This window comes from Plectropomus leopardus, chromosome 5 (genome assembly GCF_008729295.1).
Source record: "Plectropomus leopardus isolate mb chromosome 5, YSFRI_Pleo_2.0, whole genome shotgun sequence".
Lineage (NCBI taxonomy): Eukaryota > Metazoa > Chordata > Actinopteri > Perciformes > Serranidae > Plectropomus > Plectropomus leopardus.
In genome coordinates, this window is record NC_056467.1 from 21,674,879 (window position 1) to 21,737,180 (window position 62,302).

At 38.5% G+C, this 62,302-nt stretch overlaps 2 protein-coding genes and 1 long non-coding RNA gene across 3 annotated transcripts; all 3 read right to left on the reverse strand.

The window, feature by feature from the left end:
• Positions 1-22,774: 22,774 nt before the first annotated feature.
• On the reverse strand, positions 22,775-26,174 carry LOC121942934. Its single transcript, XR_006105836.1, has 3 exons — positions 25,979-26,174; positions 24,917-25,025; positions 22,775-22,832 (listed from the first exon to the last, which is right to left on the reverse strand). It is a non-coding gene; the product is annotated as an uncharacterized LOC121942934 (long non-coding RNA).
• Positions 26,175-31,278: 5,104 nt separating this feature from the next.
• On the reverse strand, positions 31,279-37,366 carry LOC121942817 (zona pellucida-like domain-containing protein 1). The gene is made up of 10 exons (XM_042486084.1): positions 37,270-37,366; positions 36,563-36,783; positions 36,042-36,226; positions 35,880-35,952; positions 35,664-35,761; positions 33,962-34,042; positions 33,499-33,667; positions 33,307-33,409; positions 31,590-31,610; positions 31,279-31,415 (listed from the first exon to the last, which is right to left on the reverse strand). Exons 1-10 carry the CDS (start codon positions 37,364-37,366, stop codon positions 31,279-31,281), a joined length of 1,185 nt encoding a protein of 394 aa, XP_042342018.1.
• A 4,181-nt stretch (positions 37,367-41,547) lies between these two features.
• Positions 41,548-52,777, reverse strand: LOC121942939 (zona pellucida-like domain-containing protein 1). The gene is made up of 10 exons (XM_042486254.1): positions 52,639-52,777; positions 51,129-51,349; positions 50,834-51,015; positions 50,359-50,431; positions 48,303-48,400; positions 47,540-47,620; positions 47,183-47,354; positions 46,989-47,094; positions 41,962-41,991; positions 41,548-41,720 (listed from the first exon to the last, which is right to left on the reverse strand). Exons 1-10 carry the CDS (start codon positions 52,775-52,777, stop codon positions 41,548-41,550), a joined length of 1,275 nt encoding a protein of 424 aa, XP_042342188.1.
• Positions 52,778-62,302: the final 9,525 nt, after the last annotated feature.

Consider the following 62,302-nt stretch of genomic DNA (forward strand, 5'->3'; position numbering starts at 1 on the left):
TGTGTTTATTCATGTATTTATCAGTCTGAACGAGCTAAGAGGGCTTGTAAACACGGGGTGAAAGAATGACAATGATATATAATGCTATTAGCGCTAACATAAGTAGTTACTGTAACATAGTTTCAGCTCAAGTGGACATGGCCCCAGCGTCTCAGAGCAGAGAATACTTCTTATTTTCAATGACTTTGAAACCTAATTTTATTTGCTTGGCATTTTTTTAATGATTCAGATTTGGCTGGGTAGTTAGAACCCATTTTTTCTGTGGTGTGACAAACTCTTTCACATATTTATTGTTGCTCTGCCCGGACTGTTTGATGTTGAAAATTTTCCTATAGAGTAACCCCCAACCCCCAGTTTAATATGCATCCCCTCCCCAATGTTGAAATGAAACCTACACCCCTGCCTCTGTGTTAATTCAAGCCAAGTCAAAACAATTTTATTTATAAAGCCCATTATCACAATTTTATTTTTTAATTATTGTCACAGTTTGCCTCAGAAGGCTTTACAACAGACGACATCCCTCTGTCCTTAGACCCTAACATCGCCAAAGGAAAAACTCCCCCCCAAAAAACCCTGTAACAGTAGAAACCTCAGGAAGAGCGACTAAAGGAGAGATCCCTCTTCCAGGATGAACAGACGTGCAATAGATGTTGTACATAACAATTAAATTACAGTAATGTCTTTGCATATTGTTGTGTCTGTCTATATTTGTGTCCTTTCTTTAGCTTCTGTCTGTATGGAAAGCACTTTGTAAGTCCTGTTTTGAAAAGTGCCACATAAATAAAGTTTGTTTACTTACTAACTTCCTAATACCTTGTTTGCAGGGTGTGAAAGAAGCACCTTACAGGTGTCACCTCACACTGCTGCTGTAAAGCCGCCTATTGTCTCCGGCAACAATGCGGATCCAACCCTGCCCTCAACTGTCCAACACATCGATCTGATTAAGACTGTTTAAACACAGGCGGTTGCAAAAGAGGGACGACTAAAGCCCCCTGACTCAGGAATGTGGAGGGATTGGAGCCTTTTTGCCCTGAAGGTTTAACATCAGTCTGGGTGCAGGAGCAGTGGTCTGTTTGTTAGCCCACGCCGGGCTCACATTATCTCCTCAACGCCCTCGGGGCTCAGCGAATAACAAGCCATAGAGTTTATGCTCAAGAGTGCCAACCTACGAGAACATTAGTCCAAGTAGCCACACCTACATTTACAACACACCTCCAAACAAAAGGATGTTACCATAACAATTGGCTCTGTTTCTAACCAGTTTTCCCTTCGCCTCATGCCGTGTCCATGACAATGAAAGTTCAGCTGCAGAGAGAGAGGCAGCCGGGTGGTGCAGAGCTGGCTGCTGTCATAGCTTGCAGTAAAGGACGGCACAGTGTTTGGCATTGTTTCATCATAGGACGGTTTCAAAGAATGCAAATGACCCTGAAACCTGCCCGAGGCCAAAAAAAACAGCACATATCTAAAAATCTGGCCTTGCATACATTCCCTCTGTTTGGTGTTCATAGCACTGCCTCTGTTGCTCATGTTGACATTTAAATAACCGTGACGTGCCTCAGGTAGCACTGACTTTTTTGATTTGTGTTGGCTTTTGGGTGTACTTTTTATGACAATGGGTTTGTTTTGGGTTTGTCTCTGGATTTATTTACTGCTGTGTGATGAAATATAAAAATTCCTCTAAAGACAAGAAAGTGTTTATGGTATTAAATGCTAAAGAGTTTCAGAGACGTGAAAGGCTTAAATCAGCTTTTTGATTTAAATACTCCAGGCTCCAGGTTTGATTCTGCATTTTCAACTCCACAGTCTGACTCTATTTGGGGAATTAACCATTTATCCTGCTAAACACTGACTGTGGATTTTGTTTTTATATTACTTTAGGCAGCAACGACGTCTGTGTGTGAACTCATGGGACATTCACGGGGTAGTTCATGACTTGAGTAGAGCTGATGTGTCCCTGCCCGGCTGCCTTTACTCTCTCTCCCCATGCCTCATTCTAAACAATTACTCTTTCCTGCTAATTTTCCCCTTTGTTGTGTGCATTTCATATGGAGATTAGCTAGCTGTGCCATTCAATCTGAACCTGCTCCGGCAAGACAGCTCTGAATTTCATGACTTCCTATTACTGGGGCTGATTTGGCAAAGCAAGTGGCAGCAAAATCTGATCATTCTAGACAGATAGTGTTTATTAGAGGGTTGTGATGCATGCCTGTCATTTCTAAGCAGTTAATTTAGCCAGAAGTTGAACTTCTGCATGAAAAAAACATATTTGATAAGCAGCTATTGATTGGATAGCCTTAGACACAGAATTACATAGTAACACTTAATTAAAAAGTGAGAACATTTTAATGAATGTACCAAAACCAACTAAAACTGACCTTTTAGTCTGTCAGTCTGCAACCCTTACAGCTAAATGCAACTGAATCCTACGCACTAGACCTTTAAGGTACACTCAAATATTTATTTAGTTTAAGCAGCATTGACTTGTTTTATTTTTTTAGCCACAGCAGGAAAAGCTGTAAACACAACACTGACACATTATCACTTTATTAAGTTAATATGGTTAACTTGTTAGCAAACACTTGCCTTTTCACTTAACCAGCACATACAGAGCAGCAGATGGTATTTATTTGGAGTTGTGTATTTGACCAACTTTAGCTGTTAAATGCTTCAATGTGTTCACTAACTCTATAGTTAAACAGAACAAAATTGAAAATTCCATGTCACAAAACCAAAACAATTTCCTAAAAGATGCTACAATGGTCTGCAGGGCTGAGGGGAAGTACATTACGCATTTGATCCATTGTTAACATGAATATTATTATAGATATTTTCAAATTCTGTTGTATACAGAGTGTTAAGCTATGTTCACTCCCTTTAAATAGACATTTCAGTGAGACTGATGCATTCTGCACTTGCCATCAAAAACAAGTCTTACATTACTGAAATGGAAAATATTTAAGGAAACGTGAGTGTCTCACTGATCCAATATTAGCTTGTCGGGCTGCTGTCAGGCTGAATCAGAAGGTGCAGCTTATCATGCACTGCAGAGAAAGTTTCTGCAATGTCTGAGTCAGCCATGCAAATATCGGAGTCATTGTAAGCAAACCATTTGGCTCTAAAAAAAGATTCACAGTTATAATTTAAAAGTCCTTGGCGTGAAGGATAATATTTTGAGATATCCATTAAAAGCTCTGTGTGCCTTTGCACTGCCCATTACAACTGTTAAATGTAAACCTTCCTTTGGTCTGTCTCTGCCTGACTGGTATTTCTGTGATAACCAAATTTTCAAAATTCAATTTATTAGTCAGTAATCTAACCAGATTAACCCTTAAATTTATGAGAGGTCAAAAACAGGCCAAACAATCGTTCAAATTTGTATTTTGATCCACTCAGAGACGGCTTGCTGCTGCAATTAAGTGCAAGCAAATGCATTTGCAAACTAAAACAAGATTAGTCGTCTCCAGCGGGGCTGGACTCCTCTCATGGATAATGGGCTGCCAACACCTCGTGTGAACCTGCCACGCCTCCATGCATGCACACTGCAAAATATTTAACATCAGGGCTAATGTTACTGCAGCTGAATGAGATTCTGTTGCACACACCCTATTATCATAGAGGCCTTTAAAGGATCATAATGGCAGTTTTGTATCTTCTGTCCCATTAGCTACAAATTATGTATACTTTGCATTACTGGCTATTTTCCAGAGCAAACCATAAGACTACAGATTGATTTCCTTTCTTCCAGCCAGCCATTATTTTCATTTCATTTCAGTGCACTACTGAAATCAGCTGCAGAGATTTGAAACTTGCTCAAGACAAATAATCCATCACTGCGAGACCCTGATTTTGTCCATGACATATTCCCCTAATGTGGTACTGAAGTCTGCTTTAAAAACTGATTATTGTTGCATTCAAAGACAATCTGAAATCTTCGATTTAACATTTTGGTTGGTGAACTAGAGCTGAAGCAGTTGGCTGATTATTGAAGACAGAAAATCAGATGTTCACTATTTTGATAATTGATTAATAATTTAAGTAATTTTTCAAGAACAAGAATTTGCTGGTTCCAGATTTTTCAATGTGAGATGTCTCGACGGCTGTTGGATGGATTGTCTTTACATTTGTTGCTCATGTCCCCCTCAGGATGAACTGTTAAAGCTTAAATGAAATGCTATTTTACTCTGTCAACTAGTCTGCAGAGCATCAGCCTCAGCTGTAGCCCTACTTTGTGTTTAATTTCTGCGTTGTCATTGGGAGTATGTTAGCTTAAACCACCACTTTACCTAAACACTATCTCACAGAGCTGCTAGTGTGACCATGGACTTGTAGTCTCGTCTTAAGGTCCAGAAACACCAAACTGACATTAAAGAACAAGGGTCTACAAAGGCCGACTGCTGCATCGCTGCACATCAACTGTGTCGCAGCCAAAAAAATGCACCTGAACACTCCACAAAGACTACAGCCAACTATGATGTACGTTCTGCACCATTGTGAGGGAAAATAGCTCTCCGTACCATCAGGTAGTGGTAGTCTGCGTTTGTCATTCAAAAAGGGAAGCGAGAAGACCGACAGGATGGATTCAAGACACTAATTAGTCAATTATCACATTAACAACACAACTGGTTGTTGAAGGATCAAAGCATAGCCAATTTAGGCCTACTTTGTGCTAGTAAACAATAACACAAACAATTTTGAACAGTCTCTGCCAAAGAGCCCAATAGCTTAAAAAAACAAACAAAACATAAACATACTTAGCTAATATAACACATTTGTTTCAATTTCACGCCCTTTTGACTTTGTTTGATTGTTTGCTTTCCTCACTTCCATTTTTCATCTTGTTCTCAAGTGACTCAATGGACTCTGCCGAATCCAACATGCTGTATTGGCAGAAAAACAGCCGACAAGTGCCAACAGTGCCAAAAACCACAAAAACTAGTGTGACAGTAAGTCACCAGCTGCCCAACGTTGACCAGCAGCTGACCATCAGCCTAGTGTGTCCGGGCCCTTATATGACTTAATATATATTTGTTGGTCAGACAAAACAAGTTTTAGTTCATTACCTTTGGCTTCATTAGATAGTCTAAACTGATTTTGAAAATAATTGTTAGTTGCAGCCCAATTCTGAACATTTACAAAATTCATAAAAACAAATAAAAAGTTCACTTTATCAATTCATATCCTGATTTGATTGTCCTACAACACAGCTCATTTCTTGTTTTGCAGATAACTGTAAGACATCAATGCTAAGACTGAGTTATCAGGTCCTGTTTTAAAATAAATGGAAAAAGTAATAATATCATATATCCAAAACACTGCTTTGGAAAATGGTCAGTAGTAAACTACGCACTACAAGTGGTCGATGACATTCCTCCATTTCCTTTAAGTAAATATGTGCTTGTCACACTGAAGTGGTCTGTCTTACTTCCTGCTCATGCACCTCTACTGCATATTGTTGCAGTACATAGGGGAGATAGAGGTGAGAGGTAATGCAATTACTCACCACTGTCAACCCTGTTTTCATGTTGGGGGTCTGTATGGATTGATAATGAGTAGAACTGCCTATCGCTATCTCTAATTAGACAACCTCTTTAAATTCTTCTTTGTGCATCCCAGTGTCCCTTTTCTACAGAAACAAGTCACATTTCATTCATCTTCCAGCAGCATTGGCAACTGCCACGAGGACAACAAACCATTAATCTGGTGTGATACGTGGACAGCATAATGGTTTGTTTGCATTCCTGAAAACACCTACAAGTGCCTCTGCTCGTGATCATTTCTAATGTGTGATAATAGCAGGAATATCAGACCTTCCTCTGCATTTGTCCTTTCACTCAGTTGAAATACTTTTTGAAATATACAGTTGTTTGTACTACAGTTCCAGTGTATGCGACACCTGCTGCTACAGTGTGAAACATCTTAACACAGCTTTGAACAATTACTTTGATCTTAAATCTGCTTTAAACCTGAGCTGATTAACAATGCATCATTTTTGTTTGACCTGAGTCAGGCTTTCACTGTTTTGGTCATCAATTATGATGGTTATGAAATATTTCACTGACAAACGTCACTGTTGATCTGAGGGCATCTAACATCCTGCAGAAGATCACACAAGATGTAAACCCCTCCCCAGTCTTATCTTATGTTCAAAGGGGCATTTCACCAATTTAAAACCACAAGCTCAGTTTAATTATCATGGGAGCTACATAGCATTAAAAACACAGCCGTATAATGTATCCTTTGGTATTTCAGGGAGCTTTGAAAAGCTTTCAAAAGGGTTTAATTAAAGTGTTTTTGGAGCTTGACCCATACCTGACGAAAACTTATCTCAGCATCAATTTTCACCATCTTTTTTAAAAAAAAATCTGACCTAAAACTTTATGGATTCGCTAGTCTAAATCACTGGCATACCTCTTTAAAATACAACCCTGTCGCCAAGGAATTACATTTATACCATACTTATTTGCAACAGCATGTACATTTTGAGAGAAATCTTTCCAGCATTCATTTTTACAATCAATATAATGAAACATGAACATTTTTTATCAACATATCTGTTACATTTTAAGTTGCTTGTAGCAGCAACTGTAATGTAATGTATGATTAATGCTTTTATGATGATGGTTGAGGCAACATAAAGTGTGAAAGTTCAGGAATGATCTTGTACTGGGTGAAGATGCAATGCTTGGTCACATGCTTCAAACTAATGGAGGGCAGCATTTTACCTCCAAGCCAGTTAACACAAGCTCTCTCTTATAAATGAATCTCAATAAACACAAATGTATGCAGACTCTGTAGGCAATAGGACAATATTTATGATCCAATTTGCTATTGTCTGACAAAAAATTTGCTTTTTATTAACTTTTTTAAAAAATGTACCTCTAGAGAGTAAATATTATTAAACCAATTAGTGATGGGTATTGAGATTGCTAAGAAATGAACAAACTAAAGTCACAAAAGGTCAATAAAATACTCTCACACATACTTAAGACTAAGACTAGCTTAATTGCCTTAAAATACACTTCATTCAGTTTAACATAAACAAAATAAAATCCACAAAAATGAATTCTTATTTCATCCACTTAAACATCTAAATATGCTGGCTCTGTTTTAACTCACTGTCTCGCTGCATGCCGAGCAGTGGCTCCCGCCCATTCTTCGCAGTGTTATTTAATCTCACACAGGAGCAGAACATGTGCTACTTTGCCTTGGTTGTAGTGTTTGCGGTGTGTTCAAGTGCAACCTTTTGGCCGAGATACAGCAGTAACATTTGGCCTTCATAGGTCTTTCATGTGGGTTTGGTGTCTGGGCCAAAGTTTATAGATTCTGCAGAGCTTCTTCCAGGATCAAATTTTAATTTTCTAATGCAATACGCCATTGTAACAGACACTCCCGGTGTGTTCACCCACATTTTCCCTTCCAAGTAATTTTGCTTTTGTGTGAAACCCGCGGTTTGTTTACAATCTGTTTGATAATCTCATGACTCATGTTTCTTGTCCCACTGGACTCTATTGTAGTCCAAATGCTGTCTCGCCACTGTTATGTCAGTGAGTAAAATGTTATTGTAACCTTGAAGGAATCACTGCCAAAACTACAAAAATGAGACAGGTTGTAACAAGACACGATTTCCTTGAATGTCAAGTTACATTATAAGCAGTAAATGTTCTCAGGGGTAGTATCTCAGCTTCCAGGGACGGTTTAACTACTGAGGCCCCCGCATGGCCTTCTGACACTTTCTTTTCCCTCCAAACAGACGTCCTTGCCGAAGCAGGTCACATTCTTCTTACAGGGGTCAGAGGTCGGCTCCCCAGCCTTCCCTGAATCCTGACAGCCGGTACCCTCTCTAATTCAGAGAGGAGACCTCTTATTTCCAGAGGATTTGGAGCAACAATGATGTGCTTGTGAGCAAGTCCATCTAGTTTCCTGAGTAATGAATCACCATCCACTGCTTCCACATTTATCCCTCAGTCTCTCACTGGTGATGAAATGCACACAACACGTATTATAAAAATGAACTCCACGTGAGGTTAACCCTCAAGCGCGCTGTAACCACTTTATTTAATATTTCATCTCATATTTCTTTTGGCTGAGACGACCTGACAGTGTCTGTGTCCCTCTTTGAGGAAATATTGATGGACACATTTAAAATACAATTAATTAAAGAACTAATTCGTTCGGCCTGATCCCTGACGTTGCTCACCAAAACCAATTTTACATCTAATAAGGAAATGTTTGCATTGACACATTCATCCTGTACTGCTCATTTTCATCATATAACTTTATTTAAGAAAAAAGAGAGAAACTTCTTAAAGCTTTTACTCTTGCAAACCAGAGGAGAATTTAAGGGCTGAGAGCAGGATTTGCATTTTGATTCTCTGACAGAGAGACCAATTAAAAGTCACTAGTGTTGTCCGAGGCTGCAGGGCACAGACAGACTGACACCCTCAGGTGGACAACAGCCTTTAAAGCAAAATGACTCCTCTCATGCATCATCATTCTGTGATGTCTAATGCTTTCTAGGAGGTCATTTGTGGTCCAGAGCTATAATTTATATTTTCTGTTTGCCTCATACTGCTTCTCAGTTAATATTTTTCCAAAATATTTTCAACATTCCCTACAGAGTTTGCCCAGACTTGTTGCACTCAAGCGATAACAGTAGTGGCAGTTATAGTGAAATCAACAACAAAAGAACTTGTTTTCCCTGTTGAGAAAAAATGAAAGTAACCCCCCCTTTTTGCCTCACGGTTCGTGGCTGCAGTATATCCAGTGTCACTAAATTATAGTCTGCAAATTACAGTGTAATTATTTTGTACATACTGGGTACATTTTTTAAGGACAAATATGTAGGGAAGACAACAACAGGTAATACGTAAATACACACAAAACAATACCTACACAAAATGACTTAGCATGTAAAATAAAAAACATTCTATTTTATTTCATTTCTTTATTTATTTATTTATTGTTAGAAACTGGCTGTTTTTAGGGTTGTTTTTACTGACGACGAGGATGTTTTTAGTGTTATTTGTTGTTATTTATTTTTATATTAACAACAAGATCTCTGAGACACGCTCTTTCATTCTGCTCTGCATGTAAATGTATAGCAAAATGAAAATAAAGCTGAACTGAATTGACATTGTAGGTTTTTGTTTTTTTTTTTAATTACTGAGTACCTGTTTTATAATTACAGATCAAAGTCGTACTTTAAGAGGGCAGAAACAAGACTGCAGGGTTTTTAAGGTTATTTGGCAATTTGTCGTTGAGTTTATGATGGTTCAACTTTTTCAACCTGCTGCATTTCACTGTGTGGCCATGGCAACCAAACAAAGTACAGCGAGGGAGATGATACAGGAGCTGATTTTACAGGTGTCTGTGTTCCCTGAATGATTCACCTCTTCACCAGCAGAAAACAGACAGATCAAAGTCAAACATCAATATTTGAACAACGACAGCTTTAAAGTTTGATTATCAGCTCTGGAACAATAAATAATGATCATACTTGTTGGCAAAGCTTGAAACTTGAGACTTCTACTACATTTCCATCAGTTGTTGAGATACTACAGTCTAGACCAAAATGATGGACTGAGTAATACACGCATGCTAGAGCGCTGATATTGTAATAACATTTTTTAACATATCATTTTTAAAACTTCGTATTGGTGCAAAAACACTTTAGGAAATAACATTTCAAAAAATTTTCAAATATGTAATACTTGAAGAAGGCTGTATTGTAGTACTTTAGATTGGTCACAAGGTCACTTTTTAAAGGTCTCCGTCTTATTTCACCATTCATACCACATCAGACAAAGAGGACTTGGTCTTGCATTAAGCCTTTGTTGTTCATTTTTTGTTTAGGCTGCTTAAATTACTTCTTCTGGTAGTAATTGGCACTGTGGGGGGCACATTATCTTCCAGATTATTCAGTGGCGTGGCAGCACTTAGACAAAGAGGGTGAGTTTGGCTATGATATTTTTCGTTGACTCCTAAATTTTGTTTCGCTTTAGTTACTCCATTTGCCAATCTTTTGTTCAATGAACCAACATAAAACGCATCTCTGGACTTTCGCCTAATTTTTTTTAACAACTCACAGTTTCAAGCCTACTTAGCGTCTTTTTTTTTTATTAATAGCTTTTACTATACCACTTAAGACCTGAACTGCAGGGATATCACTAAATTGCCCGTACAAAAACATAGCGCTGAATAAAGACGGTAAAGGGATACTCTGCCGATTTTCAAGCAGGTCTTCGTGTTCAGTGTAATCCATTACATTTTCTCTGGCTGTGGGGCTGCTGAACTACAGATGTTATTTCCACATTTCTATACCCACCAACACCGACACACAAAAAAAGAGTACAGAAGCAAATCAAGAGAGACACCCCTTTCTCTCAGACTCAGACCAACTTTAAAACTCGGCAGTGCTGATAAAATATGAACCAAGATTCTGCCACTGCATTGCCAATTTCTCACATAAAATGTCTTCAGAAACATATTTTAGGGCACTGTTTGGCCATAGTACAAGTATTTCTGAACAAGAAGCTGGCGCTATATTGTTTTTAATGTTGTAAAAATGGAGGCTAAAAAATCTGAGATCTAACCTTAAAACTAAGCAGCGCTGATCAAGATTGTTACCAATTTACCTATTTCTGGCCTAAAATGTCTTTAAAAACATATTTTAACTTACCACAATTATTACTGTGCATTTAAGATTGTTTGTTACCAGCCGGTTGCCATGTTGTTTTCTGTGTACAAATGGTCAAGCTTGCACTATATTACCCACCCACAGGAGCATTTATTGGTCCAGTGGAGTGCAGTGCACTCTGGTAGATGTAGGTTTTCTATCTGTTTAGCAAAAGCAAATGCCACAGCCCTTTTCTCTGTTCTCTCTGGTAATGTAACACCAATTTCAAAAGTATTTTCATCTTTCTACTACACAGACAGCCCAATTTATGAAAAGAGCATATTTTCAGCAGTTAAATACTTCTTACAGTTGATTTCAGCTTCTCTGCGCTTACTTATTTGTTTGTTCAAAGAAAACAAAGGAAAATTCCATAATTTTTCACCTCTGCAATGCCTGTCGATTATTTCTCAAGGTATACTTATACACACCGTATGCATGCAAGGAGATGCATGAAGAGGAATCTTGGAAATTTGAATGTTTCAGTTAAATCTAAGAAGTGTCTGTGGTTTTCATGTTCCACACTGTATTGTAAATGTGTCATGCAGTGTGGGATCTTGGTCATGACTTGGTCTCAGTTTCGTTGGTCTTGACTACAACGCTGAAGGGATGTCCCTTTACTGAAATAAATAAAAATAATTGTGTTCCAATGCAGGATCCACATGGTGACCAAACTTTTGCCAGAAATGTATTGCTACAGAGTCAAAGCTGCTCAAGTTTCAGGGTCCTGGTATTGTGCATTATTGTCACACTGTCATGACTTACTGGGACCCCTGAATATAACAGAGCTTTTGTTAATGTTATTAGTAACACCTGTGCTTTTCCTACTATGACAGGTCCAAATGTCTGCTGGGAAAAAGGCCTATTTTGAAAAGGACATAGCTAAGCCTGTTGGTCCTCTGTGTACAATGTAATTACTTAATATGGACTGGGTAATTAAAAAAGTACTTATGGTGTAATTTATTTCTGCAGTAGGGCCCTTCTAAATGCAAATTACTTACCCCCCTACTGCCGGTACTCCCTCCTCTGTACCTACTGGTCTGTGCCCAGTAAATACTTAATTTTACACCATATTTAACGCCATGTTTACAAAATATTTATGGTGCAAATTGCAGGCTGTAAAGGGTATTTTTCTTTTCTCTTGAATTCTGAAGGACTTGCACTAACACATTTGACATTTACCATTTTGTCCCATTAAAGTGTATGACAGCTATACTGATTTATCTGGTTGTAACATCAGCTGGGCGTCCTTTTGTCTCTTATCTGAGGTAATCAGAAAAATAAACAGCAAAATGGATCCAGGAATGCAAGGTGCATCCTCCAATGTTTGGGCTTCTGCTTGTTACGGGTCATATTGTTCACCTTTCATAAATGTGTTTTTAAATGCACTGCCATCTCTCAGAATATAATGTTGTGCTTGGGGATGTTTTTCACATAAATATGACTTGATTAAAAGTGTTTATTGAATGCATTTGAGGGGGAAAATCCACACGTACACCAACCACAATAGTGGTAGGTGATTTACAGACAGTGCAGAGCTATCCCCTCAATTCAAATGCAAATGTGCTGAATGGAGGCTTTTAAACATTTGTTTAGAATAGAGAGTGAATGGAGTTCAACTACAGCCCAGTCATGCATTAAGCGGAGATAATCCAAACCTAAAAAAATCAATATAAAAAATATAATGATTGCTCTGTTTCAATAAGTAATAAATGGCCCTGTAATATTGTCCCATTTCATCCTTTATTACTGCATATTTAACTCAGCCAAACTGAATATTAAAAATCAACAAACTCTGTTGTTTTAGACTGTCGATGCTGAGAAACAGCAGCAGAGCAATTGAGACAGGAGCCACTCCCTCACCTTAAACAGCTCTCAGCAAAACGCAGGAGATATGGGTTTGCTAAAAATGAGAGAAAACATGTCTGAAAGGGTATAAATCTTTAATCAAACGGTGGTGATGTGCCTTGCCTCCAGCACTCACAGTGCCAAGCTGGAGAGCAGATGCTGAGATCTCAGATCTTGCTTCCCCCAAAACAGGATAAATCCCCTTCTCCAGTACAAATGTGTCATGGGAGCGGCTCTCTGTGCACTGAAGCTGCTGTGTTTCGGGTTCCCTCCTCAGAAACTCCCACAGGGACCGTGCACTATTTCAGCATTTTAAAAAGGGTAAGGAACAGGAGGTAGTGAAGCACATACTTAATCATTTTGCCTGCAGTTAAATATCTAAAACAGTCCTCGTATAAACATGCAAAAGTGAGATTGTTTATTAAGTTTACAGCAGATTGAGCACAAGCTTAATGGGAAAATGACACCGGAAATTTATGCAGGATTCATGATTTTTTCTTTTTTTTTGTAAAACTGAGTCAAGTTTTGTTTTGCAAACAGAAACGATGCTTTCCCAAAAAGGTCCTATTTATACAGAACTGCTGTTTTAAAATGTAATTTCCACCTTAGCTTTGAATGAAAATCTACATTTATTACTTGCCAACCACAAGATTGTCTCTCTTCCTCAGTAGTTTACATTTAGGCATCTTGACAGTATATAGATTTTATGATAAGTGCTGCTTGCAAGCCATGCATTACATCTGCAGTAAAAAGAGGAAGTGATTATTTATGAATGAAACACATTAATGGCAACAAGAGATGGAAGTTTCAGCGAGATAGCCATGTGGTGCATTAGACTGTAGACATGGTTTCATCAGGCATCAGTAAATGCTATTTGTATTACCTTATTCATATAAAATGTTATAATACACTAAATATGCATTCATCACAGAGCAGTATTTTAGGAAAGTAGGGACACTTATGGCGGTTTCATGGAGCTTTAAAGCTAAAAAAGATTGCAAACTACACACTGAAAGGCTGCTTTTCTTCCTGTCGATATAACTGCTGGTGCCACTGAAAAAAATGAACTAACTAATAGGAAATCTGTGCAAATATCCTGCCACACACTCATACGTACAAACATTCGCTATAACATGTCATCTTTTCCCTCTGTTGAGTGAACAATGACTTCAAAGAGGTTGCGTTCTACTCACTCCGAGTGTTTGCTTTTGGAAACATCACATGCACACACACCCACAGGAGCAGACATGTACATATAAGACAGATGAAAAGAGAAAATACACAGCAAACACAAGCAGTTGGATTTCCCTAATTATACAAACATTCAAATGAAATGTGTGCACAGTTGCAATGCACATGCAGCATGAAGGGGGATGGAAGTCTTGCACATGGCTCATTCAGCGAGCAATAAAAACAACAAAGAAGAAGCTGCATCAGTATTAGTATGCATAATGAGTATGTGAATGAGTACATTTCAAACTATACGGGAACTACACAAAACTAAACAGACGGAGACAATCAGACCAAGACAAAAGGAGACAGATGCTGAGGGTGGAACAAGAAAAAAAGAGGAAGTCAGTGAATGTTTGCACCTTAAAGTGAGAAATCCCTCTTTCACACTCTATCAGAGAGAAAAATGAGAGGATGTTTAAAAGAAATGCTGATGAAGACAAAAGAGACAAATTAGGAGCATGAAATGCAATTCATCATTCTGCTCAACTAAAGGTGGAATCAAATATTTTAATGAGTGAGAGTTATGGGGTGTGTGATAGCCAGACAAGCAAACATTTCTACTTTGTCAGTCTATGGCCTGTAATGGAAATATGTTATCAGCTATTACTGTGACCGCTGGTTATAGCTTCATTGCTTTTAGTGATAGATATAAGTCATTAACAAATTTAATGCATCTGTCCTTCCTAATATAGCAGAAGAATCTTTCTTCAGACAAAATCACCAAATACATTTCAATCAATTGATTGAAAGCTTTGAGGAAATGCCAACCGGATACAAACAGCTTTACATACCATTAAATTATTCATAGAAGTGTGATAATACTGTGATATTTCATAGGTCCCACTAGAACATTTGCATTTCACTTTATGCACTTGGAGGTCAAAGAGCAAAGTGAGCACCAGACTGACGCCCTTGAGGCTTAGACACACCAAACCAACATCAAAGAATTAGTGGCAACAAAGGCAGACTGTTGCATCGCCTCATGTCGTGTGTCTTGCCCACAAAGTTGCATTTGAACACATCTCAAAGACTGAGGCCAACAGTCAACTAGCAAGTACACTCTGTGCCTCTGTGAGAGGAAATAACTCTCCATAGCAGAAACCAGTAAGCAACTGGATGTTGAAAACACAAGGTATATTTATGGTACGCGAGCAAAGAATAGCACATGCAATACATAGAACCACTTCTGCTAAAGCTTAAGAATAAAAATAATATCCATCCATTTTCAAACACTTATCTGGGGCTGGGTTGCAGACGCAGCAAGCTGAGCAAAGTACACCAGACGTCCCTCTCCCCAGCAATACTTTCCAATTCCTTTTGGGGGACCCTGAGGGATTCCCAGCACATTCTGGGTCTGCCAAAATAATAATTGCACCTAATATATGATACTTATTGTATTCGTCATTCAAACCGGAAGTCCAATAGACGCTAGTTAGCCAGTAAACACATTAACAACACAACTGGATATTAAAAGAACAAATTATATTTATGGTGAGCAAGCAAACAATAGCACAAATACAAATAATTTCTGCTAAAGCTCAAAAATAAAAATAATATCCATCCATTTTCATCAGCTTATCCAAGGCGGGGTCATGGGGACAGCAGGCTGAGCAAAGCAGTTAGCATATTAACAACCCAAGAACAGAGTTTATCGTGCACGACCAAACAATAACACAAACTTTTTTTTCTGCTGAAGAAATCAAAAGCTAAATAGTTATTGGACCTAATATAACAAATTTGTTGATCTCACACTGTAATTATTTTAGTCATTTGTTTTCTTTCATCACTTCTGTTTCTCTTTTCTTTCAGTGAGCTGAGCTGCCAACCAGAGTGATTTCACTCACTGATGGGCTCTGCTGTTTCTGACACCAATTCAACATGCTGAATCTGTCAAGGTCTTGTAGAGCAGGTAGCAGGCATGGAACCAGATACAGACAACAGAAAGGCAGCTGGACAAATTAAAAAAGCCCACAGTCCCAAAATCAGGCAAGTAGCAGGCAGGGACAGAAAAGACAAAAAAAAAAATGAAGACAAATTGAGAAAGAACAAAGGGAGGGTGTCAGTAGGGAGACACTAATTGGGGAAGACCAGGTAATTAGACTGCAAAACTAGCGAGGGACAGGTGAAACTAATCAGGGCAGGACAGACAATTAAAACTCAAAATAAAACAGGAAACACACAATGACTGAAAAACAAAATTTAACGAAGGAAAAACATATACAAGCGAACTACTGGGAGCCCAAGGTGCAATATTCTAACATAAAGCACCCATGGTCTTGAGATGGATTTTCCTGTAGAACTAGAACTAAGAAAATCTGTGTCTTGAAGTCTGGAATAACTAATTTTTGAACAACTGGGCCAGTGAAACAAGCTGTAAAGACTACATTCACATATAATTCCCTTTTAAAGTTGGTATGAAGAACATGCTGGCAAACACTCACAAAGCTCATTTTTTTCACACACCTAGCAAACACAAAGCAACATTATTATGTATTTGTAATCATGTTTCTGATATATGTAAATCTGACATCTATTCTTTTGGCTCTGTTTTTGGTCTCTACCAACTCCTGAGGGAAACATCTGTCTCTTGAGCTGCTCCAGTATGTTAACCAACTTGTCCCTTGTGTGTCTGCCTTTGGATGCTGAGTAGGTAGTGTGCAGTGGGATTTGTGTCAACCAAAACAGTCAAAGTTGGGTGACAATTCTCTGAGGTTTCTGTCAGGTTTGCAGATTTCCCAGTTTGAGCCACCAATCCCAAGTGCTTTTACCACCCTTTGGGGGCTTTTCTCAGTGCCATTTGAGCTATTGGTCAAACAACTTTTGTGCCACCAAAATTAGGTATTTTAGGCCAAAATTGATCTCGTCCTAATAATAACCATGTAATTTGTTCACCTCTATTTTCTCCCAAAATACACACTTTGGATAATGGACTGTCAAAAGAATGGGCTTTCAGTCCAATGGGACAGTTTTTCAGACAAACAGGGCTGGAGAAATTTGGGCTGTAGGAACAATAGGCTCCTCAATTTGAGACCCAAAAACAACCAGAGACCTGAAGCTATCTTTTGCTTCATTAACTCCATAACCTGCAACACTTACAGACAATTCTGTCACAGACAGTCAGATAGGGAAAGAGCGACGTTTCTTATTAAATTATTTTTTTAAATGACCAAATCCAACCTCAGCCTTAAGCTTTGGACAACAAATTGGCCTGAAACTGAAAACAGACCCAGTATTTTGTTAGGTTCTGGTTTGGTTATGGAGCTTTGGATATGGCTTGCCATGCTATTCTACCACCCAAACTGTACCAAATGGGTGAAGACAGGAACATCTCTACAATACAATGCAGCTCTACTGTCCACTTTGCTGGATATTTGTCTTTAAAAACACTTCAGCTGCATAAAGCCACATGGGATATGAGAGACAACAAAACCCTAAAAGCATCACCACTGACATGACTTAGGTGAAAATGGAGTAATTTAATTCTGGCTCAAGCACCCTATTAGCATTTTTCATCTCTTGTAACTCTTGAGAATACAGCTCTGTGGGATTTAACTGAGAAGTTTAAGAGTCTGACTTCACTTAAGGGATTTATCAAAACCTTTAGCACAGTTCTGTTTGTCACTGCTTTACATCCGCAGAGTTCTCGAGCTCATCCAGCTTAATCACTGACCTATGCAAACACTACTTCACATAGGAATTTATGCAATTACTGTATGTTCTGCATATCCTGCCAGCCCAGAGAGTGTGACTGTGCGCACATCTGACTAAGCTAATAACCCACATTCACAGCTCTCAAAAAATCACAGAGCATCCAGCGTTTGCTTTCAGAGTCTTGGATCCAATGCATAATGAAAAGGGCCTGCCTGGGGTTGTCTCTCTGTGAATGTCTGGCTCCTTCTATGAATTATGAACCACGATCCCCACATGCTCCCCCGTGGCCACAGATGGATTGGGGGCAAAGCTGCCCATCTCAGACGGTAGTGTCGAAGGGCATTTGTATTGTATGAGGGGATGCAGTTGTTTGTGCTGCTTGTCTCTTTGCCCTCTGTGCACCACGTTAGTGTCGGGTTATAAGAAGGGTTAAATGGGCTGAAGATTCCGACATGTGAACAGGCGTGATTCATGTTTGCCCCTAGCTTTCAGAAAAAGTCATTATCAAAAGATTTTTAACAGTGACTCAGGAAATACATCAATGGGTTACAAGCAAGAAAGATGTCTAGCTGCTTTTGACCACCAAGATTAGGTTTATTCCAGGTCACTACTAATAAATCTAACATTATGATGCTCTTCATCCAGCCTTTAGGGCACCAAAGAGTCAACGTCATTTGTGCTCCTTGAAAAACATAATTGCTAATCAGCTGATTGCATTTAGGAGAAATAATTTCTTTGAATAGTTTCAGTCTGGCTTTTAAACTCACTGTTGTGGAAGCTCTAAGTGGCCATCTTTTAGCAGCCCACAGAAGAAAAACATCTGTTTTGATCCCTCTAGACCTTTCTGTGGCTTTTGACACTACTGATCATGTGATTCTCTCTGACAGGCTCAAACACTGCACTGCCATGGAAAAAGCTATGAAGCAGTCTGACTTCTTCTTTTTAGTGCTGGAAATTGTAGATCATCCCCAGTTAAAAGAAGACTGCTGCCTTCCCGCTTTAGGTCCACTTCTGTTTTTTTTTTTTTTTTTATGTGTCACCCTTGGGCCACTCGACACACAGACAGAATCTCACCTTCAGCTCCTATGGAGATGATACAGCAGTTTCTTCTGTTTAAGTATAGTTGAAACTCTTCTTTGCTGTCTAAATGACCCCCAACATCCTATGTCACAGCTTAATACAGACAAATGTGAGCTACTCATTGAACACCCACGATAATATGATTGTCAAATGCCAGACAGTTTGGACCGATGTCACATGTTGTGTCCAATTTTTAGCAACAACTATGGATCTACTAAGAAACGGGAATGTTGGTTTAGTCCACCACTTTGGTCCAGACTGAAATACCTTGGAAACTTATTTTATCAATTGTCATATTTCACGCTGATATCCACAATGCCTAGAGGGTAAATTGTAATAACTTTGGCCCCAAAAACAACATATAGCATATAAGCCTTCTGTTCTATCAGTCACATTTTTTAAACACATCCTTCGAATCACGAAACAGTTACAATTCCACTTCAAAGCTACCTAGTTAGGTCCAGGCAATACACCTACATGGTTACATTTAAAATACAATGGTTTGGCATCAAATAAGTGCATCATTGACATAATGAGATAAATGTCACACAACATAGGCCACGTCACGTCACGTCACGTCACGTCACGTCACGTCACGTCACGTCACCTGTGGTTATCAAAAGACGTCAATTTTGACTTTGGGATGCAAACTTAGGTGTCCTACAAAACTCCAGAGTTTGTTTGACCCATTTTGTTGCTTTTTAATGCTACATCACATGTACATCTCTTCTACTCCGTGAAGAATTACAATGGCCACTAGAGGGTGCCACCTTATAATAAACGTAAGTATGCTTAATAATAAAGTCCTTGCACAGTCGACCAATGAGGTCATTTTCAGTGGGAGCAGCTGGCTAAACCTTAACATGTTAGCATCCTCATTGTGAACATGTTAGCTTCTTACAAATTTGGAAACATTTAACGTTTTTTTATCTACCAAAAAGGGTTTTATTACTGTACTGTTGTATTACACCAGCTTATGTTTTTTACTGGTACAAAACAGATAATACCATATCCACCCAGTGAATCACTGCCAATGTATCTCTTCCATTTAAGGGTAGATATTGATTAGGCTACTTTTAAAGCACATCTGAGTTTATCCCCAAGCTATGACCTGACCTTTAAACTACCCATTAGACATTGTGTATAGCCAAAGACATGGGACATCCTAGTTTTAGATAAAGTGTAAAGTTGGTTGCGCAAGATCAAAGACTAAATTTTCTTTTGTCATGTCTGAGTTTTATTTTTATAGCTTGTCATTCTGTGATTTTATTTTATTACTTATAAAGATAGATTGCTGCATTTTTTATTCCTTTGCCTCCTTTATGATCTCTTCCACTCTTCTATCATGCTGTGTCTTTTAAGTGTTTTTAGATTAATATGAAAAAAACTTCCTCAAAATGTCAGATTTTATACACAGCTCTGCCGCAGTCCAACTTCTACTTAAAGCGAAAGTATTTTTTTATAGACAGCGTGTGCAAATGTATGACACGGGTGATAAATCAAAAACTATGACATTCCTCTTATCTCGCTTTTGACATATTCTGCAGCGCCCAGGCTGCAGCCTCCAGAGAAACAAAACAGCTCGAGAGGGCTCTCAGACATCACAGTGACGCTGCCATGCAACAATGAATAAAACGATGATACCTTACATGACTCAGTGTAAAGATCCAGAGATAATAAATCAGTCAGAAACCATTTCTATACCACAACAATGCCTGGGCTTTCACAGCGCTCCCATAGCAATAGGCCTCCTCAGCTGTACATTATTGATGGGGCTTAAATTGAACTCGCCTTTGTTCCTCCATCGATGGACACAAGGCGTGTGTCTCCCCTACATAGAGAAGAGTAGTGAGAGGTGGGGGAGGGGAGCAGGGGTGTGTGACTCACCCCCGTCCCATCCTGCAGCAGGAGATTCATCCATCACATTAAGAGGTGCCGCATCAATCATTAACAAGTAGCCCCCTGTTGAAAGGATGATGGACAGCTTGACAAATAAGTTAAGATGAAGTGGGACAAGGTGATGCTGGCCTTTTCCACTTTTCAGCCAATATATTCAAGACACAACAATGGAATATCCAAATGCAGGCAATGAAATGAACCTGAATAGAAATTGCCATAATTCTAAGAGGAAGAAAATAATGGATAATGGCTTCTCTCTGAGAGAGCTTTAGACTCGGCTGAACTGAACTCGCAGAGTGAATTTGCGGATGCTTTCAGTAGGTCTGAAGTGCTCGGGCACAGACGAAACTTAATACTTGTTTCATGGGTGGCCAGCTCTTCTTAGAGAAATTCCGATGTTTTTTTTTTGTTTTTTTCTCTCTCGTACCCATCCAGGTGTAAGGGATGCACACTGTGATAATCTAGAAGTCCTAAAAAACCTTTGAGAGGATTTTAACTGCTGGTACAGAGAAGGACTGGAGCCGTTAAGGATTATTCCCCCTTTTTGAGGGATTTGACATTTTAGCTGTCTCTTTTCTGACTAAAGTTTGCATGAATACCAGAACCTCAGATTTGTTTGTCCTCAGTCAGCATACATAATACCTACTTGTAATTTTTTTGAGTTGTGTAATCAGGTGCTATAGAAGTAGACAAAAGTATTTGAAGTTCACTGGATCAAATGACTGTGTAATGTTAAGGGAGTCAGAGAATTATGGCCTAACTGCAGTTTTCCTCAGCTCAGCACAGCATTTTGGAATCTTTTTGCTCAGTGTTTTGGTTTTAGTGTGCAGAATTTTACTGGTTTGGTTCAGTCTCACAGACCACTTTTTATGCCTGACTTTACTGGATCATAACACATCTGGTATGGAATTAATCTGCAGATCCTCCATTTCAAAATGAGACCAAACTTTTTTAAGGATGCCAGTTTTTGAGCCATGACAAATGCCAAAATGTGGAATGCACCAGGCTAGATAAGAATTGTTGTTTTTAGTTCACTGGATTTCACCAGCTGGTTAAGTCAATAAAAGAGTTTTTTTTACAATTGTGACTTGACTGCAATCATGAGCGATCCTTTCACGTACAGCCCTAAATGTTCACACAAAATTGCACTATTTGGTCCAGTGGTTGGCAAGATAAGCATTCGACAGACAAGAGACACACACACAGTCACGCAAACACACAGCCAAACTTTTGACTCCATCCAGGATTATCCCCTGGCACACCTGACACATTTAAGCAACAACATGGTCCTAACATCAGCAGTACAAGCCATATGAGGGCAGTGCATAGCAGTGACAATGAACGAGCCAGTGTATGCACACATGCAGTATTATGCACGTCCAAACTTAATGCTTATTACAACAAATCACAGTAAAGCTTGGATCACACGCGCACACACACACACACTAATAGCATTACTTCATTCTCTGCTCAGGATGCCGCTGTATCTTTACACAGGAAATAGTGGTTTGTTGCTTTAATAATGCACTGAAAATCACATACTGAACTTTTGAAAGGATAAGGCCATTGTTATTCAATATATGTTATTGTCAACAAAACCAACAGTGAGCAAGTCTGTCTAATAATATTTTTCAACTTTGCAACCCTGTATGTGGTACTCAGCCTCAAGCCCAAGGTTTCCTACTGAAATAAAAACTTAAAAAATAGGTCATATATATATTTATACATAACTTTTATCCAGTTATTATTTTTTTAACCTTCATGTAACCAGCATTAGTCCCACTGAGATTCAAAATCTCCTATTCAAAGGAATTCCTGGCCAAGACAGCAGCATGACAAAGTTCGCAGAAAAGAACAACAGACTAAAAACACAACAAAAAGTTAAAAACAATCAGCACTAAGATTTACAATCTCAAACAAAAGACTTAAAACAATCAGCCAATTTACAACAACTAAAATTAGTAGCGTTCAGTAGCCCAACAAGTGAATTCAGGGGTTCAATAAAGTCCTTCATCCTGTAATCCTTATTATAAAAGAAAAACGGCAAATGTCACTCAAACAAGTATAAATTGTGTATTTTGTTGGGAACTATTATTAGCTGTGGATTAATACACATTTCGGGCAAGTATTTACAGCATCTAAAAAAATAAAAAAATAAACCACTAAAGGCTTGTTCATGGTAATGAAGGAAAATGTCACCCAGTGAAATAGTGGGGCACAATGATGTGTTTTTGTGTTTTTATGACCTATGGCACTGAAGAATTACCTTGGCTTTTGCTAAACTGACAAAACCTGTTAATAGGATCAGTGTGTTGTTGTTTTTTGTATTATTTTGTTTTTTTCATGGGATTTGTTTATAATAAAAAAGAATAATAACAGACTTATCATTTAAGGGGTTTGTGTAAAATTGTTTTATTTCACCATATAGTTCACTTTACTGCACACAGATCTAGAGTGAAAAAAAAAGAAAAAGCTGTCAGGAGCATCAAAGATAACTAAATTTAAGTAATTCTAAAACTATTGCTCAGATGAACAATCATCAGCACTTTGTGTCATTGCCAAATTTCCCTGCTCATTTTGGCAATCAGTGTTCCTGATTGCAACCTATTTAGAGCCAAGGAGCTTGTCAAATCCACAAATTGAGACATGTTTTGAAAAAAGTACTTCGTTCCTAACATAAAAAAGTAGTGACTCAAACTTTTCTCGACCTTGTTCGATTTATGTTCACACAACTCATTTAATTGTTGGCATTTAACTGAACTGAACTCACTGACATCTGATTGGCTCCAAGTTTATTTTCTATCCCTTAAATTATACCAGTCAAGTTTTTCTCCACGGCAACTGATTAACTTTTGAAAATTAATGCTAATCAGAGGCTCAAGCTCTCATATTCACACATCACACATTACGCTTCAAGCTACATGTCAATCAAACTGTCCTCATGATAGACTCTGACTCTCTCCCTTGCTTTGATTTCTCTTTTTGTCTTATACTTTGTAGCGATCAGTGATTGGAAATGATCTTCCCCTGTAAGACTTTTACGGTCAAATGGGCACCAGCAGAGTTTGTTGAATTTATCCCACAACACCCCCTGAAGGCTCAACAGTACATTCTGATGTTATTCATTCACCCTTGTTTTCTCCCACTCTCAACACTAATTGGACCAACTTTAACTCACACACTCGGCATACTGACTGCACCGACGCGTACCTACACTTGGGCATATGCTGCCTTATTATTATGTCACATAAACACCAGCTGCTGACTGGGGAAACCTTTTCCAGTCTTTGCTAAAACCACAGGAAGGATATTAGAGATTTTTCTCTGCAGGCTCACATGCACTATCTCCCACTTAGGATTTTCCAATGTGAGCACAACAGGAATAATTTGTCATTTTGGGGAATGTGCTTATTGGCTTTCCTGGCCAAGAAGAACCCAAATAATACAAACATGTATTGTAGCAAAGAAATGGTGTCACATTGTTTTTCCAGTGGTGCCTAGAAAGGGGATGTCAGGGGCGGCATGCCACCCCTGATACAATTACTGCCCCTTCTGGTGAAAATAACTGAAGGCCGATATTACTGTCTTTAAAAGGCTGTGGCACACAAACACACCAAGTTGTCACATATTGCCGCTTTACAGTGGACTTCTGCATCTACATATTACACTCTAGGTCTGATATTTATGTTCTGGGATGCCACCACTTTGATGTCAACGCATGCAAATGGAGGTATGACGCTGCACATAGTTATGTTTAGGCAACAAACACACATGTTGTCACCAACATTAAGGATGAGGGAAAGGAGGCACATAAGATGTAAAAAAATTCCCCATCACATTCACTAGGGAAGAGAACACCAGACTCCTGCATGACAGTTCAGGGTTTGCTGGACCTATCAACCACACCTCCCACCTGCCCCATATGTCCTAGCACACCTTATTTTATGTCATTACCGGCAGCGTTTCAACCTGACGCAGTTCTGTGACACATCATGAAGATGCAACAGGTTCTGTCCAGCCGCGTTCTCATGTGACCCCACCCATGCCCATGTTGTGGCAGGTGCAAAGGTAGCGGTATCTTGTGAAACACAAGACATCCATTTATGCCAACCATGTCGGCATGGGGGGCTAAATAATGCTCAAAAGTTAGGCTAAATTTTGGTGAGGAAACAATTGACATTTCTATTTACAAAGGGGTCACTTGGGCACAAGGTATCTGAATAAAAATGGGCTCTACCTTTACAATTTATGTTTGATATAATTGAGGTTCTCCTTCAAAATAAAGCTATATATTTCCCTTTTATGGAAAAGGACAACCAGCCTCTCTATATAACTGAGTTGTGTATAATGGGCCAACAATAATGTGAAGGGCGGCCTAAAGTGCCATGTACAAACATACATTTTTAAGTGCATACAATACTAAGCTTTTAAAATAATATTATTGACAGATTCATTTATCTGTACACCATGTTTTGATGTTAAATATGTGGTAAATTTTAAACAGTGGTGTAGTGTGTGAGTTGCCTGGCTCACCATGATTGCAGGAGGATTCACTGGTAGCGCTGAGCTGGTCTTGACTGAAGCTGCACAGGCAGGGATGACCCAAATGCAGGACAGCAGGCAGGTGGATACAGAACAGGTACTATAAATTGATGAACACAGGCAGATAAGAAAAATATAAGATGTGAAGGTAAACAGGCAGGAACAAACAGCAGGAAAAAACTAAGAACACAGGGAAACTGCAAGAAACTACATATGATCGGTCAAAGAACAAAGGAACTGGGCACGCATAAGCTGACAGTAACTGGGGAAGTGAGAACAGGTAAGTAGGACTAGTGAGGGACTGGTGAAACTAATAAGGGCCGAGCAGACAATCGAAAAGGTGGTAAAACACACGGAGAGGTAAAACCTGACATAACATTCAAGGAGACAACCTACAAAATAAAACAGACTAAACATAAAAGAATACATGAAATAAGAAAAAACACAAACAGAAAACCCCCAAAACAAAGTCCACAAGATAACCCAGAAATCCCACACCCAGACGTGCACTGTAGTATAATCAAATGTTTTAGTTTTTGTTTTTTTATGAATAGACTGATCTTTGCTAATGATATTTGTACTCATGTAAATGTGTATTTTCAGACATATTTTAATTTAACTCTGCAGTAACTCTGAGGACCCCCTGTTGTGACCCCCTGTTGAAGACGCGTGGCCTAACATGTATAGATACATAAAAGAAAAGATTGCCGTGGGACTCAAAATGTTAACTGTACTAATAATATGGACATCAGATAATTAGTAATATTAAACTTTAAATAAAAAAAAACTAACAATTTATATCAATATGCCATTCCAAACTCTTATTAGTCTCACAGCCCTGTCCGTGGGCCCTTGTAAGGTTTTATTTGATGATTATGATATGTAAACTGCTGTGTTTGCTTTGTGTAAGTGGTTTACCAATACAACCTGTCATTTAAAAGCTTCTCTCCCTGCAGTTTAATTGATGCAGAACATTTCAAGATTCAACCACCACAGCAGGCTCAACAAACTCTTCTGTCAGGCAAAAAGCAAACAAATACACAGTTAACTCACCCATGAGGTGTGATTGTAATCCACCAATCAACATAGCCAAAAAAAACAGTCCTCATACACTCCAAAAGATCCAGACAATCTAAATCCAGCGAAAAATTTACTTCAAGCACATTATTACATTCACAAATTTCCGTTGCATCATTTCAAACGTTCATATTTCCCGCATAAATAATTCAGAACTTCTTCTGTTTGCATGTTTATCTGTGGACTCCTCAGAGTTAAAATGGGGGCTGAACTCTGAACTTTTGATTGACATCTCACCTGAGCAAATAGGAGCTTCTACATGACAGTCTAGGCTTCAATAGGCAGAGAGGGCCTATGTTGCAGGAAGTGGCTACCCTGGTTCCTGTACAGCCCATCAGTAACTGGTGATTGGTGTGATGGCTCATGGGTCTTGTAGTCAAACCCACTCCTCACCACCAAAACAGTTTTAAACCCCTTATTGTCATCATAGACCATCATAAATGTATATTATAAACAAATGGCTCTTGTCTGACCAATTTGGGTTTTCTAGAAGTTTTTAGATATACTAAGCTCCTAAGAAGACATTTCTGTTTTTGTTCAATTGTTTTTATTCATATTTACACATTCAGTACATTGTTTTACCCTCTTTTTTGAAAAGCACTTGGACAAAATCTTGGAAAAATATGTGTAAAATGTTGTAAATTTGGACTATAGGTAAGACTTCATGCTTTGGCTTTATTGTGCTGTCCAGTTAATATCTCCCAGCTCTAATTATCTGCAACATTTCTTTTCAAGCACATATTTAGGTAAAGATTAAAAAAAACAACAAAAAAACTTTATTTCAGTGTGTTCAAACGTATTACAATACACAAAATACAGTTTTAAATTAAATAATGACTAATTGTACAATCACAATAGGAATTCATATGAATCATAATATTCATAATCGTTTGCAAATTCATTCATTTATGTACAAATGAACAAATAAACAAACAAATAACTTACAAAGTAAATGATGCATGCAGAAGGGTACAAAACCTGACTGACATCCTGACTATAAAAATGCATGTAATACATTACTTAGTGATTTAGCAATACAAGACATTCTGAAACCCCTTTTTAAATTGAACTATTTATTGATGGATTAATATTTCATTTAGAAATTCTTTTTATAATTATTCTTTTTATTGTCTAATAAAACATCCAATAATGAAATACTTTACAATTAAGTGTGTTTATCCATAGATTTATAAATTCATTAACAACCAAATTTATGGATTTCATTTTAATCGTACAATTAGTAATTAATGCTTTATAACTGACACTTGTGCTCCTCCATATATTTAACTTAATGACAGAAGAGGGTTGCCTTGTAATGTACTTAAAATGGTACAAGAATAGTTTTTAACTTACTTTAGGTACACCTTGGATAGCCGTTTAAGGTGAATTTTACAGGACCTTAACCTCCATACTGACATAGTTTTCTACTATCTTATATACATCAACTGCGTAGGCCTAAACAACAGTTTTGTTGTGCCCCCTCAAGAATAATAGTGGCCCCACCTGGCCGCTCCTATGAAAAAATTTCTGGGGGCGCCTCTGTCTCCTTCTTCTGCTTCCTCTGATATGATGCGAACATGACATTACACTTTGCCCACAGTTTCTCAGCCTCACCGTCTCATTACAAGAGGTTAATGGAACAGCTGGACCTTCCAGTGTGACTTCGCCTGCTCAGCAGTCCAGCGGAGTCCCACCTTTTTTCACATTTACCTGCCTTGAACCCATAACAGCTTTTTTTTTCTTTTCAACACATCACAGCAGCCCATTAGCACAACTCTGACACTGTTTATTCAAAGTCATCATATTCCAGGAGTCTTCATATTCATATGCCAGCCCTAAATTACAGCTGGTCCATCAATTTTTCATGATTGTGCTTTCTACTAAAGTGAATGTATAGCCTACAGACAGACTCATATGCATATTAATTAGAATGGAAATGACAGGACAATTATTCTTTCAGCTGAGGACAAAACTGGCCAAAATGTGAAGGCCTCACAAAAACAGATATTTCATGTCTTTTGCAGATAATGGCCTGAAATAAACAGAATTTTAATGGCAGCTATATAAATTCTGCCAACAAAGATGTATCACAACATGAGTTGACTTTAAATGTAGAAAGATACAACATTGTCAAAAGCAACAAAAGCAACATGGTGCATCACAGATTTCAAGCAGCTTCTCACTCCGGTTCCCCCCACAGCTATTAACGTTATAGAGGGCAAAGCAGCTGGATTCAAAGGTTAATGTCCACACCATTAGAGAGCAACAGAGCATGCGTTCATCCCTGTTGGTTTAATTAAATTACAGCAACCTCATAAAGGGAGGGATTTATCCCGAACATACAGTTACTGCAGTCCTAATGGAGCACTACCTTCCAGCTCAGCTGATTTATCCCCCTCACGTTTCAAAGTGGGTCGTCTTGTCATGGAGTTTGTCATGGCCTACTTAACAATACAGGAACTCGTAATTAGATCATTTGTCAAGGCAGCTGATTGCTTTGCTTGTTCTTTTTATGGTGTACAGGAGGAGACATCTCGCTCAGCACGGGGTCACTCCAAAAATGATCGATCTTACCTTACAACGACCACATTAACCAGAATCATAGGCAGCCGGTGAACTCACGGGCCCCTCAGAGAGCTCAAATGAAGACAAAACAAGCACTACTCCTGATTGATTTAAAGGGTCTCAAGTAGTATTTTGGACATTTTAAGGTGTTAAAGTATTCACAGAATATATTTATTGATAGAGGTGTGGACTTTTTTACCTTAAATTTCTCAAACCTTAAAAAAAAATCGAATTAAAAAAATGGTGATTAGACACCCTCTAGTGGAGGATGATTACAAAAACATCACTCCAAATACTTCAACACAAACTTTATTTCTCCCCTGTGCTTCTAAAGTGAAGCACATCAAAACCCAAACAGATGGAAACTCCTGAAAGTCTGAATCTGATACACTGATATTCATATTGAACAGCCCCACTTTTTGTACGATCTACATTCCTCCAGTTATAAAACAGCATAGAAGTGTGTGCCAGTTATACTCAGTTTGATGAATTAATCTTTTTCATTTCCTTTAAAATTCCAGACTGCACTGAAAACCACCAAAGCCTTCCTTAATGTCACGAATTGTTTCATGTGGACCTTGAAATGCACTCTAACATAGGATCGCAGTTCACAGAGAGTAGAACTCCTGACTGCAGGTTAGTGTCTGCAGTTGGAAGACACGACCTCTTGTTTCATATCTTGCAAGCTTTAATAGTAATAGTAATGCATGCGTGACATGGAAACAATTGCACAAGCAAACACAGCAGCAATCATTCACTTTGTGGAAAAATACAAACTTTTCTCAGAACAGTTGCCACAGTGGATTATACATCATTACAAGAATTAAAACTAAGTAAATTCCCCTGATATGGCTTGAATGCATCATTCAAACAATCAAATAAATAACTAAATTTACCTACTTATTCTCTTGGAATCGCATTTCATGTGATACGCTTGGAGTTCGTATGACCAACAGAATGCAGGGTGATGGCACATTCAATTTGCATCTAGAATTTAATTAATTATACATGCTTTTACTACATATAACATGCAAAATGTCAGCTCTGGCTTGCACAAAATGATCTATGCTGCTTGTGAAACAATCAAGAAATTGTTAAAAAGGTGTGCAGCCCACAGTCTGTGTCATTCATGTTTATGATTCATACACAGATGTCGATATTTATTTATTTACAAGAAGTCTGGGTACCTGAATCAAAGAATATCAACTCACTGGCAATAAATCAAATTTAATGCGAGGAAAAGTGTAATAATTCAAATGTGCTGTTTTCAGTTTTTTTTATTTTGACCCCAGCTGCCAGTTAAAGGAATAGTTTGACATAGTGAAAAATACACCACATTTACCAGAAAGAATTCTGAATTGACTGAATTTTCTGTACACCATAAATACATTACATTTGCATGTTGTAATGTAAACAAAAAAATGTCAACAAAAACCACTTGGTTACAGTAAAGCAAAGATGTTTTTGAGGTTTTTTTGGCTTGACAAAGCCAGCCTATATATCACATCACTTTAGAAATATTGATATGATATGTATGTATGTATGAATATTACATACTAATGTAACATATTCATGGTTTGCGAAAACGCACAATGCTGGCGGCTGGGCTCAGAAAATACTTTCTTACTTTACTTGCTTTCATGCCAAGAGAAGGTCGATGCTAATGTCATGTCTGTACACCAATCATGTAGCACAGGCTTAGCTTAGCGTAGCATTAGGACTGTAAACGGGGGGAAACAGCTTGCCTGGCTCTGTTCAAAGGTCACAAAGTTCAACTACCAACAAACAAACTCCCCAATTAAAGATCCAGTGTGTAGGATTTAGGGGGATCTATTGGCAGGAACTGAATATAATATAATCAGTATGTTTTCTTTAGTGTATAATCACCTGAAATTAAGAATTGTTTGTTGTCCTTATCTTTGAATGAGCCATTTGTATCTACATGGGTCCCTACTTTATGGAGATCAACATGCTACACCAACATATTTCTACAGCTGCACACAACGGACAAACCAAACGCTAACTCCAGGTACAGCCAGTTGCGTTTTTACGCCGGCCAGTGTAGTAAGAAGCCAAATTGCAACAAGCAACACCAGAGTTACTCTGTTTGTAACGTTAAAGTGTGATTCTATCATAGCTGCTTTAGTCGTCTGCTTTGTTTGGTTATGCTCCCGATAAATTAAGGAATTCTACTCGGGAGAAGTTTTAGCTGTTTGCAATCTACAATTCATCACCAGATGCCACCTAATCCCCCTAAATTTTTCACACTTCCACCTATGACACTTTATATCTTGTTTGTTTAATTCATATAAAAATAAAAGTGCAAAATTCAGGATTTTAACAGGGAGTTATGTGGCAGGCTGTTTCTTGGTAGGGACCGGTACCTTTCTGGCGAAAGCATACAAGTTTATTTCCTGAAATGCTGAACTGTTCCTTTAAGCTGACAACTGTTTTTTTTCCCCTGTCTCTTTTTTTCTTTTTTTTAACATCACGACAGGTGCATTATTCAGACTTCACCCTCCATAACGTCTAACAGTCTGTGACGGATTGGATGGAAAACCTAAGTGCTCCAATCAATAGTTTGATTCAGTACAACAGAGTCCTACATACATGCATTATGCACCTCCACCAGTATGTGAATGTCACCCTGTCAAACGCATTGTATCATTTAGCCTGTGCCGACCTCTGCTCATCAACATTATGTGCCACTGCTAGCTTAGCCGCTTCAGTTTTCGATAAAAAGAAGCCGCCATTAAAATGGCTGCCACCCCTATCACAATAAGGACGGCCACGGCAATTCCCAGGCCGACTGACGCGCCCCTGCCATCAGACTGGCCACCAGACAGCGCTGTGCACAAATGAGAGTGACATCGTTATGGGATGCTCTATTCCAACAGACAACAGAATACATTATGACTTGCTGCAGATAAGAAGTGCTTTTCATTTCTGGAGGAATGTAATTAGCAAAAACTTTGTGAAAGGCTGTTCTCATGGCAGCCGAGTTAATAAATAACATACTCACCCTCTTCTTTGGATTGAATGGCTGCAAGAAAGACAGGAAGAGTTAATATTTCATTATGAGGAAATAATTGTATTTTCCAAATATTGGGAAAATAAATTAAATTACAGAGAAAAAGAGAACAAAAGCAGGAATGAAAATCGTGACTGTGCCAAAAACCAACCACTTCTACAGGGACTGGATTTTTTTTTTTTTTTTTTTTTTTTTACGCTGGGAGACAGCAGTCAGCCTTTTTTTCTATTAAAATGTATTTTACATAGTAAAATCTGACAAGTTGATCTTACTTTTAAAAAACGAGGAAACTATTTGCCTTGAAAAAGGTAAGTAACTGTAACCATTATTCTTGAGTTTCATTTACTATGTAATTGTTTAGTTTTGTTAAAATGTAGTGCATTTAGTTAATATTGTAAAATTGTAGCAAATTCAAAATGACTAGTAAAATTAACTTGTTCTTTCTGAGTGCAACATTGTAAAAAAAAAACACCACCTGCAAAATCTTCTTTATCATGCCACAAAATACATATTTTACATACATATTTATTGGAGGCAAGCACTTTCCAAAATTAAAGTGAGTTAAAACAGCTGTTCAGTTAAGATAGAATAACTTGGTTTACTTGGTGTACTATATGAAAGACACTTATTGTTTTAACCCCCCAAACAAAGTTAGTTCCCAGGCTGCCTTAAATTTTAAGTTGACTAAATTTGAGGAAAACAAGTTGAATCATTAAAAATTTACCTTAACTTTTTTTTTTTTAATTCAGCTTCATGCAGCCTGGACACAAGCTTTTTTAAGTTAAACAGTTTCCGCCAAGTTAATCGACCATAACTGAACAATAGTTTTTACTCAGTATAATTTAAGAAAACTGATTGTCTTTGATAAATATGTATGTGAAATGGAGTGGTGGAGATAGGATATCTGCAAGTTCTGTTATATTAACATTAGAGTCTACAAACGTGATTGACTAGTTTGCAACCCTTAGAATACAGATATAACAAAATGTTAATAATTGTTTTATTCATGAAAGTTCAAAGTATTTGCAATCATGCATAGTTTGATGGAATGTTTTATTTTGCTAATAAGCTGTGAGTTATATTGATATTTGTGATGAAACCGTACAGCCCTGTAGAAATCTTAAGTAATGTCATAGAGAAAGGCTTAGTCGGAATTTTAACATTGTTTTAATTATTGTAATTGTATATTTCTTTTTAGAAATATACAACTAGATTTTTTAAATTATTAATATTTTGTCAGGGTTAAACATGCATTTGTTTTGATTGAATAATTGAATTGTTTCCACAAACACTGGTCTTGTGATAAGATGCTCAGAATGGCATTTTGTGAAATTAAAAAAAATAATATTGCAAGTAAGATCAGTTTGTCTGATTTTACATATGCTTCCTTTTTCTGTATTTCATTGTAGATTTTTTTCAGCTGTCTCCAGTTCCACTGGCTGCAGGATGTAGCTCTATATTTAGCACATATATATGATCTTTTCATCTAACTCTGAGCAAGAAAATAAATAGGCGCATTTTCTGAAATGTCAAACTATTTCTTTCTTTAATCATGCATATCATAACCACCTGAGTGATGTCTCCGTCACTATATTTGGCATGTTCTGCTCTTTAGTGTTTACTTATCAGTATCTGCTGAAGATCTCCTAATTAAAGTTACTGGGTTGTTTCATAATAGTGTAATAAAAAAGACACATATGGAACATACCGTTCTCTGTCTTGGCCTTTATAGCCACTGTGAGCACAGATGGCTCAGTGATGCTCTCCTGGACAACAGTGGTCTCCACACTCCTCCTGTTCCTGTTGCATTGCTGTGGATCAAATCAGATGGAGAGACATGAGCTTGTGATCTGGCTGGAATTGGAGATTTCTGCTTGAAATGCATGCAGTGCCTCCCCACCTTGAAGGTGCTGCAGGTGCTGCGCTCGCAGAGCCGAGTGATGCAGTGCAGATAGTAGGTGGAGATGGTCTCATTCTGCTGCTCGATGAAGCGGAACGCCGGGAAGTAGAAGCGGGCCTTTTGGCTATCCCCATTCTCCAGCATGGTGGTGAGCTGATCTATGGAGCACCTTTCAATAAAAGGCGAACCTCACAAGTGCCCCATTTGCACATCACACGGATACATACAGGCAGTGTATTAATGATAGAAAGGCAGGGAGATGAAATCAAGACTAGGACTCCCTTTGGATGTAGAGGTAGTTGAGGTTCACATAGTGGGTGCAGAGGAAAACCTGTAGGCTAGATACGTGTAAAAGCTTTAATTTAAATCTGGACTGCCGGACCGAGAAAAAGATCCAATTAAAAAGCCTTGAAGGACTGGAAGAAATTCACAAGTTACAGAAAGTAGAGTTTTTTTGACTTACGAGACAAACAGGTTGAAGAAGGTGGAGTTGGACGGCTGTGCACCCACCGAGGCGTAGCACCGGTCCAGAAGCACAAAATACCTGTGGAGAAAGAATGAGGTCCCCAGCACCGAGTCAGAGACTCCAGGTCACAGGTGGAATCCTCAGTTTTACAATCTATCAAGATACAGTTATGTGGATGTAGACCAGGAGAGATAGAAAATATCTTTTATTCTAGACATTCACTCAGGTTCTCACACCTGCAGCGATCCACCTACAGCAGACATCCAGGAATTTTATTTATCAAACTGTCAAAAGTGCAATTTGGAAGGATAAAAGTAAGATTTCTTACTTTTACTCCGACTTGCACACTTAGTTCAACCGCAAAACGACCATTTGTATATCAGTTGTTCACTATGTCATCTTGAATTTGTGAGGCAACTTTTCATGCCTCCAGGGTGAATGGAGAATCCAAAAAAAGGCGAACATTCCTCAGGAAATGAAGTAACAAAACAGCAGTAAATCATATCCAAACATGCTTTTACAGACTTTCACGCAACTCATGCAGTACAATCCAAATTTCATTTATTCAGCTGTAAGCTCAGTGCTTCCCAGACACATGCATTTTCACTAAAACATTACAGTTTAGGAAGTTCTGACCATACACCTGGATACATGAGACTTGACTTATCCTGTATGTGCATTTAAAAGAGCGATGCTTTAATATACGTTTTGTGGTTGGAATGTATGAAAAATGCTTTCCCTTTTTTGGATTCTTCTTTTCCTGTGGAATCCTGCATTACAAATACAAAGTTTTCTTCAGGAATTCAAGGTAACATTTACATGAAATGAGTATTTACAGAATTTCTTTCCATCTCCATTTTGTTTTTTGTTTTTTTCTCCATTTTGGCCAGTTCTTACTATATCATCCATATATTGCTATTAATTTGACATCTTAATTAGTACTGCACATATCAAGGAATTTACATGTACATTTCTCCTAAATCGTATTTGTCAAAACAACATATCACTATCCCTGGCTGATAAGTACGTAAACAGGGTAAATTTAAACCCCAAATTCTTAGGCACATTTGGTTCACATCTGGCTATTTAATAATGCATTGTTGTTGTTTTTACCTATAATTTTACTCCAGAACTAGTTGTCACATAAATGTAGGTTAGAGTTATGCTGAATACTTGGATGAAACAAGTATCTGGTACAGATTATGTACTTTTTCCAACTATCATCAGACAAAAATGTGTCAAAAACGAGCCAAAACTCAATCCTGAAATTATTCTGTTGATAGTTCTCTAATAAATAATAACTATGGCAACTTCTCATCTACCAATATCAATTTCAGGCTTAAAATAACAACTTTTTATGTCTGCCCCACCCATTTTAGGTTTAGGTCCCATTCACTTCCGGCCTAAAAAGCCGCACCCATTGCTTATACAGACTGGGACACAGATATTTCATTTGGTTGAACAGATACAAATAATGGTGTTCTTACTGATCCCAAATGAAGGTGAGTGCAAAGTAAAATATTTCCCCCTAAAAAGTGGTGGTGTAGAAGTGTTAATATGCATAAAGTACCACGAAAATATCTTGAGTAAATGCACTTTCAACCTTTACTTAATTATTAGGAGTGTGATAGATACGGGTCGAGGTCTGAATCAAACTGAGAAAAAGCTGCAGGTGTCATATAATGTTAATGCTTCTTACTGTGATGTCAGGTTGGATGCAGACACCTCCACATAGATCTTTTTTCTCAGTTCGATTCCCAGAGGTGGAAAGACGAGAGGAGTGGTGTAATTTATATCCTGAAACAGAAATGGAAGGAAACATTAAACAAGCACTTACATAAGAGTAACGAATATATGTCAGTGCCAGGCGGAAATGAGGGCATGTGTGGTATGTGGGGAAGCTGTAAGGTGGCACCTGGTACAATTTCATGTTGAGGGTGCTGATGAAGCTCCCATTGTTGTCCTTCAAAGCAATGGAAGAGGATGACCTAAGCGGAGGCAGAGAATTTAATCACACTTAGCACGCAAGCAAAATGTTAGAAGTGTTTTAACCGACATGTTAAAAGTGCACACTTACACATCCACTTGGGTGTTGTTGACGAGATACTCAAGTGGGTAAGCACAGGAGTAGTAATACTTGAGCTCTGCATTGTAGGTGATCGTCCCGATGGTGGGGTCAAAGGATCGGATCACCCCGCTGACATTGACCGTCTGGATGTTGGAGAAGTCAGAGAATATTCCCGTCCCTGGAGCACTCGTGGTCTGAGGAATTATTTATTGATTATTTAAGAAATTCTTAAAAATAAATGCTGGCCGATGTCTCCAGCACAGCAGACAGCAGTGATGAAATCGCAGTGAGAAAGTGGAACAACTTTCTCAGACTCCTCAGACGAGGAGGCTGGTGAGATTGCAAGTGTCTGCGTTATATTAATTCAAAGGCAAGTTGAAAGTCTCACTTTTTCTTACGTGACCCCAAAACACAGCACTCTTTCAGGTTCCTAAATCTGCTCTAACTCTCCTCAGCTAAAGGTTAACGAGTCCCACGATCACTATCCCTCATGACTTTAAATCAGGACATTTTATTCATGCAATACTCACCAGGAAGGTGCTCCCACAGGCGTTTCCCTCTGTGATGGGGAAGCTGAATCTCACTACAGGAGGGGTCACAGAGGTGTCCAGCCTCCCCTGACAGGCCGTGTTGCCCCGGATGTGGTTGAGGATCAGTAAGCTCGCGTTGTAACCGGTGTAGACGGCCGGACAGATTTGAATGGCAAGGTCGATAACAGATGTGCCACACACTACAGCGATATCAGTGTATTCTGATGGTGAGAAAATGGCATTGTTACTGAAAAATTCAGACGCAAAGAAACCACTGTTCAAAGTGCACATGAAGATGGAAGAAACTTGTTCTAAAAATGATTGTGCATGCATGGACTAAAGAGGTCTGCAAGTTTAGACCATTATTTTGACTGTGGATCCTCTTATATCTGTATCATCTGTATTTAGTCTAAAACAACTGTATGCTTAAATGAATGTTAAAATGAATAAAATTTGAATGGCAAATTAAAGTTAGGACGGTTAGTTAAATCATAAATATTTAAGTCGTTTTCCCTGTTTCAACATCTGCTTTTCTCTTGCAAACATATTTTGACACATGCAATGAACACTCTTTGAACTTATGTAATTAAATATCTGCAGTAAACTGAAATCAATGTTTTCCCTAAAGGTCTCCATCTGAGCTAAAATCAATATGACCCCTTCATTCCAAACCAAATAAGTGAGACTGAAGGTCATGCTCATCTTACCTGGTCGTCTGGCAAATGCTCCGCAGTCAGATACGCTGAGGGCCTCTCGGCCCGCAATACAAAAGGAGGTCAGGATGAGGAAGCTGATTAAAGCCATCTCACTGCTCTGCCCTCTATGAAAAAGCTGAGGCAAACACACAGATATCAAACAAAGAAAATCCTAATAAATCCAGCACAATGCAGAAGAAGTCCAGCGAGGCTATTTTAACAATAAAAGTCCAAATTCAGATGAATCCAGAGCTGTCAATCAAGCAAACTGTTTGCCTCTAAGCCTGGATCTTACCTCCCCAGTCTCCTTGCAGGTTTAGGGTTGGACAGCAGTGGGCTGTTTTATATATGGTGAACTTGACCGCTGTGTGGTCACAACACTGCTTAAGGATTGGATGGAAACAGGGTCAATGAGACTTTGGTGGGGCTCCTTCAGTTTGCGTAGACAATTCACGTTTTGTGGCTGAGGTCCTCTCCTGGAGGCAAATGATGAAACCCAACACAGCCCCCTTCAAAGTTACATGCTCAAACAATGCTCATTTGGCTTTGTGAGTTTGACTATGAAATGCAGCCCCCCTTTGCCCACTAATATGAAACATAATGAAGTAAGAGTATGTATGGTTTCTATTCAACAGGGGCCTCACACATAATAGAGGAAAGAGTTCTATTATGAGGCATTTGGTGGTTTAGCGTGACTTGTATGAACCTTAATGTGAAAAATTGGCACAAAAGACCTTTTATATGACGGCTTTTGATGCTCATGATTTCATGACATGTTGTTATGCACAAATATGTTACTCAGACAGACAACAGGACTAACATTCATCATGTTTGAACCATGTGAATCTTATTTTAACAAGTTAAACTTCAGATTTTATTAATTAAACTTCAGAAAAGAGCTCTTATGATAATACATAAAGCTGGCTATCATGAATTCACAAATATTTTTCTTAGGATCCTCAACCTTAAAATTTGTAAACATTGGAAATACTTTTATTTCGAGTAAACAAAAGCCTTCCTGTCTGCATTCATTTTTTATCTATTAAGAGAAAGAAATTATAATTTAAGAGGGTTGCTTATTTTTGAAATATGTAAAGTGAGAACGAATGTACAATATAGATGCATTTCAGTTTTGGGAGTCAAATTCTGGAATGGACTCAGTGCTGAGTTGAAATTGTGTTACTAAAATAATTAAGTATAATAGTTTGAAGTGTAATGTTTTTCTTATTTTCTTTCTTAGGTATTGTTGTTATCCAAGTCTTTGGCCGCAGGCTATTTCTTTTTCCAGTTATTGACACAGGTATTCATAATGCATGTGACTGAAATAAAATCATTCATTCATTTGTTTTTGGAGATAAAAAAAAAAAAAAAAAAAAAGACGAGATTTACGTTGGAATTTTTGAGCTTGAAAGAAGAAATTCCCATACAGTTTAGAGCATCATTTAAAATGAGGTTAATGTTGAGAAAAGTGGTCGAAGGACAGCTGGAAACCTAATCTTGTCAGGTGAGCCACCTGGGAAGAGAAAGCTCTGATCAAGGTCAAGTTGGAGGATGGGCGTCTTCGTCAACATGAAACCACACTAAAACAGGACATGTTATTTTTGTCAGTGGCATGTGCACATAAACATGCCAGCAAGTCCCTCCTCTCAGGTGTTTAAAGAGTTTTCTTCAGTTGCGTTTCATCTGAACTTGGTTTCAGCATTCAAAGCCAAATCCCAGCCTCATTTTTTTAATTTTGGGAGGAGGGTTTAATCAATTATCGCTGATAGTAAACTGAGAGGGAGGATGATAGCATTTATTCCTCTCATTTCAGTTATCTGTGGTCATTGTGGGCGCTGAATACATCAGAAAATGGCTGTTGAAATGAGGGATTAGAGTGATAAAGAGCAATGAATGCAGCAGGTCACATAAACAACCGCGGAGTCGGACATGTGAGACGCAGCAGCCGCCAACAGACATTTATATAGGTCATCAGAAAAGAAAATCAATGCAGCAAAAATTGAAAGATTAATTCTGGCAGTCATCAGATGAGCTCTGGCAGTGCCTGGTATTTTGTTCATTTTCTTGGAGATTGGACACCAACGAGGCCATGACATTTGGAAAAATTTCACCGATATGTGTCAGTATTAAGGAAGAAAAAGTAAACTTTGGTGATAAATTACGGTGGGAATGGCATGAAACCTATATAAAGAATTCTTCATTATCCACAAGACGAATGTGTCATTAAGACATAGTAGGTTGTATTATTGACATTGAGAAGGATGGCCAAAGGCTGTACATACAAATATAAAAATTCATAAAATCCTCATCATTAAATTTAGAATTACATTGATATTAAATATTACATGTTGTCGCTGTCACGTGAAAAGCATCTATCTCCTAAACATTAACTTCTTATGAGTTTTTTGAAGATGAATTTTTCTGATAGTCCACTGGGTTTCTAAAGGGTTTTTTAGCTTTAGAATAAGTTTAGAACTTTCTCTACCCATAAAGGATCACCTAAACCTTCAGTTTATCTGAAAAATTAAATTTGTCTTCAAATGTTTGAAGATCTCAAACAAGAAACTAATTGGACCTTGAGTTGAGACTGTTTTCCAAATTATCTCAATTTGTTTTGAAATGCCTAATTATTTAAAGGAATAGATCAACATCAGAGACTTCCTTTTATGCCTTCTTGCTAAAAGCTAGACACAGAGATCCAAACACTTTCATGTCTGTAAATTACCTAAGTGCCTCAAATGGTCAGCTTAGCATAAAGACTGGAAAGAGTGGGAACCAAAGAGCCTGGCTCTGTCCAAAGGTAACAATGTCCGTCTCCCAGCACCTCTAAATCTTACTAAGTAGCACGTAGTAACCGCCTCTAAAACTACCTTTTTTCATTCAGCTGACGACCGTAGATGGTTAACTAGGATACAGAGTGTTAGCCTACCCTTGGCAACAGGTTGAAAAAGAAAATATCTCCTAAAATTCATTCATAATTCATAACACAGCCTCTTGTTTCTAAAATTATTAGAACTAGATTTTTAAAAAAGTACATATTCTTAATCCAATACACATTTTTTAAACTTGGCAATGAAACAAAATACTTGAAATTCAATCCAAGCACTCAACAATACAAACAATACATTTAACCTGGTGTCATTACCAACTTGTCAAATACACATGTTTGGTCCGTGGCTCTCGCCATCAGATACCAATGCACCAATGCACCAAGGCACCCTTGACCGTCAGTATGTTTTTTTGGTTTTTTTTGATGCTCTAAGGTAATGCCATAATATAAAGAGTGCAACAGTATGGTGGGTCAAACAAACACAGGACTTTCACCCGGGAGACCGTTGTTCATTTCTCATGTGAAACCAAAAGTGAATTGCGCAATCTAAATAACAGTTTAGTGTACTAGTATGTGCAATGAACTATGCCACCTGAAATTACATTACCATAGTAACTAATGTACTTATTGTTAAGCCAAACTATGATGTTGTTTTTTTTTCTAAATCAAAAACATTTTTTTAAAAAAAAAAAAAAAGATGTATACATTTAATGAGTGGAAACTGTAAATATCCTGTTAAAATAACAGTTTATTGTGAAAAGACATAATGCATAAAGGGCCACTGATCAAGCGTCTGTATTTGACAAGTTCTTTTGAATGTGTTAATAAATCTACCTTCTTGATTTCAAAACACCGCACAATGCATATCTGTTGATTTTTCACATTGTAGGGGTTCATAATCCTACAAATACTACATTTTGACTGTAAAAATCAAATCTAAAATAACTGATAATGGTTTATATATTCTTGGTTCAACATTAATATTTCTTTTTAAATTAACCTACTTCATAAAATTTGTAAAAAGTAAGATGAATTTGGTCAAAATAAGTAATTTTTATCAAACGCAACTGTCATTTGCGAAGCAAATGTGAAAAACTGAAGAAGACACATCTGTTACAGAAAGGTATCACCTCAGATCAAAGAAAGTAAGGGAAAATGTCTGATGCAATCATTTATTAAAAGTTCTAAAGATTAACGTTTATCCATTTCCATCGGACTGCAAAGCCTCTGTAAACACTGCAATTGACGAAACAATAGGACGAAAATGAAAAACAAGAATAATGAGGTATTAAAGGCAATAAATAGGCTACGCAACACCTACAACAACAAAATATACACATTTAATAAAGTGTGTAGAAGGAAAGCGCATACGTATGTACACTTTCAGTTCATACCCAACATGTGTACACATTCTGCACATAACCGTCAGTACCAGCATGTCATTATATACAGATGTTTACTCATTTAAAGGTGGGGTTCCAAACACCTGAAGCTGTGGTTGTTGGGAGGCGGGACTTCAGCAAGAGGCGGAGCGACAACAGGAAGAAGCTCACGCTGACCCCGCCTAGAATGACCACGCCTGAGATCAGAGCGCTGGTCACTGGGTTCATTGGCTGGGAGGGGTCTCCAGATGCTGGAGCATTGAGAGGTGAAGAAACGTAGAAACTTGAAACAGATATGATCTCTGACAAGGGCTAAACATAACCTGAGTGTGTTTCCCTTACTTTCAGAAAGAGAGGGGGAACTTTTTTGTTGTTGCCTTAAATCATCAATGTCCATGGGTATCCTCTGTCTTTAAAGCTATCCTAGGACTAAGTCATGGGTGATATTTTAAACTTTTTTTATATTCTGTAACGTTGCATAACGGTACTTACCAAGTTGGGAGATGTTGACAGGAGTTTCATCTGAAAAATGATTTAATAAGTATTTATTAAAATCCTTTTTAAAGATTAATTTTCAGTTGGTCCATGGATGTATTAATCTCTTTATCCAAATGGAATAGTTCAACATTTTGGGAAATACACTTTTACACATACCTGCCAACTTACACAGAAAATAGAGAGAGGAGCTTATAGAGAGGATTATTTTGAAACCAAAGTGATTGTCAGGGGTTTTTCCCCAGACTAAAATTGAGTTTCAGAGACTTTGTTTCCTGCATTCTGGTGACTGTTAACTCTTTGAAACCTGGATGGATATCAGTTGTCTTCTGGTTCATTTCATGCCTTTCATAAGCATTTAAATCTTTTAAACCCAAGCAAATTGGGTTGATTTTGTGGAAACATAGTAAAAAGGCAATAATAAATTTGGCAAGGAATGTCCAGTAAATTGCAAGAATTAGCAAACACTGACAAGAAAATAACCTAAAAATACTCAAATAACAATAATAAATTTAAAAAAAAGAAAGAGAGAGGGAGAGATAAACAGAGAGAATTATGAGAAAAATATCAAAAGATAGGGCAGAATGTCCAGAAAAACTAGATTTATATTTACAATTATTTTACATCTGAGATTATGTCACAGACTTGTTTAATTTTAACGTCTTTCTTTCCTTGGTTTTTTGTTTGTTTTGTTACTTTTTATCAATTTGTCGCTTAAGAAGTCAAGCTAATATACTCAGGTTTCAAAGGGTTAAAGAATGAAAATGAGAAAAAAATAACATAATAAATAAGAATTGCATGAGCGTTTTTATGTTAAATATGTTTTAATTTGGTTTAGCTTTTGGTCAATGCACCTGGTACTCTGGCAGAATACCAGGAGAAGAGAGGGAGGCCAGTCTGTAGGCTTGTCCCTCGGGAGGGACCCACAGCCGGCTGTCCTCCCGGCCCACACACCCCTGGGTCCTAGGTGCCTAAATGAGGCAAAATGGGAGATTCATGATTTCTAGACATCAGTTGAGAAGCCCGCTGCGATAAAGGATGGTAAGAGAAGGGTTCCCCACCAATCCCAGAGGCACCCTCTAAACCCCAACTAGAGCGGCCCCATCACGCACGTGTAATGCTGTCGGCACAGAGACGAGGTGTCAACCTGCCAGGCAGGCACGACTCATACGGGCCCAACAGACCCCTCCTCTGTCTCTGGAGGGTTGGATAAGGGGGGGCCCAGCAAGAAGGAAACAGTCGACTTTTAGAGCAGTAGGATTTTACCTGCTTTACACTGCTGGAAACAGGTTGTGATAACAAAAAGTTGGGGAAATGTGAGAAAATTTGGGATAAATCATGAAAAATGCAGGAAAATGTGATCCAAATAGGAAACTGGGAAATGGCACATAAAAAAAAGTCTTGGGGTTGGCAAGTATGCTTTTACACTTTCGTGGTGAGAGTGAGTTGAGAAGACTGAAACCACTCTCATATTTCTTAATTATGGAGCCACACTCTTTAGTTGGTAATGCAAGACTCTGCCCAAAGGTAACAAAACAACAACATCACTTTTAAAGCTCTCTTATTAATCACAACAGCACACAACTCTCTAATTAATCACAACAGCAACACTCCAAAAAACTATATTCAGAATGATCATAATTGTATATTTAAAATTATGTTACAGAATTATTATTTTGAGGCCATTTATCCAAGCAATTTCCTAGTCTATTATTTTATTTTATTATTATTTTTTGTCTATTATTATTATTATTATTATTATTATTTAATTTTCTGGGGTTTTTTTGTGCTAATCTTCAGGTAATTTTCTTGATTTTTTTTTTAAAACTAATTTCATTTTTTTTTTTTTGTTTTTTCAATTTACTCTAGATAAGAAACCAAGAAATAACATGTTAATTATTGACCTTTCGAATGGATGGATGAACTCTCTGAGCTGATCATGTTTGACTCCCAGAGCACAAGCAAGTTTTGTTTCACCAATACGTGGTTGTCTGAGGATATCACAGTGAGTTTAGATGGATTCACATTCACATGTTTTGACTGGTACAGAATTTAAAACAGGAAAAGCAACCAGTGCAGGCTTTGCATGGCTGTAAATGATGAAACCCACTTAACAGTTGGTTTGACCGACTGCTCATTGCACTACAAAATTATAGCTGTGTTGCTTGGTCCTCATTATCTACCTCGCAAGTTAACACAACTGATTGTGATTTTTGCCTGTGTCCCTGGCACTGAAAACACAACACATTGCAGACAGCTTCAACAATGCTTTGTCCATATCGCAGCTGATTACTGTTTTTCTGCAACAGTTGTGACGTCATTATGTTACCCACTACAGCTGGAGCAATATGTCACATCTCAGAGTATCGGTGCACCTGCTGTATATATCTCCAACTTTATACAGAGAGACAAAAAATGTGTCAGAAAACTGAAAAGGGAGCTGAAACCTAAAACCATCATTGCCAAGCTCCGCTACAAAAATAAGAGAGATGTGAGGTTCACCAGGGGAAATGCGAGGGAGGCATTTCCAAGTATTTCTGATTGCCAGCTCTGTCCCAAAGGCATGGAAGGAGACAACCATCATCCCTGTTCCCAAAAAGCCCCACACCAGAGCCATGAACAATTTCAGGCCTGTGGCAATCACCTCCATCCTCTGCAAATACACGAAGAGGGTGGTTACTGGGGATCTTGCCACCATGATGGGGGAGAGTCTGGACCCACTCCAGTTTGTGGAGGAAGTCAGCCTAAATCTTCAGTGACTCCTTCACAGTGGCTCCCCAACTATACTTACTCAAATTTCAGGATTTTATTCATGAACTTTCATCTGCGTTTAAACACAGTGAACACAAACACACCTCTGCACCTGCTTCGAGCACTACAAGGGAACACAACGCTGGGGGAAATATGCAGCCGTAAAAAAGTGTGTTTTAATGAACAGACAACAACAAACAAACAACACTTAACACGTAACACTTAACACGTTACTTAACAGCAGACATTTCCTGCTAGGTAGCAGATGTGGCCAGAGCAAAGTAGAGGTGTAAGAAAATGTTGAAACACTTGAGTATGACGATTTTATGTTTTGTCATACAGAGTTGTTTTTTTTAATCAATAGTTTAACTTCCCAGCTGCGAGACCCCAGTGCTGTAATCTGTCTTTAGTCGCATGACTCTGCCATTCCAACCCAAAGTGCTCCTAGCATGTTACAGGGGCTGTGATAAATACAGATCCTAATGTTCTGACTGCATTACAAAGTAGACTAATCAAATTTTCTGCATATGGTGGAGTTGTCTTTATGACAGTTTTTCTTAAAATTAGATTTTAAAAATACCACAATGTATCCCCTTGCCTAAATTATTGCATTATGTCCACATATATTGAATCGTAACCGGTGTTGTGGTATCTCCACATACACAGCCCTGATAAAGCAAAGAAGCGTTAAAATGACAGCAATTTTTTTTTTTTCACCTGACGATGAAAAAGTGACGTCTCATTTGTACAGGAGTTGTTGGCAATGAGATCGACCACCTTTAGCAGCAGAGTACCGGTCAATCACTGAATCCGTCCTCACATTTAACACTGCATCCTGGCACAACGTCCTCACAGAGAAAAGCAAAAGAAAAACCCTCATCAGAATCATCAAGCGTGCAGCCAAAATCCCTGGCAACTACTCAAACCAAACTCTCAGACCTTTACAGTCGTGCAGGGAAAATAAAGGCAGACCTCAGACTCCTCACAACCCTTCCCCACTTCTTTCAGCTACTCCTGTCAGGCAGATGCAGAGTACCTCTGGCCAAAAGTAAAAACTTACAAAAAGTCTTTTTTTCTCCATTGCAGTCAATCTATTCTCAACAAAGCCAAACAGACTGTCACTAACTTTTCTCATGCAGCTTCGCAGCCTGCACTTATTTATTTATGGAACGGTTGTGTTTTCATGCAACTCTGGGTCTTTTATTGGTGTCTGTTTTTAAGATAGGAAAAAAGGAGTTTTTAAATCTCTACTCTTAACTAGGAAGAGTTTAGTGAGTCTAATCCCCCTTTTACATGTGTACTGCATACCAAAAGTATCTAAACGTTACCTAGAGAAACTGTATATGGGAATGCAAATGTTTTTATCAGTTGAATTGGACGTTAAAGAGATATACCCTGCTAGCTGCCTGGTACAAAGTCCTGAGCTGATGCAAGCATAGAGCAGTTAATTGTCAGGAGAATTCACTGCGAGTGAGAGGGCATGTAGATAATGTTTACATCATGCCACCCGCGCACAAAAATGAGTAAACAAACATCTAAGATCTAAGAGTGAAGAAGACAGGTCATTTACACAAAGACAGTGACGAAAATGTCTAAATGAAGAGACGATAAGTTTCAGGAACCTGAAACTGACTATGTGACCATGGTATTATCTGTGTCATGTCCTGCCTCCTGCACACTCTACTGTTGCAACCTCCAATCGCCTACACCAACATTTCCTGTGGGTGAAAACTATCTATCTATCTATCTATCTATCTATCTATCCATCTATCCATTTATCCATCTATCCATCCATCCATCCATCCATCCATCCATCCATCTATTCTCTATTTATCTATTTGGTCACTATGAGCATGGCTCTATGGTGTCTAACAGTGCTCTGCTGGTGACAAGGTGTCACACCAACTAACCCCCCCTCCTGATGACAAACTCAGCTCATATACATGTAATCTGAACTATGTTACTTTAGAAACATTGATAGAATACATATGAACATTTTATTCTTTCTCAGGGGGATAACATGCAGCAAAGGGCCATAGGTTGCAGCTGAACCTGCAGTTGAACCTGCAGCTGCTGCAGCGAGGAGCCACCTTCTGTACAAGAGGCGACCACTCTACCAGGTGAGCTACCAGGTGCCCCCCCAACATTTTATTCTGGCGACTGGGCTGATGTGAGCGGTATCAATCTTCATATCTACTCTCAGCATAAAAGCAAAAAAGAGTATTTCCCTGAATGCTGAAATATTTCATAAAGAATCAGTTTGCTGCTCATACCACTCCTGGTGATGATTGGCCCAGCTGTGATGACCGCGTTTCCAGATGCTGCTGGTGGGGAATCGAGTCTCTCCTCTCCATCCCGCCTGCGCCGTCGCCCACAAATCTGCCAATCACATCATCACATGTCAGTCTTCACTGAGGTCAGGTGACAGGAATTCATGATTCATGAGATTCATGATTTTCACACTTACAGGTATGAGCATGATGCAGTCGTCCGCCCGGCAGAGCTTTGTGACACAGTGCAGAAACACAGTGGACATTTTCTGGTGTCTGTGTTTGACAAAACGGAAAACCTCAAAGGAAAAACGTCCCATTTGACTCTTCCCATTCTCGAAAACTGTCGTCTGTGGGTCTTTGTAGCAGCTGTGTCGAAAGAGTACAAAACACACACACAAACACACAAACACTGAAAATGCTATCTACGATGTCTAGATTTATGCTTAAACACTAAGAAAAAAATGTTTCATTTATGGAGAGCCTGAATGGGTAATGACTCCCTTTTGTGGTTTATCAAGTCACCATCTTGAGTTAAAAAAAAGCGAGATTACCCAAAGAAAAGGTCATAGCGGAGTTCATCATTAGGATTCCCTGAGGGGGTTGTGTAACAATAGTCCATCAAGATGTTCCACCTGCAGAGGAACAAAACTATGAGACGGGATGGAGGATAGAGATCTAACTACACATGGGAACGCACAGATCGGGCCTTTCTCTGCTGCAGACTGGCGCCTTCATGAAGAATAATAACATAATGGCATAATGAACGTCAGCAGAGCATAGAGAGAATGACTAAAATGTAAAAATAATGTTGGGAAAGATTCTGTTGTTGACAAATTATCCTCTCTAACAGGCATGTACAAGGTGCTTCAGGCACTTGAAGTTCTTGAATTTGGTACTCAGACATCTAAGTGCTGGAAGACCTTGTACATCAGACATTTTTAGTAGAACAGAATGATAAATTACTTTATGAAGCAATTAGAAAATGGCTTACAATATTAAACTAGGAAGCAAAAAACGGCTGTGCTAGCAATTAAATTTCTAATTCCTGCTTCTAATTTCCTGCTTTTTTTTCCTTTGCCTATTGCATCCCTGGGTAATAACAACCACTTAAAATAATAAGTGAATTTTAAGGCCTTGAAGCATTTGTTTGCTCCATTTATGAATATGCACAATGCTCTTGCAATAGATGTTTGTGGAGAAAATTTCATCCTTGAAAATACGTTTTGTTGGAAAAGAGTCTCCTACGTGACAAATATTTAAGACGTCTAAAAAATTGGGAGAAAATATATATATTCAACAGTGGATACCTCATACCGTTTGTCTAAGTTTGTGGCTTTCACTGCAGCAAATACTCTGGTTTTCAGAGCCAGTCCAGCCATTGGGATAGAGAGAGGCTGATTGTATGTTGAATCCTGTGCAGGAAGAAAGTGAAGAAACAAAGGTTCATTTTTGACGCAAATCTTGGATTATGGAAAAATGAACAGAGGCGTTCAGTCCTGACATGATGAGCATTTAAATTATAATGCTATCGAAATTCTATATTGTAGTTCCTTTTAGTTAATCCCTTGAAAAGACCAAAAGCAACAATGTGCCAGTCCATCAACATACACACATTCTAACTGTGCCAGCCTGTTTGTAGCTCTACGGACGGATTGTTGCTGTTGAAAATGGAAGACATGACAAATATCAACTTTCATTTTTCTTTAAAAAAAAGCATTAATGATTCACTTGAACAGCTGGGCACTGTAGTTTTTAGCGAATTACTCAAACAGTGTAAATTGTACGTTTGTCGGGGACTTTTTTCAGTGGCAGATTACCACACATTTGGTGCTTCAGTGAATATTTACATAGGTGAGGATAAATGGAGCGAGAGCTGGTAAGGTGGTTTGGCATGCCACCAGCAGTGATGTGTTCATTGCACAGGACAGTCGTGATAAAGAGGAAGCTGAGCCAGAAGGCAAAGCCCTCGATTTCCTGCTCCATCTATGTCCTGAACCTCACCTATTTGGTCATGAACTTTGGATAAGAATGAGATTACAGATACAAGTATCCAAAATGAGTTTCCTGCACAGAATGGCTGGGCTCAGCCTGAAGGCTCATTTATTCTCCCTTTGTGTACGAAAATAAGACATGTTCATTTCAAACATTGTAAAGGTCACAGCTCTTATACTTCCATGCGTTCCTTATGATGGCATAAATACAGCCAATATGACACTAGAAGGCTGAGTCAAAGTTTCTGACAACAACAAACAAGGCAACAATGGAGGAGGTCGTAATAATGTACCTTTAACGGATAAGGTTTTTCTTTAAAGCGGTGCTCTGTGAGGCCATTAAATACACTGCAACAAGTGTACAGAGAATTATTTTTACTAGATTATTGATTCGTTCCAATCTGCCATTTTTTGAATGCCATTGTTGTCTCCCATGGTCGTATGCCTCTTGAACTAACCAATTATAGTCAGTTCAAGCATCAGCCAAAGATGTAAGAGGATGCAAAAAGGGTTAAACCGCAGTGCACAAGTGAAAGGAGCTGATTGGATCCTATTTCACTGGAATTATTCCATGTATTAATTCCATGTGACAAATAAATGATGATGATGATGATGATGAAGTAGACCACACTGGCCATGCAAAACTGGTGGTTCTGCCCTGTTTCATCCGTATCTGTAAGCTTTCAGAAAACGTGCACAAATATGGATGAAATAAAAGCTGAGTACAGACAGAAGGCTCCATCTGTGTCTGTATGCGTATCTAATGTTGAGCATAAATGAGCACTTGGAGATGGAATGAGGAGCTCAGACATCCAGAGGGAGCTCAAAATAGAGCCACTACTCCAGCTCCACCAGTGAGAGGTTTGCCAGGCACATCCAACTGGCAAAAGGCCCTGAGGCAGACCCAAAACACCCTGCAGGGGTTTCATATCCCATCTAGCCTGGGAACGCCTCAGGATCCCTCAGGAGGACCTGGAAAGTGTCGGGTAGAGGGACGTCTGGAGTACTTTGCTCAGCCTGCTGCCCCTATGACCCGGCCCCAGATAAACAGATGAAAATGGATGAATAATTAAAATCAGGATGATGTGTGTGGGACTGACTTCAAATAGTGCCTGTGTTCATTGACATGAAAAGAACATTCAGTTCATTGTTGATTCTGGTCTTTTCATGAGAATGGTTGACATTTAAAATATTAAATCTCACCAAGAATAAATGTGGTACACTTTTTTAAATAATTATCACTTTCATTAAAAGAAAACACTAACTTGACTTAAAGATTATGAATGTTAAAAAATTCCTCTCCTAATTCAATGTTTCTAATTCATGCATTAGAATGTAAATTACTGTATATAATAGGCTGAACACAGCTGTGCACTCACGTTGTACAGGATCATACTCAATGTGCTCACAAATGTACCGTTGCTGTCCTTGACAGATACAGCCGCAGAGGAGCTGTGAAAACATTTATCACATGCAGTTCAGAGCTATTATTCATCTTCTGTTTGTATTTATTTCATATTTGAAAGTATAGCATTTAATGTAGTATAATGATAGCTATAGTACATTCATTTATTTAAGTGGCTGACAGACAACAGTTTAGAGGAATATATGCATGTTAATTAGCAGAATAGTCATTAAGAAAATATGCATATTCTAAAATAAATGGTTCTCAGAATACCACAAGACACAAACCCACTGAGGCATTTAAACTGGGTGCCTAATTGTCACCATAGTTTAGGAGAACCATAAACAATCTTAATTAAATGAATAAATCTCAATATGGAATCCACTGAGTAACTCCTGAAGGTCATGCTCTGTTTTGGACAGTAAGGGATATTTTTGGCAGCAACTTACGATGCCAGCTGTGAGTTATTGACCAGGTACTCCAGCGGGTAGCTGCAGCTGAATTTATACAACAAACCAGGCAGGTAGCTGATTATAGCTGGCGGGTCAGGGGTGTCGATATAGCCTGCGACATTCCCAATTTGTACAAGAGACATGTTCCCATAGGCATTGGCCCCGTAGGCTGTGCTGACCTGCGGAAAGAAACATCTCAGCCACACTTTGCTTTCTCCCCGAGTCGATAAACATTGTGATGAAGCTGCTTATTGATTATATTAACACCATGTTTTTGGAGTTGGTTCTTTACCACCAGACTGTTACCGCAGGCCTCCAGGGTGCTGAGGCTGATGCTGAACAGGAGTGCTGTGGGGAAGGTGTTGTTGTTGATGAAGCCACGGCATTGGGTGTCACTGTGGCGACTGTTCAGGGCCAAATCTGCTTCGGTGTAGCCGGAAAAGAGGACAGGGCAGAAGTTGATCTTTAAGGTGATGGTCTGAACCCCGCAGTACACACTGATGTCACGCTCACCTGGAGGAACAGAGGGAAGGGTTCCAAACTTTATTTTAACTTAAAAAGTTGTTGTCAAATAGTGGTCTGCAGCATTGCAGGCATCTTGCCTGGGTGTCAGCACCACCCACCGTCCCCCTACACTTCCAGATGACAAAGTCAGCTTTCACACATACAGTATAATCAGAATTACTTCACTTTGGAAATGTTGATATGAGCCATATGAAACATGCAAAGGTAACATATTCATTGTTTACAGAGACAAACATTGTCAACATTTTTTCAAGCACCTGGGCTGAAAGATTTCCGCCTGATATGATCTGCTATTTTATGGAGCATAGTGGGTGATGTAGCTGCTTCCAGGCTTGTGTTACTCCAAGTGATCATTTTGTCTAATCTCTTAATTAGGCCTGCAAGCAAGGTTATAAATACTAAAAAAAATAAAGTCTTTCAAATTTATAAAATTATTTGAACATTTTTGATTTATTTCTTTTGTTTTAAAAATATATAGATTTTTATTTTATCTGTTTAAGTTAGTGTGAAATTCTTTTCTAGAAATTCTAGAACACAATGTCAATGTTATCAATAGCAAAACAGTTTTTCTTAAAGACATTATTAGACATTATTAGGAGAAATTAATTGGTAATTAAATGTACGAAAAGGTAAATAATGTTATCAAATATTTTTTTGATGGAACAACCATCAGATAAATGTTTTAAAGTAGAAATACTACTATTTACTGTTGATAAAGCTGGCAAATATCGCAATAAAGTACAAGAAGTACTACTGAATTTATATTCAAGTACTGTGCGTGAGCAACTTGCACTTTATGTTACACTCTGATAACAATTTATTTTAACATTCATAGTAATACAAACAATTAAAAAAATGATTAAAACACTAATGATGTCACTCATGAATTGTAAGTGGTTAATAAGAAAAAAAAAGCTCTATTTGTTTATATATTTATCAGAAATTAAAGCTCCTCCTCAAAAACTCTTCTTTTGAGGCACCCACAACTGGTACACCAACCGTTAATCAATGCTTCGTAATATAACTGTGTTGTAATGATTGTCTTCCTAAGTTTGAAATAAATTCTTCTGATTCTTACATATGTATGGACAGGAGGAGCAAGAATTGCTGAAAAATTCATATACAAGCAATTTGAAAATGTCCTTAAATTTGCTTAAAACTACATCATAGTGTGTTATAAAGAGTTATAAACCACGTATTAAGGTTTTATCTGTGTCGCACATGTAGACAGAGGAGAGATTATGAAAAGAAAACCTGTTATGTGGACGTATTCTCACCAGGAAACCTGCTGTGGTAGCTGGCATCACAGTTGTATCCATTAAACTGTGTGGAGACCGAGGCGGCGTTACTCATCAGCAGGAAAACAAAGCACATTCGTGTCATTTCAGCACCTGGGAGAGGTTTGCCCACTGTCATCTTCAGAAGGTCAGCATTGCTTTAACAGCATTCCTCTGGTACGTGTTAAAAAACAGCACTTATCTCAAAATTAGATGTTCAAAAACAATGCCCCCCAAAGCCTCGGCTGTTTCCCCGGCTGCTGCACGCTCTGACCTCTATCAAAGTAAAACAACCTTCTTTCCCCAGGTCCCCTAATCCTTCTTATCCTGCTTCCTCTGCCCCCTTTTTACCTCAGCTGCTCATGTTGGCCCAAAACCTCTATTACCCAACCCCTTTTAAACTGAGGTCACCCCTGTTTCCAGCTCATTTCATCCCCACTTCTTTTTTTTCTACACCTGTTCACCTGTTTCCTGCCTTTTCTAAAGCAATTGGTTGGACCCCCTCTTCCCCTGGTTTGTGACGAAAGAAAAGTTCAACACTGTGGCGTGTAGTTTTCGAGGACCTAAAACCAAACACAGCCTGTATCTGTTGAGATGAGAAAGATAGATGGACTCATTATCCAAACACTTTGACAATAACCCTGCTGCAGTGCAAAACATGGGAAACTCCGTCAGATCTGAATGGCCTGGACAAATCTTTTCACGGCGCCCAGAAACCTGAGCGTACTTGGAGGGTTCCCACTCGTCTCTCCTCAGTCTGATCTCCGTCTGTCAGCTCACACAAACGGTGGGCCTCAGCAGGAGGGGGGGCAGCCCGGGAATTAAGCTGTCATCGGCTGTGGCTGAGGCCCACATTCGCATGAACATAAAAGTCAACTCACGGTCTGATGCAGGGCTGTGTGTGGGTAATTGTGATGCACAAGGCAACACTTAGAGTAAAGGCATTCAGTGGTGTGTACAGAGCCGCAGAAGGTAAAAGTGGAACCTTGAGTGTGTTTTACGGTTTGTTACTCTGCCTTGAGATAACCCACTCACCTTTAATTTCTCTGCGGTCTATCTAACAAAACAAGGGTTACACAATGATATGTTGAACTAGTATCAGAAGAAAGAGCTTCTTCTGCAGATTTTTTTTAACCCTGATCTATACAAAGAGGTATATAGGGTATATAGAGAGCCTTAAGCAATGTCTTTCTAACTGTAAATAAGTCCCATAAAACATCCAAAACCAGATATCAGTACTTTCCAATTTCACTATCTGGTACATGGTACTCAGTCCAAGGACATTAGTTCCCACTGAAGACAGAAATCTTTAATTATCCTTAACTTATTCAGACTCTTTTATTACTGCATTTACCCAGGTGTTAAAATTCCATCAAAACTGATCAGAGCTGATAAATACTCATTACTACTGCAGGGACATTTGACACGAGCATGAATGCCGTTTTTAACCTTTTCCATTACGTTATAAAGCCAGATGTTAGCGAGTGTTATTTCTTTTTTGTGCAGTAGAAAATGGGCTTTACACTGACTCAAAGTTCACTTATAAGAGGCTGCCTTCGTTACTCTGGTCAGCATATTAGTCACATTGCAGCCCTCCCAAATGTGTGGCTTATACACAAATTACTGGCTTATTATTATATAGGATATTTATATATTTTAGTGCATACATTTTTGAAAAAAACGTACAAACAAATTTGAACAGTCTGTCAAGTCATGAGAGTCAGTCAGTCAGTCAGTCATTTTCTGTAACCGCTTGTCCTCGCAAGGTTCGCGGGGGGGCTGGAGCCAATCCCAGCTGTCATCGGGCAGAAGGCGGGGTACACCCTGGACAGTTCGCCAGACCATCGCAGGGCCGACACATAGGGACAGACAACCAAACAGGCACACCTAAGGGCAATTTAGAGTCACCGATCAACCTGAGCTGCATGTCTTTGGACTGTGGGAGGAAGCCGGAGACCCCGGAGAGAAAGTCATGAGAGTGACTATTCTAATTATCTGTTTTACTTCCTCCACATTTATCTCTTTATATTTAGTTCACAGCTACAGACGTCTGGTCTTAATCCTATCTAACAATCAAAATGCTTTTATGGCGGTCCCTGAAGCAAAATCTAATCAAATGGGGGTCAGTGACATAATGTGTATCCATTTAGGCATCCTTGACATGAAAATGGGCTGAAAACCACGGCTCTACTGAAGATTTACAGCAGCATGAAGTTGAGCTGAGGATCAGTTCATTGTTGAGTTTGTTCTTTTTTACTGGATTTGTTAATGATAAGAAAAGATAAATGAGAGTCTTTCCTTCAAAATATCAGAACCTCAATTTGCTATATAACAAAAGAACTGAGAGATAATACACAAAGCACCAAGGAGAAAGCTAAATCTAATTCTGACTTATTTGATTGGTGGTTTCAATCAATATCTCGTTTGCAGTTGTTTTACTGACGATACAAGCAAGCAAGGTATTATCTTTCTTGCCTTCTTTCTTTTGTTCTTTCTTTTTTATTATTTTTTCTTCCCTTGAAGTCCTTCAATAGAATAAGATACCACACAAAAAATAGTTTCACTGCCTGTTTTCATTCTTTGCATTGTTGCATCTGTCCTCATATCAAACATCCCCACCACATGCTTCATTTATTAGCTTTTCTGGAGTTTTCCTTAAAGGTTCCACTGAAGAGACGAGCAGTGAAGACTGTAATGTTTGTCACAGTCTGCTGTGTCCTGATGTTATCAGACTTTTTGGGAAGTCTGGACTGAGTTATCTATAATAGACTAATTTAAGTTCCCCTCATTAGTTAGTGAGTCCTTTGTTTTAACTCAGTCATTTATTATTATGAAGATTGCATTTTCTTAGTTTTAGGGTTTCTATTTATTGTTTTCTTCCTCTACTATGTTCCTGCGCTCCTTTCCCTTTGCTTGTCTACAAACTTGTCCTGCATCAGCCAATGTTTCTCCCAGCCAATCAGCACCCTACCTGCTCTTCTGCCTTACCACCCAATTGCCCTCACCCGAGCTTCTCTGCCCACTTCATCCCCTCGTCAGACAAGTTTGTACACTAAACAAAAATTTAAATGCAATACTTTTGGGGTTTTTTTCCTCCCATTTTCACAAATTTTAGTTGATGATCTGAGACTATGCACTCAAGAGACATATTTCTGTCAAATCTTTGTCACAAATTTGCTTAAATCCGTCTTAGTGAGCACTTCTTCACGCCTTTTCTGAGATAATACTTCGACATGACAAGTGTGGCATATCAGGATGCTGATTAAACGTCTCAAATGTCATTTCCCTGAATTTGTCAGTACATCCAACTGGCCTCACAACTGCACAATTACAATAACAAACTGGTGTCAGGTCAAGACCCTGATGGGACGATGAGCATAGAGAGGTCCATCTGAGACGGTTTCTTCTTCAGTTGTGCAAACCAATTGTTGCGTCACCTGTTCAGGTGGCTGATTTTAGATTATTTTGCAGGTGAAGATCCTAGAATGTATAAATGATGGACACAAATCATGCAACATCACCCACTGGTTTATAGACTGCTGTCTTAAAGCCTCGAATTCAGCATTTTGGCTGTTGCCATCTTGAGTTTTTTTGGACCTAGAAGTTACATATTTGGATGAGAGGGTGGAGAAACGAGGGTTGGCTCTGACTCATAGACTGTGGCTACATCTCAGAGACAGCCTTTCACTCAGAGCAGCCCCGCACTTAAATATGCATAACTTTGGGCCTGGATAAAATGTAAATGCATTTACAGAGAATTATTTAAAAAATCCTGCAGTTATCGATGTAATGTAAACAAGCTGAACAATTAACAAATTGGCAACCAAAATTTGAGATAAATATATCGATTGAGTGCATGAGAAAAGTTTTAGATCATTCATTTAAAACTGTGGAGAAAAAAAGGGAGCAAATACAAAAGTAGTGCATTTGCATTTCTGTTCAGTATATTTCATTCATCTTGAATCCTTGGTTTTGTTATGTGATCTTCAGTTTGCTTTTTCCCTGCTCCAACCTTGAGCAAAGAGTTATCTATTTGAGTTCCTGTTGCATCAGTCTGCAGGCTGTGATTGTACCACCAACACTGGGTATTTTAAGCCAAAACATTGTAACCAAATGGTTTTTGAGCCTAAACGTAATCACACATTGACGACAGCAATGTTGAAATGTAAAGAAATTCTAAGTTTCACCATATCTGCTACATAATAACACACAAATGTTACATATGCGTGGTTTGCAGAAATTTACAATGCCTTTTCATCTGTCTATAACTTGTCTTTTTTAATGTCTGTAAAATAATATTAATTCTTTCATTAAAAAAACCCAATAAGGATGTCGCAACAATATATGAATTTTGGTTCCCTCCTGGAGCACGTACACTGTGGCAAGACACAGTGTCCCTCATTAAACACATCTCCTGTGCGTCACTCGATTTAGACTCATCCTGTAACCTCACGTGTCAGACTCAGATCCGGACATAAAGCCGCACAGACACTCAATGGCTCTGCAGAGCCCTGAGAAACACAGCAGACTGCAGGTGTTTGCTATTCACTGCAGCTCACCTGCCCCTCTGATGAGGTAGGGCTGAAATCAAATATGAAACGCTTACAAGTACACAAGTGCCATTCAGAGCAAACAGGATCGGATGGCCACATACACATGAAATGAATACATATAGTGAACCCATTACCATCCTGCTTATTTTACAAATCCCACCCAGCAAATGACCTATTTAGCTAATGTATGGTCTCCCTCTGTGCTTGTGTTTCAGTCACATGACTTTCTTTAAGATATAAGGTGAAATCATACACTTGTGGGTCTGTGAAAAAACAGCCTGGTCTCAGAGGAATACCTGAGATGGACATAGCTAATGTCCTGGGACACAAGACAAAATTAATTTACTGATAATAAAATCAAAATTAAATTAAAATCAAATCAAAGACTGCAATATGTGGTGGTGAGCACAAAATGTGTTAAAATTATTTGCTGGCAATACAAAAAAACATGCCAGTACAAATTATTTTATATTAATTAGTTATTTAAAAGGGACCACCATACAGTTTGAAACATAAATGTTACCATTTGATGCACCCTACCAGATTAAAGCTTAAACCAGAATATAGTTTAGAGCAGTAAAAAAAAAAAGAAAGAGCAAGAGGGGCAGGTGGACGGGTCAAACAAACATGGACTTTCAACCAGGAGTGCATGTTGTGAAACCAGAAGGCAACATAGTTATATGAATTCACAGACTTAACGTACGTTTGAAAAATAATTTACTTTATGTACACAACACAAAGTAAGTTTGTGTCACTTACATCGTAGTTATTTGTGTTTAATTCATATTTAAACTGAGACTACAATCTTTACCTACACCAAAGATGCTTTACAACAAAAAATATCACTTTTCAACCTCCAGTCTCCTAAGTGGGCACAGTGATCTCTCCGGCGAATCCCCCCACCTTCCTTTCAAGTATTGTGAAAGTTGTGTTGATGGGTAAAAGCAGATTCAATACAACACAAAATACAATACTAATTTAATGTTTGCTCCATATTTTGCTGCTCGTTCTTATCTGCTGGCTAAAAATCAGACGTCAACCAAGTACATAAGTACACGAAGATCATATCGGTTGTTGCCAGATGTCGAGTGGGTCTCGAGAGTATGTTGCTGAGACAGAGTCAGGCCTCACACAAAGTAAATTTTGTCCTGATTTGTCTGTCTCAAAGTTTCCCTTTTTGTGTCAGAATGTTCAGGAGAGATATGTGGCTTGTGAAAAATGGATTTAATATCTACTTCAGAGGCTTTAGGCCAAAATAATCTGTCATATTATGTGCTAACCTTCACTCCAACCTGAGTTAATAGACTGAGGGCGGCACTAGTCTCCTGAAGGGCGGAGTGATGGTAAAACCATCGTAACACAGATACAGAAAATTACTCTAAAGTGAGCCCTCTCATTTATCTGTGATCTCTGACCATAGAATAATAACTAGGTAATGGACTACAAGATGACAGGATGATTGATTATTCTGTCCAGTGGAACCGCTCACTTGTTGCGTATGCCAAAAAAAAGTTTCTAGCTTCCATGTATAATTCTGTGGTACGCAGCCAACTGAATATGCGCAGTAGTGTTTCTCAAGAGTTTACGCATGGGTCATTGACCTAACATGGTGATGATGTCACCCATTATTCACTTCTCTCAAAAAGCTGTATAACTTTTAAACCTCCATGGATCAGAAATGCACAATAGAGTCATAATTGACCTTGTTTGCAGTTTGAGGTGTCCTGTCAGCGGTTGTACAGCTAATTTTTACACTGTTTAGTCAATGAGTGAAATATGTTTTGGAAAAAAGTTCACAAAAGCACGCACATCCAGACAACAAAGAGACTAGGTGTTGGACAAGCGATAGCGCGAGGGTAGAAAAAAAAAGAAAGAAAAAACAGAAGAAAGAACCTCTGTCTGATTAAGGGCATGTAGATCACAACGTCACCTTGGTGGTAATTATATTAAATATTCATGGGAGCACAATCTAGTTTGCAGACTTTGTTTTTTCTAAAAATTCACTTTGGGCCACAAGGGATTTTTCTTTTTGCAATACCACAGGTGACCACTGCAAAAACTTAAAGGCAAGGCTGAGCTCATTTCCTAGGGGGCCTGTCTCTGCCTTAACTAAGTATGTTTTGTTCCTCCTAATCAACTGTTTTTCTTTCCCCTAACCTAGCCAAACTGCAGCCGTTTCACACTGAGGGGGATGATATAAATTACACTTTGAATTGGAATTGTGCTCGTGGTGTAATTTGTGCATGTAATTGTAACACATTTTGTGGCCACCATCTTGTAATGACCTCGTGTCTATTTCATGTATTTCTTCAAGACAGTGCTGGAAAAACATGCGCAACCAAAACAATCCTCAGTGTGTATCATATTGATTTTCTTCACAGTAATTTCCATTATACATCATCTGATAATTTGGCATTAAATTGTAGTAACATGAGAAGCTCTCTGATTTCATCTGATGCTGGACCTCATCTCCCAGTTGTCATGTTTGCAGTCAAACTGTCTTTATCGTACAGCTCTGTCAACCCTCCTGAGATCAGTGAATGTGTCCTGCAGGTCTTTGTGCTCTGGGACTTTTAATGGCTCAGGACCAACCGCCACACTTAGATCTGCCTGATAGAGATGTCTCTATCTGATCAACCTGAAACATCTAGACTCAACAAACAGACATCTAAATCACACAATCTGGGCTGCATCACAAAACCCGTGAGAGTGCCGGCTGTAATCTGACGCTCCGGTTTTAACACTGGCAGAAAAGTGAAGCCCTCATCAAAGGCTGCGCTGCGATTTGATCCTCAGTGAGTAATGTTTCCAACAGCCAGAAACCTCTTTTCCCTTTTTTTTTTTAACCTCAGCAGAGGGGAGATTTTACAATGTATTCAGGTAAAAAGATTGTTTGCCACAGATGATTGTAGTACAGATTATTAGATGCAGATTATTAAAAGAACAAGCTTTTGCTTCTCAAGGTGATTTCCTCTGAAATTGAAAATAAATAAACCTGTTTCATTTTGAGGTGAGAAGATTTTTTTCTCGAGATCTGGGCTGGAAATGTGTGAAAATTCCCAGGTGAGAAGGAACAACAACAGGCTGCCTTGTTGTTTATGTATGAAACCCAACCCTGTATTAGGAGAACAATACGTGAGGAGCACTGCTCTTCTTTAACATGACCTTGTCAAGGATGTCAGTCAAAGGATGCTGCAGCTATTTGTGTATTTCACACAGCTCATATATGTGCATGAACATCAGGGACTAAGGGATTCAAGATAGGTATAGAATCATGTATATTTCTCTGTTTATGTTGTAATAAAACATTCACATTTAAAACAAATTATAAGTAAATTATGAGGCTGAAGAATCAAGCTAGTGTTCTGTTATATAGAACTAGGCCTAACAGATAAAGCATCCCCAAAAAAACACTGAATTAGTTAGGTGATAGGCTGAATAACTGAATTCGGCTTTTATTAATATTCAAACAGAAAAACAGAGTAAAAAGAATCAAAAGAATAGCTGTAAGATTTTACCTTAGATATTAATGTTTGAATAGATTATTTACCGTTGCAGAACCTGAGAGTAGTTTCATCAAAACATTAAGTTTGACAGTTTGGTCTGAAACAGAATCAGTAACTGATAAACGTGATAGACTTTCTGTCTGCAGATAATCGTGGCACTGTGCTGCCCCCCTGTGCTCACTGTGTCACACTGCAGGGCAGCTGCAGCCTCTGGCCTTCACTTGTGCTCTGTCCTCAGTTTATTTGCTGTATTTAAGTACATTTTTGACATACTCGTGCTTTACTCCAGTAATTCCACTTTGTGCTACTGTATACTTTTATTCCATTACATATTTTACTTTGGCTAAATATCCCAAACCATGTAAATGCTTTGATTTATGTTGCAATCTTCATGTTTCTAAGTGTTAAATGAGCTAACCTGGTCCTATTTTAATTCATTTTGAATTCTAGCTTTTTACATTAAATCTGGTGTGGCAATAACGCTAGAAATGTTTCCTTATTTTCTATATGCCCTATGCAGCACATTATTATTAAAATAAACTCTGAGAGGTCTTTGTTGATAAACTGTGATGTGTTATTATAAATTAAGCTACCCAGTGGTATAAATGGTATTTAAAATGAGCTTAACCTTTACCAACTGCAACATCAAAGGATACACATTAAAGGTCCAGTGCGTAGGATTTAGGGACATCTATTGGCAGAAATGTATATTTAATAAATATTATGTTTTCACTAATGTAGAATCACTTGAGTCACTTGGAAAATGAGAATCCTTGAGTTTTCTAACCTTAGAATGAGTCGTTTATATTTAAATACCAAGCATGTGGTCTTTTTAGGGAGTCTACCATGTTGTTTCGAGAGCAGCCTAAAACAGACAAACCAAACATATATCAAGCCTCATAGATTCTTCTTAATATTCACTCACTTGTGCTACGACCAGCAAGTATGAAGCAGCTTATATAAGCAAATTAACCTGTGAACATATTCAAAATTTGTTTTATGGATATCTCTCAACTCCATCTGAGGTAGCCTAATATTAGGTATATCTGGAAAAAAAACAAAAACTTATTACATATTACAGTGACACAACAGCCCCCTGATATCTCCTGGGCTGGTTTGGAGTTGGTTTTCACATTCATTAGATTTGGCTCCTTACAAAGCACCTCATTTTTTCACTGCCATCAATAAAATGTCTCTGCGCAGACTCGCCATTGTTTGGACAACATATATGCTTTCACTTAATAATTCTCTCTGTGTGAGGATCGTTCTCTGGACTATTGGTACGACCAAGTGCATAGTTTTTGTTTTATCATAGGGGGTGACACATATGAAATGGCGGGTTTGGTGGTCCTCCACCAGAAAATGTTCAGTATCAAACACTTTATTCCCCACATTCTGGTGGATTTTTATGCAACAAACTGTGCCCTTTCAGCATCAGTTAATGATGTAGCCTAAATTTCCTAGTTTTTGTCAAAATAAAAGCCCTCTGCCACTTTTATGTCTCTATTGGGGGAATGCCCATGTTCTAAATATTGAGGGGCACATGACCCTTTCCTCCCCCTCAAAATTTGCACTTCTGGTCACACTAGGATGTATAAGCAGCTC

What these genes read in the sequence shown, in the direction of transcription:
- LOC121942817 (XM_042486084.1), bottom strand. Translation starts at nt 37,366, where the DNA reads ATGGCTTTAATCAGCTTCCTCATCCTGACCTCCTTTTGTATTGCGGGC. An exon ending in AACAACACCCAAGTGGATGT is followed by an intron (nt 35,953 to 36,041) that starts GTAAGTGTGCAC and finishes GCCTCCGCTTAG; the next exon opens with GTCATCCTCTTCCATTGCTT. An exon ending in AAAGGCCAAGACAGAGAACG is followed by an intron (nt 31,611 to 33,306) that starts GTATGTTCCATA and finishes TCTTTCTTGCAG; the next exon opens with CCATTCAATCCAAAGAAGAG.
- LOC121942939 (XM_042486254.1), bottom strand. Translation starts at nt 52,777, where the DNA reads ATGACAGTGGGCAAACCTCTCCCAGGTGCTGAAATGACACGAATGTGC. An exon ending in CGCTATGACCTTTTCTTTGG is followed by an intron (nt 47,355 to 47,539) that starts GTAATCTCGCTT and finishes CTTTCGACACAG; the next exon opens with CTGCTACAAAGACCCACAGA. An exon ending in ACTGCATCATGCTCATACCT is followed by an intron (nt 47,095 to 47,182) that starts GTAAGTGTGAAA and finishes TGTGATTGGCAG; the next exon opens with ATTTGTGGGCGACGGCGCAG.